The sequence below is a fragment of the Eptesicus fuscus genome, chromosome 18, assembly GCF_027574615.1.
Source record: "Eptesicus fuscus isolate TK198812 chromosome 18, DD_ASM_mEF_20220401, whole genome shotgun sequence".
In the NCBI taxonomy this organism is placed as follows: Eukaryota; Metazoa; Chordata; class Mammalia; order Chiroptera; family Vespertilionidae; genus Eptesicus; species Eptesicus fuscus.
This window is the reverse complement of record NC_072490.1, coordinates 4,308,487-4,380,575: the sequence shown is the minus strand read 5'-3', so window position 1 is coordinate 4,380,575 and position 72,089 is coordinate 4,308,487. Positions and strand designations below refer to the sequence as shown.

Sequence of the window (72,089 nt, the reverse complement as noted above, 5' to 3'; positions counted from 1 at the left end):
GCACTGTGATGAGGACCCTTCACATTTAATAGAGGAGCGAGCTGCCCACGCCTGTCCTGACCCAGAGCCAGAGGCACAGTGATGTGACATGTCCAGAAGGTGATGTGCGCTCTTGGTCCACAGACAGTCCTGGCCAGAGGCTGAGCTGAGGGCAGCCTGGGACAGGCCTTGAGCCGCCGTGCGAGAGGAGAGGGCTTGTTCCTTCCCCATGTGGCCTGGACGGCAGCCCGGTGCAGACCCTGAGCCTGCCAGGGAAATGGCCGCCTGGTCAGAGGCTATGATTACAGGGACGTGGCTGTGGCTGTGGCAGGGGGCCCCCACCCCGGAAGTTCAGAGAGGAGCAACCGTGATGATCCAGCTCTCGGGGTAATGCGAGAGCTGTGTTATCTGTAATTTATGTGACTTTACAGACAACCTTTGATTCTGAGGGACCCCGAGGAATGGTGTTTCCTCTGCACTAGAAATTGCCTCTGAGCGTGTGCGCGGTAAACTGCTCTGAAGGTGAGATGAAGATTGAAACGACGGAGGAAGCTGATCATGAGCTGCCCCGATTAGGTAAATTCTGGTCACATTTGAGTCAAGCCCTGGCATTACCAGCATCACTCTAATGGGGCAGAAAGGCTAATCCGTTCAGCGGGATTGCAACAATCACCCTGTCTGACTATCGAGCAGCAGAGCGATCCAGAGAATGCTGGGGACGCCCAAGAGCGTGATGTCAGAGTCGGCACAGCAGCTGCTGAAATGTGTCTCCCAACTGCAGCTAGAGAAAGGATGGCTGAGATAAATGATGATGGCTAGGATGTGGTCTCAGACCAGAATGTAGGGCTATCCTCATCTCGCTGGTACCCTCCAGGGTTGCATTAGGGCTTAGATGACTTCTCGCGTATTAAGATTCCTATTGGCTCCTTTACTATTCTTTCATTTATGCCATCAGTAATTGTTGAGTGCATACTATCTATCAGGTCTTGCTCTAGATGTAGGGATACAGACGTGAATATAATAGACAAATTTCCTGTTGAGTTTACATTCTAGTAGAGAGAGGCGAAAATCCTCCAAGTAAGAACATGTACCAGGATTCTTTCAGACAGAAAAAAAAAAATAGGAAAGAAGAGAAGAAAGGCCATAATGGCTGTTCACTTTTAAGCAGGGTGCCCATGGACTGTCTCAATAAATGGGAACATTAGAGAAAGGACATGGGGGAGGAGAAGGGGTGAGCTGGGTGCCGAAGAGTCCTTGGCGCAGTGGGACCAGCATGCACCTCTGGAGCGGAAGAGATGAGAGGCGAGTGACAGGAGAAGGAAGGCAGGACCTAATTAGAGAACATGGAGGCCACTGGAGGATCATGGCTATTACTCAAGAGATGAGAAACCAATGGAACAAAGAGGGGACATGAGATCATGATCGGTCCTGGGGTTTTCAAACATCACTCTGGTTCTATGATTAAACACAAGGAGGCAAGGACAGGCAAACAGTCCTGTTATGAGGTTCTTGAAATCACTCAGATGAGGGATATGGCTTGAACCAGGATTGGAGCGGTAGACGTGTTAATGGCATAGTATCCAGTCAATTCAACTAGCTGTTCTTTAATTCGTAAGGGACGGGCAAAATGAAATCAACTAGTCATACTATCAGACTGATTGTTTACAGTCCTATTGGAGGGACCAAGTGCCATATCATGCAGAGCAAGGGACAACTAATTTAACCAGGGCAGGTGACCCTCCTGGAAGGGAACAATCAGAATGGCCTCCTACTGGAGAGGGTCCAGATCCGAACCTGAACAAACAAAAGGCAATTTATTTATTTATTTTTAAAATATATTTTATTGATTTTTTACAGAGAGGAAGAGAGAGGGATAGAGAGCTAGAAACATCGATGAGAGAGAAACATCGATCAGCTGCCTCTTGCACACCCCCTACTGGGGATGTGCCCGCAACCAAGGTACATGCCCTTGACCGGAATCGAACCTGGGACCCTTGAGTCCGCAGGCCGACGCTCTATCCACTGAGCCAAACCGGTCTCGGCAACAACAAAAGGCAATTTAAATGCAGCATCTGCCTCCCTGCTCGGCAGCTGAAGGGAAGGGGTGAAGCAGAAAACTGGGAAAGGCTGAGGAGAAGATGGTGAATGTCATTTAAGTGGGATCACTGATAGGGCTGCATAGAATGGCGCTACCCCTGTGTCTGAGATCAGTGGGGAGAGTGAGGATGGTAATATTCCACAGGAGCACAGGAGGGGGGACGCTGGTGACAATGAGCAAAGTACAGCAGCTGGAACGTGGGCACCTCATTCTGGAAACACCCATCTCTGTTGTGCTACAACGCAGAACACGTGGAGGCAAGATGATGAGAAATGACAAGACATCCAGTTCCAGCCACACATTTTAAAAGGAAAAATATGTCATTATCTTTGAGTAGACAGACCAAACAATATGTTGAATGAAGTGGTTTTGTTACACACAGTCATTCACCCACAAATTACAGATATCCTTCACTTTAGGAAGAAGATGAGGCTTTGAAATCTTGAGTCTAATATGTAATAACTAGAGGCCCGGTGCATGAAATTTGTGCACTTGGGGGGGTTCCCGTCAGCACGGTCTGCACCCTTTCACAGTCCGGGAGCCCTCAGGGGATGTCCGACTGATGGCTTAGGCCCGCTCCCTGCTAAGCCATCAGTCGGACATTCTTAGTGCTGCCACGGAGCACTAAGACATCCCACCACCGCCGCTGCACTAACCTGCCGTGAGCCTGGCTTCTGGCTAAGCAGCATTTTCCCTGTGGGATTGGGCTGAAACCAGCTCTCTGACATCCCCCGAGGGGTCCTGGATTGCGAGAGGGCGCAGGCCAGGCCGAGGGACCCCACCGGTGCATGATCGGGGCCAGGGAGGGACATGGGAGGTTGGCCAGCCAGGAAGGGACTATAGGACGGCTCCAGGGTGTGTCCAGCCCATCTCGCTCAGTCCTGATCAGCTGGACCTCAGCAGCAAGCTAACCTACTGTTTGGAGCATTTGCCCCCTGGTGGTCAGTGTACGTCATAGCGACTGGTTGACCAGTTGACTGTCTGCCCCCTGGTGGTCAGTGCATGTCATAGAGAGTGGTTGAGCGGCCTTAGCATATCACTAGCATATTATGCTTTGATTGGTTGAACAGCCAACTGGATGACCGGACACTTAGCATATTAGCCTTTTATTATATAGAATATAGCACAGACATTGAGACATAGGTATCCAATTAAAGAAATTGTATTAATAATTCTTAAAATGTGAATAGAACCACTTTATTTTACTCCTAAATCTAGATTTTTATAATTTATCTGCTAATAAAATATAAATATATAATATATATTACATATAAATATATAACATATTACATATATTATATAAATAAAAATACATGTGTAGTGGAACTTTTGGGGATTTTTCCAAAGCTCTAGTACCACACTGCAATAAAAGATAAATAATGTGATTTTTATATCTTGTCTGTTACTCACTAATTATGTGACTTAAGCAAATTACTTAGAACCTCTAGGCATTACTTTCTTCATCTGTATAATAGAGTTGAGGACTATCAGATTCTTTATGTGAATGCAATGTGCTCTAATCTCTACTCCTCTCCAGCACTGTGTGTGTGTGTCTGTTATTATAGTCAGTGACATAGCACCAACACATGGCAGCATCTAGCAGATGTGCAGAACCTATCAGCCATCAGATGTATGGTGATTACCCATCACACACCAAACTGCAAGAGAGAAGCTGGACATGGTTATAACACCGCCTGCCTCTGACCACATTACTTGTTACAACAGGACTATTCTTAAAAGAATGAAGTTACAAAAAATCATCTTGACCCACTGCTCTGCTCTGAACCTAAACACGGCGGGAGGTACCCCAGACACTAAACGTTAATGTTTTCTAACAGTCATTGGCTATCAGCAAGAATTTGGCACAAAATGAGGGTGACTGCCAATTATTTGTGGGACTGCTCTGAGATCATAGCCTGTTGTTCAACAACTATAAGTGATCATTTTTTTCTAAGGATTTATACACAAGGAAATTGAGGTCCAGGGAGGTGAAATAATTAACCTCTGATTAATTAGCCCAATGAGCTGCTGTTATGCAGCGTCTCTGAGGCTTACAGGATGCTCTGCATGATGCTGAGGTCCCATTCTCCTTAGTTCCCCATTATTCCCTGACTCATCTCCAGTCTAGATTCCTGCTGACCTGCGAAGGAGGGGGATTTGCAGTTAGGAGGAAATGCTTGCTAGTGGAGAATGTCACAAAGATCCCAAAGACTGGGCATATTTACACCAAGATTCTGTCTAACAATAGAAATCAATGACTTAACCCAGGTATATTTTATGGTTTTCATATGTTTCCTTACACAATGACGCCATGAGTCGCTCTATTTTGCATTTTACAAATGTTGAAATTGCAGAGTTCAGAGAGACTGTGTGACTTGCCTAAGATTGGTTTTGTGTCATAATTGATTTCGTCCCATTAGACCCCTCCTATCAACCCCAGAACAGAGCCCTTCGTGGTATCCAATCATTTCAGATGCCACATCTAGATTGTTACAAAACCACTACCTACATAAATGAAGATATTTTATCACTTATTATTTATTATTTCTTGGCCTAGGTGACATCACTGACACATAGATTTGGGTCCAGTGAGTCGATAGCTTCCTTCTGAAGATACTGTAGCTGATCCTCTCCTGTGTCCTGTTATCAATGATCAGTTAATAGCATATGTGACTGCCATGTAATGTCTGAGTTTACCAAGCTCAGTGGATGAAGTTCCTGCTGGGGTGCAAATGGGTGTGATGCTTTATAAAGTTCCTGCTCACGTGGTTGGAGGAACTTTATGACTTCCAGCCAAATTGTGAGGGACACGCCCTTCACTTTATTAGGCCTAATCTTGTCACCTTCTCCAAGGCAAAACATATTTTAACGAGATAATTTAGATGCAGCAACACTGTGGAACACAATCTTTCCACCACCCATGAGTGTAAACACCACATAGAGGTGAAGTGCATTGTGAGAGCAGCAATCTGTGTTCAGTGTCATTAAAGGACACACATGCCTGTGACCCCCAACATGGAATCTGGGAAGTGAATAGCAACAATTTACAAAGTGAATACAAACTGAATAGCAACCGATGGCAATGGTCCATGTTTGACCAATCAGCACCTGAGAAAGAGGGCCTGAGTCTGGCTCTCCATTCCCAGGGGCCTGTCTTAGACACTCTAAAGTACATGCTCGGGAGAACCTAAGCATTCTTATCTCAGTCTCATAGTTTGCTCATCTCTGATTCGGGATGCTTCTCTTTGGTGTCATTTTATCACTTTGTGGTGTGTCTATATATTTTCAAAACAGCAGTTCTGAGATCAAATATAATCAGGGATGACAAATATAATAAATATTTCTAGTGCTGAGTCTTTCTCATATTGTAGACATGTGAAGACGTTATTCATTCTAAAACATAAATAAAAATAAAAATCCTGAGGGCAATAGCAGCATTTCTCAATCCCAATATTGCTCTAAGTAGGAGGATGGACAGACCTCTGGAGGTGATTTTCATCCAAAATGACTGTATGACTCAGGAAGTATTATGATGTTATGCAAAAAAGGAGGAAAAGATACTTACTTTTATTACGAAATTTTACTTTGAATAGTCCATAGTTTAGCCACGCAAGATGCATTTGGACACAAAGTCATTAAAAAGATAATATCACTGTGTGTAATCAAAACATTATTGCTAAATAAAACAATGACATTTCTTTTCTTCTATTTTTTTTAAACTCGAAAAAAAAAAAGCAAATAGAAAGAGAACAAGGATCTACTTTAATGATGTACAATCTGTTAGGATGAGCAGGAATGCAAACAGACTAATATTTCAGGAGGTACAGATGAATCACCCACTTAGACGCATTGAGGAGAAAATGAAGAAGCTATGAGTGAGTTGTGGAGCAATGAAGAAGGATGGATTACACCGCAGGAAGCCATCAATATTTGTTTACTGTGTCAGAGTAAGGAATAAATCTGTGAGCTAATTTGTATTCTCGGTTAATTCCAGGGTCCCTGCCTGCGCGTTTTTGTTCTAGAATGAGCGTTGCACAGTTGTTTAATGGTGCCATCAAGAATGCAGAAAGTCACGGTCCTTGGAGATGGTAAGGCCCTCAAAGTAGGATATCAAAGCACAAATCATGAGATGCTGTTATTTCAAATATGTACTTTCTTATATTTTCCCAAACACCTCTCTCTCTCTCTCTCTCCCCTCTCTCTCTCTCTCTCTCTCTCTCTCTCTCTCTCTCTCTCTCTCCCCTTCCCTCCCTCTCAAAATCCCTAGCTTGGGAATGCACACACACACACACATAATTAGACTTAACATTCTTTGCAATTTTAAAAATGATTCTGCTCATATGACAAGCTAAATGACAACTAGTTTAAATGGTTGAAGCACTACTTTTTTTTTTTTTTGCAGTTGCAAGCTTCCTTAAAGTGTTATCAAGTTTACTTGCTAATGACTATCAATATAATTAAACACAGAGATTAAACAATTTTATGTGTAGAAAAACCTACGCTTAAAAATTGCTATTGGGTAAGTCACGAAACCCATCTTAAAGCGGTAGTTTTAAAAAATATTTATTTTCTTTAAATGATACTTGAAATAACAGCTATTTCTTTCTGGTATCAGAAAGAACTCCTGCCCATCATTCTGTGTTCTGTAACGCCACTTTCCTCGCCTGCTTTTCTGATTCCTTCAGACAGGATCTAAATGTGCTGCCTCCTCTAACTTCAAAGGAAAATGGAATCCTTAACTCAGCTTGAAATTAGGACGGGGAAATGACAAACTGAACTTATACCTCCAAACGCTCCTTAAATAAGGTTGAAATTTGCTCCGTCCAGTGTCACAGCAGGTTCCAGATGGGAACCCATTCCAATGATCACAGTTTCCTACATGCACTCACTGCGGGTTTGAAGGCGAGACACTGCAGTCTGGTCTGTGAATTCTTCCCTTTGCAGATAAACTAATGGACAAATTGCCAGTGGTCTCAAAGCCTTCGAAAGTTAAGGAATAAATAATCTAGGGCCTGATAGAATACAAAATCAAATATTCTCCTTCCTCCCCAAATCAAATCTTCTCCCTTCCCCCGCAAAAGAAGTCTTAACCAAATCAACTACACGCTACTTCAAAATTAACAGGGTTGTATTCCTAAATCTGCAAAGGCAATCAGCAAGAGTGTCTTGCCTAAAACATAGGAAGTGCAATGTATACTGATAACCCCCCCCCCCCCCGGGATACTTTCAATGACAAGATTTCTTCCTTCCATTATGATAATTTCTATGTTCTTGGTTATTACATTAAATTCAGTAACTAAACCAGGGGTGAGGAACCTTTTTTTCTGCCAAGGGCCATTTGGATATTTATAACATCATTCACGAGCCATACAAAATTATCAACTGAAAAATTAGCCTGCTCGATTTGGTCAACCATTTAATTAACTCACCCCTAATGCCTTGGCAGGGCTAGACCAAATGATTTCATGAGCCTTCTCTCAGCAAGAATATTTTTATCCAGTTTGTATTTAACCAACACACAGAGATTCATGGTTTTGCCTGTGTATGTATATAGTATTTATATATAATAAGGACAGGATTATGTATAGTTACATTTATAATATATCAAACATTGATTACAGTTTTAAAATATAATCAATCATATCGATATTTTTCTGCTTAATCCAAAACATTGGGTCATGTGACAAAGTCCAGATGAATGGGATATATTTTTAAATTCCCGTGGGTTTCTATAGGATTAATTCCATTTGTAGCATGAGGGAAATATAACATCAGGTAATAATGTGTATTCTCTGGGTGCTAAACATTGCTATTAAAAGATGTAGATGAAAAGGGTGTTTTTCTGTTTTTTTTTTTTTTTTTTTTTTGGAGAGGAGATAGTAAAAGGAATATTTTTTATGAATTGCACAGTTGAGCAAAGAGATAACACAATTCATTGCATAATTCCGTAAAATGTGCCAATGATCAAATAAAAGTCTCAATTGAATACGTCTAAAGGTATTCAAAGGAGAGCTCATTCAGAGTCATTCCTACAAACGCTGGGAAGGTCATGACAGTTTTGTGTCGACTTTCACTCTTGTTTATTAGGCACCTGGTTCCATAATTTCTGGCTTGCCACATGATGAAGTTAATTCCTGATTTACTTGGAAGAACTAGTTATATGCCTTTGAAAACTGCACATCTGAGGCAAATGATGAAAAATGTAATTAAAAGTGGAATAACACACTTGGCAGGAAATAGTACATGTTGTAAATCTTTTGTTACAGAAGGGATCTGAACAACGTTTTTCTCTTCAGAAACGCTAATGCTGGAATTTCCCATTCTAACCACAGGGGCTTAAAGACAGGTTTAGAGCCCAGGGGTGAGGACCATCTAGCCCATGGGCCTTATAAAGCTCGTGAAATCATTTGGTCTGGCCCTGCTAAGGCACTAGTGGTGAGTTCATTACATGTTTGAGCTAAAGAGCAGGCTAATTTTTAAGTAGATAATTTTGTATGGCCCTCAAATATCCAAATGGGCCTTGACAGAAAATATGCTCCCTACCCCTGGCTTAGGCGCTGTCCTTGGTCCTGGAAAAATCTGTATCTCACTTGGGAGAGCCAGTGCCTTCCTCATGAGTCTGTTCATGCAATAGCACTCAGGGCGACACAAATGCCCAATGTGCTCTGTATTTGCTTACCTGGCTGCACAGGCTCCGTTCCTTTCCAAGCCCCAGCTATGTCCTGAGCAGAAGGTGTACCAGGTGAGACCCAGAGAGTAGTACAAAGAGGCTACTGCTTTACAGAGACACACCACTGGCGTGTGTACAGCAGCTAGTCTGTACCAGGCAGCCTGTGGCCTGAGCGTCCACAGCTTTTTGCCCTAGGACCCTGACACCTGCCTGACACCCAGGAGGCATCTCAGGATGGGTGTTCATTTGTAGCTTTTGAGGGAAGCGCCTGCTGTTTTCTTAGCTCTGACTTTCCCAGTCCCACCCGGCCATGCATGCCCGCTCAGCTAGGAAAAGCACAGAGACCCACTAAGGGACTCTGACTAAGCAGTGGTCATGAAGAGAAGGGAAGGGAGAACCTGGGGGAAAGTGTTGAACTGGAAGTTAGAACCTGACAGAATTGTTCTGCACACATTATTTGTACTCACACAGAATTCTAAAGCTTCTAAACAGTCAGATGGCCTTCATTAGCAAAGTCAATTTCCATCTGTGTTACTTAATGAGAGAATAGTAATACATGTTAAAGTATCTTTACTAGAATTAATTAATATTTATATGGCTTTATTACTCTCAGCATTTCAAATTCCATAAGACAAATATCCATTAAGCACCCAGGCACCATGCTAGGACCTGGAGACACCACAATGTATTTGTGGCCCAGCTAAAGAGGTAAACTAACTGATTCCATATGGTGTGGCGAAGGAGGGAGGAATGCAGGCTGCTACTTAAATTTTTATTATGTGGCCTTTCAGAAGAATGCAAACATGAAAAGAACGGTGTAAGCCCCAGGTATTATCAGCCATCTCCTGTTACAAATGACAGAAAACTCATTTTACTTTTACCTCGATTCTCCCCTCAACATTTGTTTCCTCACTGCAAAGAAAATCCTAGGCACAATAGCACTTTAGTCACAAAACATTTCAATATATTTGCAGAGACTATGCGGTGTTTTTTTTTTTTTTAAATCACAATACCTATTAAGCTATCATGCTTTAAGGAGCTAATAGCATTATTTATGTACTATCAGCTACTGTCACATCAGTGATCCTACTTCCCCGATTGTCTAAAATAATATCCTGCCCTAACTGGTTTGGCTCAGTGGATAGAGCGTTGGCCTGCCAACTGAAGGGTCCCAGGTTCGATTCCGGTCAAGGGCATGTACCTTGGTTGCGGGCACATCCCCAGTAGGGGGTGTGCAGGAGGCAGCTGATGGATGTTTCTCATCGATGTTTCTAACTTTCTATCCCTCTCCCTTCCTCTCTTTAAAAAAATCAATAAAATACATATTAAAAAAATAATAATATCCTCATAGTTAGCTTGTTCTAGTCAGGTCAAAATAGGTTCCACACATGGCATTTATTTATTTGATGAGATCTCCTCCCAGAATTTTATATGAAAAAAACCCACAGAGTTAATGGGAAAAAATACAACAAACACCTATTTCCCAGCTAGACCAGACAAGGGCCATCTTATCTGTGTTCTCCCACAAATATATACATTTATCTCTTCCCCCGTTCAATGGCTTAATTTTTGAAGTTTTCTAATAACATGTGACCAGGTGGGAGCAGTACGAGGTTTTAGATCAGGGGTGGGGAACCTTTTTCCTGCCAAGGGCCATTTGGATATTCATCAGGCCATACAAATCATCCACTTAAAAATGAGCCTGCTGTCTTTGGTCAAATATTTAATTAACTCACCCCTAATGCCTTGGTAGGGCCAGACTAAGGTTTAGAGACAGGAGCAGGTGGGGAAGGCAGCGAGACCAGGGCAGGAAGAGCAGGAAGGTCTCTGTTTTCGTGGTAAGAAGCGTGGGACACAGAAAACAAAGTAGATCAATAAGCAAGAGAGATCATGCCTTACATCCTGACACACCTTAAGGAGAAAACTTAAAAAGGGAAGTGACTGGAAGAACAACTGGCAGGTAGCAAGATTTTCAATCTGAAATAGGGAGGCCAGGGTAGGAGGATGCTATTTGAATGGAGACCTGGTAAGAGTGGAGGAGGAAGCCCTGTGGCCACCTGGGGGACGGGAGTCTCAGAGAGAGAAGGGGAGCTAAGGCCTGGAGCTGGAATACACTGGTGACAGCAAATGGCTCACTGGAACAGCGACCTGTTCACCTTGGTCTTTGTTTCCTGGAAGCACTGACCCAGGCCTGATGGACACAGTGCCTGCCCCATCACCAGAAGGCAAACTCCTGGAACAGGGACCTCATTGTCTGTTCCAGTGCCTAGGAGACGCCTGGCACATAGTAGGTTCTCAATGTGTACTGTGTGAATGAACCAAAGACAACACCTTCCCACCTCTCAAAGGGCCAAAGTTCCTCTGCTTTGGGACATGTATTTCTAAGGTGTCCTCTTTTCTTTTTTTAAAAATATTTTTATTAATTTCAGAGAGGAAGGGAGAAGGAGAGATAGAAATATCAATGATGAGAGAGAATCATTGATCAGCTGCCTCCTGCATGCCCCACACTGGGGATCGAGCCTGCAACCCGGGCATGTGCCCTGACTGGGAATAGAACCATGATCTCCTGGTTCATAGGTCAACAGCTCAACCACTGAGCCACAATGGCGAGGCCCCTTTTATTTTTTTCTATTACATTTTGGAAATTCTTTCTAGGGGGACTGTCATAACTCTATGTCCATGATGTTCCTATGTGTTCATCTTTTCTAGAACGTTCAAAGGCATCTTAGCAGGAAGCAGAAAGCAGGCGTAGGGGACGGCTGCCAGCCAAGGGCAGCTCCCACCCAGATGCCTCTGTGTTAATAATTTACGATGCTACCTTCATCTCTGTGACCACAGGGCGGGGTGTCATCTTTAATTGCTGTGCCTTTACTTCCAGAGTGGGGCCAGAGGGCCTCGATAAAGCCTCCGTTTAGAAGCATTTCCCCACTCCTTGAACGCCATGCTCCTCTGCGGCCTCCTGCACTTTTTAAAAAAACAACCACAAAGAGGCAGTTTTGCTCTTGGCCACACTCTACCCATTGCTGAGCACTGCTCTAACTTCAAACGCATCAAAAGGTACGCTGGGCTTTTGAAGTTGGGCAGAGAATGCACATAAACAGATCCTAGGAGAATTCCATTTCTAAAAAGCCACTTGCTATTACCCAGTTTTAAATTTTCTTTTATTTCTGTTTTCCTTTTTAAAACAAATTTCCCCCCACTCAGTGTTCTCCTTCAGTTTTGCTTGTTCCTGGTTTATCAGAGGGGGCTTTTGATCTTCAAGTTTTGTTCTTCTGCATTTATTCCAACCTACTTTTTGTTTTATATACTCTGTTGCCAAGGCATTTCTGTTATTGTGTTCCTGATGGTTTTAAAGGCGAAACTCTCAATACTGTGTGTTTAACTGTTCAATCTTCATTTAGACTTTGGATATCAGCCTTACCCAAGGCGTGATAGGAAGCAACAGGGAATCATGCATCTGATTTAACATTTTTAATAAAAAGTGAAAGTTAAAAGTAGTTTTCCAAGAAGGGAGAGCAGCAAAGAAAAGAGCAACCCATGAGATTCCTACGTGAGGGTGAAACAGGCAGAAACTCGGGAATGAAAAGGCAGACACTGAGCAGGTCTCCAATACCACGTTAGGTGCCTGCACACAGACAGGGAGCAGCAGCCAAGCACAGCACACTGGGCCTTCACAACACACACTAGGGCTGCCACCCGGAAGCTGTCCAACACTTCGATACAAGGAAACAGCCAACTGGACAATTAGAGTTCACCATCTTTTACAAATAGTTATTTAGTTTGGAGTTTGGTCAATAGATGTTTAGTAAACACTAGAGGCCCGGTGCACAATTCCTCAGCCTGGCCTGTGCCCTCTCGTAATCCGGGACCCCTGGCCTGGCCTGCTGGGATGGGGCCTGGCCCGAGGGATGTAGTAGTGCATGAAGCTGCAGGCGGCCAGGAAGGAGCCCAAGACGGGGCCGGGTCCTCCAGCTCACCCCGGTCCCGCTGCACCTTACCGCCACCACTGCTCGGTAGCGCAGTAGTGGAGGCAGGAGAGGCTTGTGCTGCCGCAGCTGCACTTGCCAGGTGTGAGTCCGGTGTCTGCTCACATAGGTCAGCTGAGGAGTGCTCCCACTGTGGGAGCGCACTGACCACCAGGGGGCAACTCCTGGGTTGAGCATCTGACCCCTTGTGGTCAGTGCACATCATAGTGACTGGTCAAACAGTCAACCAATCGCTTGGGATTTTATATATAGAGATTATCTGTCTAAAAAAAATGTTTTTCCTTCCAAAACATTATCTCAGAGAATACTGTTAACAATAATTTTTAAGACATGGAGATGACCTCCATTTTACATAAGAGGAACTGAAGCTCAGGTATTTTAAATATATTTTTACTGATTTCAGAGAGGGAGAGGGAGAGAGAGAATCATTGATCAGCTGCCTCCTGCACGCCCCCTAATGGGGATTGAGCCTGCAACCCTGGCATGTGCCCTGACCAGGAATCAAACCATGATCTCCTGGTTCATAGGCCAATGCTCAACCACTGAGCCATGCTGGCCAGGCCAAAGCTCAGGAATTTAAAAAGCCGGCAAACATTACACAGCTAGTTCCTGCTCCACTTGGCATCTTACTTCGGATTACCTGATTCTAAATCCAGTGCTCTTTCCATCCCGCCCGCTTTCTCTGTCAGACACAGAGTGGCCAGAATAAGCCAGAAAGCCTGCATATCTATTGAGAGCTTCACAGAAACACTCTTGTAGACAAGAGTCAGGATAAGCACTGTCCAAGAACCAGATAAGGAAAGTCAACAAAATAATTTCTGATTTCAGAATGAAAAGTGTGTCTCAAAACAGAATTTATAAATGCCACACACATTTCTTATCTCCCCAGTTCTGTTTGACTGTAAGACAACAGAATCAGCAGTAAATGAGGGTACACCCTTTTATGCAATAAGATCACATATAATATATAGATAATATATGCCATGTACATATATACATATATATTTAGTCACACAGTAAATACATATACATATACACATACACATATATGTGTGTGTATATATATATACAATAATATATATATATATATATATATATATATATATACACACACACATATATATATACACTATATATATGCAGCTATGGGTACCACTTTTTATTATATTTTTAAAAAATATTTATTGCTGAAAGTATGGGCACCTTTTTAAAAGGATTTTGCTGCTCAAACTCTTATCTTTCAAATGTTTCATCTGGAGCAGAGGTGAGAATAGAGCAGGAAACAGTGGCTAGCAAAGTCCTTTTCTTTCTATCCCATTTGTAAGTTGCATTTTGTTTACTTTCACTAAGGAATTCTATCGCATAATAGAATGATAAGTGTATATTAGATATAAATCATGGACATATGTAGCTCTTTAACACTGTTTTACATGAGGTCCTTGGAGTAAATACATTTAAACTTTATTTTACTCACACATCCGAATTTAGATTAAGCCAGTGCAATCAAGTGTGAATATTTTCTTGACTAAACAGCAGCCCTGAGGTCTGGTGTTTATTCCATAATCCTGCATTCTTCCCCTCCTTCCCTCTTAGCTTTGAGAGGGTCATTAGGAGCCAGAGAGAGAAGAAAACATGTTCTCTTGTGCCCTGTTTTTCTTTCCGTGCATTTGTGGATGAAGAGGGAGGGAAGACATCTTCTTGCTGTCAAAATTTCACACATCCATAATGCATTTATTCTAAAAGTATATTCTTCCTAACGTCACACATCCATCATGTGTTTACTCTAAAAGTGTTTTCTTCCTAACAGAGCTCACTGTCCTAGCCATAAAGGTTCTGACCTGTAGTCAGTGTGTTCATCTACAAGGCAGTGACTACAGAGAGAGAATGCTCCCGAATCCGGTCCTGGCTCGCGCAGCTCCTCTCTTCTGAGCACTTGTGTGTGTCCTCAGTGACTTCCTGCACGACAGTGAAAGTTGTAGTAGATTCTAAATAACTGTGGGCATAACTGAAGATAAGCATCATTGGGACCATTAGTGGGAAGCTAGGACATAGAAAGAGAATGTAAGAGTGAATGAGAACATACATCTCAGAGTCAGACTCTGGTCTGGATCCCGGTTCCCTCACTTCCTAGCTCGGGAGCTCCCTGTGCCTTGGTTTCATCCGCTAGGAAATGGGCGTGTGATGGTACCTACCCTGTTGGGCCCATTCAGGGATTAAATGAGCAAATCTGAGTACATGCAAAACACAAGGAGAACCTGGTGTAAAAATGCTCAATGGCAATAATGATAACAAAATTATTTTGTTAATGTTTTATTTAATTGATATACAGATGATTTGCCTTGTATTTCTGCCTTCTTGTGCACGGCTTTTGAAGGCTTGCTAGAGTTACCATATATGCTGTTGCTGTCTGAGTCTTACAGGGGTGGCCTTGATCTCACTAATAAATGAAGCTCAGCCCAAGTCAGGGTGGGTGCTTACCAGGATAATTATGGAACATGACTGAGTTCATCTTTGACCTAAGAGGACAAAATGTTTGTATTTGTAAATCACCAACACAGTATCATGCCACAACTCGAATTTTAAAATGCCAATTGATGGTAATTATTCTTTGAAACTGTCACTATATTTAGTTTCTTTCTGTGCCACTCACGTTGCCAACCAGGGACAACTGGACCCTCCTGGTATAAGTGGGAGAGGCAGCTACGTTTTCACGATGAAAAAGTGGGGGACTTCCCATCAGAGGCAGCTCCTCAGGGCTCTGTATGTACAGCTTACCGACACATGGTGGTCCGAATTGTTAGTGAGTGGATAGAGGAGGCGCTAGTCCCCTGTGCTCTTTGGAGGGAAGCCCTGCCTGTCCCCCTGGTGATGAGCCCGGGCACTGGCATCGAGAAGCCAGCACCCACTTCTGTGCTGAACCACGTGTCTCCATTTACTTAATCCCCACATGGCTCCCGAAATCCACTGAACGTATATTCACGACTACAAGGAAAACATTAATAAAGAAGTAAATTGGAGGCTGGTGGATTCAACCAGGTGAACCTCCTTTATTTAAAAAAATATATTTTTTTATTGATTTCAGAGAAGGGAGAGGGAGAGAGAGATAGAAACATCAATGATGAGAGAGAATCATTGATTGGCTGCCTCCTGCATGTCCCCTACTGGGGATTGAGCCTGCAACTAGACATGTACCCTGACCGGGAATGGACCATGACCTCCTAGTTCATAGGTAGACACTCAACCACTGAGCCATGCCAGCTGGGCTGATCTGGGGACGTTTCCATGCCCTCATTCTCCCCACCACCCCCACCCCCTCGCATGGCCGCATGAATACTGAGGGAAGCCAAGGCCTGAGGGGGTGGGTCCACTTGCAGAATCAGAACTGCGAGGCTCTCTGTGGCCCCAAGGAAGCATCATAATCTCCATAAACACCGTGGTCGGAGATGAATAATAAGGATGTAAATGATTTACTCGTGAAAACAGCCATCCTTCAAGGGGAGGTGCAGTTACTCCATTATTTCTGCCAAGTGAGTGATTTGGAGAAATGCTGATGTCAGTGCTTATGGCTCCTTGGGAACCAGGCAGGCCGGTTAAAATGAAAACAAAACAAATAATCAAGCAGCACAACCGTGTGGGTTACTGAGGGCTTTCTGTTTGCTTGCACGCTGATTTACATGCCTGGGCAAAATGGAACAGGCGAGAGCGCGGTCCCATTAGAACGGAGCCCTCCTGCAAATGCACACGATGATCATTTATCGCGATGCGATGTCCAACACACATTCCTTGAAAGGAAATTAAGCCTCGTTGGGCTCATTCTCAGGACCACATTTTACGGAAGGAAGGGAATTCTCCTGTCAGACTGTGAAGCCTGCATTCCAAGGGCAGAAGTAAATATTTAATGAGTTCCAACCGTGTGAGGCCTATGTTAAGCATTCTGAACAAGAAAGAGGAAAAGGAGAAGAAAGACGTGGTCTGACGCTCAGGCGGAAGAGTTACAGATGGGAACCAGGACTGGCTGTCTCAGGGAGGACAGAGACCTGGGGGCTGGGCGCGGCCTGTCACCTCCATAATATAGGCCAGTTCCTGACACCCGTGAGTTTCACTTTCCGGTCTGTAAAGTAGGAACAGTGCAGCCCACGGGCAGGATTCAAATAAATACACATAGTTATCTGCACGATGCCATCAGCCAAAAAATGCACCTGTGTCAGTCTCTACATTTAGAGACCCCTTGTGTCATAGCTGAGCTCTCGAGAATGTAAGTAAATGCTGAGCTGCTGAGATCCAGGAACGCCGAAGGCAGCGGCTCCAACAGGAGAAGCTGTGTTTCTCCACAGTTGGGCGTGGTCTCAGGCAGGGGGCCGAAGTCACCGGCTTCCGAATATCACCCAGGGACCTGCACAAGGGCTCAGGTCAAGTTCTCCTTGTTCCCAACTTCAGCCACCTCTCATGGGAGAAATACGTAAGTTCAGGGCACATATTTTTATGAAAAAAGACCTTTTTGTGTCTGCGCACCAACACTTTTCCCCTCACTATAGAATAGCTAGGACCTAATATTGCATGTGCCCATAATTATCATTCCGCAGGCATTTTTAGAAGAAATATTAAAATACGAATTTGATTTCAGAATACCCCTCATGTGTTTCCAATAAGGAATAAAGATAATGAACACCATCAACATTCAGGGAATTAAGAAATATTTAATTGAAAGGGCCATTCATCACCAAAAATTCAGTTTTTAAGGTCAAAGATGAATGGCAAAGTTTTCTAAAAGAAGAGAAGAAACTGTGGAGATCTCAGCTAATTCGCAGGGCAGGAGCTGATCCACAAAGGCAGTGAATCATTGCTGTTCAAGGAGACAGAGTCTAGACCAGATGGACCAAAGGGGAGAACTTCCGTAGGAAAATTACACATGTGCACATTTGGGTGAGAATCTAGAAGGTCCTTTTCATCAAGCTAAGAAATTGGAAAACTTCATTCAGATGAAGATTTGTTGGGAAGCAGAGATGGAGGAGGATTAACATGGGTGGGGTTGCTGGGCTCTTTCTGCGGCTTTCAGGGCCAATGTAGGTGATAGGAGTATTGAAAGAAGACACAGCTTACGAGGAATCATCAGAGAGATGTCACATCAGTGTGGTGTCTGCCTGGATGCATCTGTAGTACCACTGACATGTGGAGGGGAGCCCAGGAGAGAGGTCAGAGGAAGGTCATGAGTCATCTTCACAGAGGCTCCATCCCTAGAAATGCAAGGGATCTTCAAAGGAGAAAAGAGAGGATGGATGAGCTAGAGGACTAGCTGCAAGAGGTGCAAAGACCTAGATCAAGGATGTTAGAGACAGAACAAAATGAACAACCTCACGTAAGAGGTGGGTTCTGGACAGGTCTCCCTCAGATCCCCCTAAAGAAAGGGGACCAGCCGTGGGAACTGCACTCAGCTGGGAGAATGAGGAGGTATAGCTTTAAGAAAGTATTTCATACTAGATATTTTCTCATTAATTTTAGAGAGAGTGGAAGGGAGGAAGGGACAGAGGAGGGAGGGAAAGAGAGAGAAACGTCGATGTGAGAGAGACACATGGACTGGTTGCCTCCGCATGTGCCCTGACCTGGTCTGGGGATCGAACCTACAACCCAGGTACATGCCCTTGATCAGGAATCAAACCCATCACCACTCAGGTGTGTGGGCTGATGCTCTAACCACTGAGAAACACCAGCCAGGGCTATCAACTGACCTTTCTGATGCTCAAATAACCTTGGCACGTGTTCTCTTGGGTGCCCTGTGCCACTCTGTAAAGTTGTCAGGTCACTTGAGGAAATCGAGGCTCAGAAAGTCAGCATCTTCCCTGAACCCCTGAGCTCACAGGAATGTAAACATGGACCCCAGAAGAGGATTGACAAGCTGGGGATGTCCAGGTCAACCTCCTGAAGGTGACGGGGCTAGGAAGTGGCAGGAACAGGGCCACAGGAAACTTCTGTCTCTAACTAAGCAGGCGTTCTTTTCGTTTCTCCCTGGCACCAGAGAGAAGGGGAGTTAAGTGAGGTCCCCCACAGGCCGGAGGGTGGATGACTAAAGATCGTGGCTGATGTACTGACACATTGCCGAAACTTCCAAGAGAAAGCCAGATTTTTAATGTCAAGGTTGTGAAGGTCCTGCCCCCGACTCCTGAGTGTGCTTGCGCTGAGGTTCACTTCCATGTGAGGATAGTGCATTATAGGCATGGAGGCAAATACGATACCAAAGACACACACTTTTTCCGAAATTGTTTTCTCTCAATAACTTTGGCCATTTAAATGCAACAGACAAACATTCAAATAGTCTTTGTTCAAATCAAAACACATGCAAGAGGTCTAGGGGATGGAGCTCCCAGTGGATGCAGCAACATGGTCTCTAGAGCCTAAGATGTCCTGGAGAGAGTGCATCGGAGCTTGATTATCTCTAAATGCATTTCCTGTCCATCTCAAAACATCTGAGCAGAAGATTATATAATGCATTTGGGGGCGGGGAGGGGGGGTCTTTAAACAGTCAGCTCCAATTAGATCAAGACAATCAAAGAATACTGTGCAGTGAACAGAAAGGCATTGAAAAATATGTTTCTTAAATTGAAGAGGGTTTTTAACCAAAGTCCCTTCCCTTCCCCCAACCCCTCCCTCTCTCTCAATTTACAAACTCAGACTGCCTTAAAGAAGAAGGAAGGCTATATTATATAACAGGAAATGGAAAGGTTGGGAAAGTCTTGGGTTGGTTATTTCTATGACTAATGCTGCTTTCTTTCTAAATACTCTGCCATAGCAACTCTTGGCTTCATTCTGAGGCTTGTGTCTTTGGATTGTAGGGTGGCTGCCCGTAGCTAGTGGAGGAGTATGCTCCCTTGTTTATACCCAGTGGGAGTCAGAAAGACCTTACAGAGAGTAACTTGAGTGAACCCTTCCTGATTTTCCTAAGGTTGATGTGAACAGGGTACATTAATGTATTACATATTATGCGTATCTTTGGAAATTAGGTCTTCTGTTGCCCACCATGGCAGAGAAGCGCTGGCTAGAAGTGGGGACGTTAACTGAACCAAATGAGGGGCATGCTTGCAGAAGGACAGAAGGCACATGCTGAGTCAGCCATCAGTCAGAGCCACTGGACACAGCTTGTATCCTCCCCCGACTCAAAATTCCACTCAGGACACTCCCTTCTTTATTTATTTTTAAATCTGGGAACGTTGATCTGGATTTGCCACTAGCACATTTAAAGATTGGTGCTTGATATCATTTATCTCAGTTCACCCAGCTGGTCTCCGTAACAACCCCTGGACATTATTTATCTTGGTTTGAGTCCCATTTCCTCAGCATCGTCCTCAAACACGACTCTTCTGCATTCACTTCTCATGTATTAAGCAAAGACGTATGGCACTGTTTGGTTTAGTTCTTCCCAATTCAATTGAACAGGGTTTGCCTCAAGCCATCCTTCTTCATCGAGCCACTGTGTCGTCTCTGATGTCTTCCCTCTCCCACTGTCCATTAGCGATGATCAGATAATGGGGTTCCATTCCTTCGATCACACGTGCATTCAGAAGCCATCTGATATCATTTGCTCGCATCCTCTTTGGGTTCATTCACAGATAATTCATCTTGATTTCTGTCCTCTCGCTGAGAAATTATGGACTTACTGCCACATGCGAGCCTTTTCCGAAGGACACTATGTCTAATCAAGAAGGTTGGTATTTATCCACAAACACTCTTGAGACATCTCAGCCTCAATGGAGCCAGCAATGCATTTTCATCACATCCGAAATTTCTACAAAACTACCTTAATGTTGAAAAGTGGAAATGAAAGGAAGCGAACAAGGACATCCTTGGGGTAGATTACTTAAACAGTATTTTAAAAATATTTATTCTGGATAATTCTCTACCTGATTGCAACAATATTTGCAGAATCTGCTTCTTAATCCTCTACCTCCAAAAGGAATACAGGATTGAATATTTTATGAGGTTGTGAAAATTGCTTATACCTCAGTGGTGGCTTCTGTCTTCAATTCAAAGCACCCACAATTGCAAGGTGATGGTTTTCCCTCCACACAAGCACTGAAACTTGCCTGCCCACAAGGTTGTCTACAAAATATTCTTTCCATTTTCAGGTAAAGTTTAATGTGGGAAGGTGCACAGGAAGAGTGGGTAAAAATATTATTACAAGATGGAAAATTTTGTTCACTTAATAGCTAGAGTGCATAGTTTCTTGTTAACTTATCCCCAAACCAGTCCCACCTCTAGCTCAGACTCTGGTACTATTTCAAAGGGTTTATGCGTCTCTGACAAAAAGAAACCGCTGGCTTAAAGCCTTCTCTCTCCTGGTATTCTACTTAAAATTTAGGTAAGTAATTAAAATCACTTTTATAGCTGGGTGTTATCCAACAGTAACCTCCAATGAGAACTTCTTAGATAGAACACTGCTACACAGTTTGCCAAGCAACCTAGGTTTTGGAAATCGATAGCCATTCATATCGACTCTAAGACTGGGTCTTTAGATTGTGTAAGCCACTTGGTTTTAGATGTAAGAATTTTGCGATTCTACATCAGACTATCATTGATGCCATTAAGACCTGCCTCCCTTAGTGATATGATGACATGCTGTGGTGCTCACCTGTCTCAACAGGGGACAGAGGTTTCTGTGGCACCAAAGCTGCCCTCCTGGCCCCCGTCCGAGTTAGACAGCGGGCGTAACCCTGAGGTGGTCAAACCTCTCCTGGTTCACAGAATTCTTTGAGAACCCTCTTGATTCCATGATCCCGGGGAGCTCATCATGAGCACGGAATATATCCCTCTCACTGACAAAGGAATGCATTGGTACAAGGAACTCCAAAATAGACATGTTTCAAAAATGCAACTGCAAAATACCTTGTACATTCTCCTCCCTGTGCTATTTCTCATGCTTCTCCATAACACTATCTGCCCCAGTGTGCCCTTTAAAATAAAAGAAGGAGGAGGGAAAAAACACGAGAAAGACTTCTGGTACTTTTAGGAATGGATCATTTCTTTAACAATCCACAGTCTACCATGCTGCTCACCAGTGATGCTGTCAGGATTTCAGAGTGCCCTGCCTTTCAAGGAGGGCTGCTGTCTTGCTCCAATTTGAACCTATCTCCGCATGGTATTTGTTCTCCATGCTCCTGGGGGTGGGAGAAATATTCACAGAGAATACAGCATGAAGGTGACTCCCACAGGCGTGCCCTTGAGAGCTTCCCATCGAAGGCCGGGTGCATTTTCACATTGTCTAGTATTCAGGAACCCTGGTTAATTGTGTGTCCTAAACCAGGAGCCTGGGCCTATAAAAGGTGGATGGAGCATGGGAGAAAGAACTCTTCAGCTGCAGAATCAAAGGGCTGGACAGCACTAGTGAGCACGTTCCCATGGACAGAAGTTGGTTGAATTTAAAGAGGTGCCTTTAATTTTCAGATTATGACTTGACTTTTTTTTTTAATGGGCGAAACTATAACAACGGTTTTGTTTTTACAAACAAACCCTGTCTTCTTCAGTTTGGGCTGTTCTAGCAGAATGCCACAGACTAGTTGACTTTTAAATGACATTTATTTCTCACGGTTCTGGGGCTGGGAAGTCCAAGGTCAGGTTGCAGGCAGACTGATGTCCGTGGGTAAAAGGCCTGCTTCCTGTCCTCGTGTGGAAGAGGGGTGAGAGGCTCTGGGGGCACTAGTAGCCCATCTATGAGGCTCCACCCTCATGACTTACCACCTCCAAATGCCACCACATGGGGATTCAACTTTGAGGTATAAAGTTTAGGGGATACAACATTCAGTCTGTAGTAGACCCATTTTATTTATTTATTTATTTATTTATTTATTTATTTATTTATACTTTTGTTGATTTCAGAGAGAAAGGAAGAGAGAGAGATAGAAACATCAATGATGAGAGAGTGAATCATTGATTGGCTGCCTCCTACATGCCCCCTACTGGGGATTGAGCCCACAATCTGGGTATTTGTCCTGATCAGGAATCAAATCATGACCTCCTGGTTCATAGGCTGATGCTCAAACACTAAGCCATGCCAGCAGGTCTCAAGGAAGTCTTTATCTTTTTTGTTTTTCTATCAAGTTTTCTAAAGTCATCATCTCTGAGAACAGAAAACCATGCATGCCTCCACTGGAACAGGAGTGAGGAAATTATGTCCTGCGGATCACATCTTATCAGCCACCTGTCTGTTTACTGCCTCTGAGCAAAGGGTAGTATTTACATTTTTTATTATTACATTTAATGGTCATAGCCTGGCCGATGTGGCTCACTTACATATATTGTCTGTTACAATGCTGCCTAACTACTTCACTATCAAAAATGGTATTAGAGAAATTATTTTATTAGGAACAATTTGAATTGGATGACCTGGAAAATATTTTTCAACTCTGATTTAATGACACAGAAGAAATAGCTGTCTTGACAAATTCTTTTCTCTTTTTTTTCTTTCTTTTTTCTCTCCTTCTCAGAATGAGCTCTTTGACTATTTGCTTTTGTAAACAGGCTCAGTTTCATAAGCATGAGCATCGGCCCCTGGTGACTTGGGTAAGTGCTAACATTTTAATTTGTATAATGACACACATTATAATTTTTCCTACCATGGGATGACTCAAGTGGAGAGTTGATATAATCAAATAACTTAGACCGCAGTTCCATTTTCTGTATTAATGTGTGTTTGCAAAAACCACCAAGAGTATACTAGTAGACAGCTCTGCCTCAAGTAGCCTCTATGATGTGATAGGTGCTTGCAAACTTAAGGAGTAGAGAGGGAAGAGAGGGTTTCCAGCACCTAAAATATTATAAGTGAATACCATCATCTTCATCATTAATCATCATCTGTTATGTTGTATTTGCTCTCCATCTGGTTGGGTATCAGGTGTGATGTCAAATCGCTTCAGTACATTAATTTCCAACCACTGACTACTGGTGGACGGCAGATTAGGTTACTGTGACTATTTATTAACTCTGTTAATTGTTTGACAAATCATTATTGACTACCGTTCACAGAATGGCAGATGGCCAATAGGATGTTAAGTGGAACTTGCTGTACTGTTGTGATCTCTTGACAGATCATACATTTAATAAATTAAAAAAGGAGCATTCTTCCTTTAAGGAGATGAATGATACGTGTTATAAGATCAAGGTACAAACAGCTTCAGAATGAAAATGAGGCCTCATTTAAACTGAAGTGGTGAAGACCAAATCAACTGTCAAGGCTCCCACCACGAGGGGTGTTTTCAGGATCTTTTTCACCTCTGAGACTGAGTGTGCTGGGCGGGTGTCCCGGTAATCGATATTATAACAGTAGGAGAGTGGACCTGGGAAAGCATCCAGTTACGGAGAGCATCCCTGGTACAAACGCTTTGCGAATGAAATCATGAAAACGAGATACATGTGAGTTCATGTTCTCCAGGGCTGATACCCACATGGAATTTCAATAGTGCCCAAGCATGAGACCATAAGTAACAGAACAAGTTTACTTTCACCTTTAAAATTTCAAAAACATAGTTTAAGCCTCAAAAATTTACATTATTTCTTCTAGCAATCTTGACCAATATTGTGTAGGAAATTCAGAACAATTCCCACTTTCCCACTTTCCCTCAGCTCAGCTCATAGCTGTGTTGGTCACCAGTGCCTTCCTGCGCTAATCTGAGCGGTGCACACTGATGTGACAAGGAAACCTAATGTTTCACTGACTGAACACATCTGAAGCTTGTTCCTCGCTTGACTGATGGGCTGGTGCAGGTGGTCCTACTGAGAATGTGGTTTCAGACCAGGTAGATTTCAGAACTCGGATATTGTCAACCTCTGGACTCTCTCATTCTCTTGCATTCTCAAGTCTACCTTGCTCAGGTAGAATAAGGGGGAAAGGGCAGTGAGGAGGCATTCACACCTTTTATCCTTGCTACAAAGGACAGGACATGTCACTTTTACTCAGATTCCATTGTCAAGAACTAGTCATGTGACTCTACTTCAGTGCAAAGGATGCTGGGACATGTAGTTCTGTCTGTGCAGCCAGCTGGGGCAATGCCTTGTTCTGTGGAGGAGCAGCAGGCAGCACGCTTTCTGGTAGGTGGTAAAAGGTCTCTGCCACAACTGTCTCATGGAAGGGGCTACTTGTATATTTGTGGAATAAATGAACAAGAATGGCATCTTTTTAGACTACCCGCTGGGAGGAAGAATGATCACCAAGATGACGGATCATCCCTGAGAATCAGGGCTCACCTGGCTTTTTGGAAGAAAGGAATGATGCCCATGACTGTTTTACATGGTGCTCAAGTTCAGCATGTTTTCCAAGTTCAAGTACGGTTATCTAAGGCTCGAACCAGCATCGGCACAGAATGACAACACACACTAGCTGTAGGAAAGAGGAAACTGAGGATAATTTTATAATGATTCCTGTCTGACTATAACATTGGAAATAAAAACAAATAAACACGTGCCTACCAATGCAGCCTCTGTAACATTAATATATTTAGAATTCTAAAGACTGATATTTCCTAGTGTCTAAGAAAATAGTTTCCAGACACATAAGCCTTCGCAGATATTTTTACTCTTCAGCTCATTCATACTGTGTGAAATAATTCAAGATAAATGGCTTTCTTGCTCTAATAGGATGGTGACAGAGTGGGATGGGGGTGGGCATCTGTAGGTTCAGTCAGTTACTGCTGGCTTGGTCTCCCAGTGTGTCTCTATCAATATATACCTTGGCATGACTTGACTTAATTTGCTTAAAAACAAAAACAAAACGCATTGGAGGCATGGAATTACATTATTTTCTCTGGTATTTTTTTGGTTATCTTCACTGAGATGACCAAATGGGTTAAACTATAAATATACCCCCTTTTCTCTACAGTCTCCCCATCAAAATATGCTGGTCATAAAAACCCTGATTTGGATAAATGAATTGTGTCATATTATTCTACATATAGAGAGAACATTATGTAATTTTAATAGAAAAAAATCACTTCAAAGATATATATAGTAAAATATAATGTATTGATCTGTCTTACCCTCAAAGCATACATGCTAATTTTGAAAAATAATATAGTTAGAAAATCTTGTAATGTGCATATTGGAGAAAATAATTCATTTCTGTGGGCGTTTCAGCATCTGTTTACTACTGCACCAAAAAAGCTTTCTCTGAGCTTGAAAAATGCAAGGAGAGACTGTTGACAGAATCTCAAGATATATCAGCACCAGGCACTATTTTAAAGTAGTGTAGTATATCTCCTACACCTGAGATTAACAGGTACATAAAAGAAAGTACAGCCCAGCCGGTGTGGCTCAGTGGTTGAGCCTCCACCTATGAACCAGGTGGTCATGGTACGCTTCCTGGTCAGGGCACATGCCCAGGTTGTGGGCTCAATCCCAAGCTGGGGACATGCAGAAGGCAGCCGATCAATGATTCTCTCTCATCATTGATGTTTCTATCTCCTTCTCCCTCTCCCTTCCTTTCTCTAAAAACAATAAAACTACATTAAAATTAAAAAGAATCATGAATTAAAGCATAAGTGGCCCAGTATTAGGCATAGTCAGTGTTCAAAAGGGCTTAAATGAATGAAATGTGACAGGGAAAAACCACCTCCTTTCTTTCACTTAGATTAGTATTGAATAATACATGTTTCCTGAAAATAATATAAGATGGCAAATTATAGACACTGGCTGGCTGCGGGCACTAACCTAACTTCCTACCAACGCTCACCGTATATCCTAGTATCACAGGAACTAGTTCAGCAAAATACCTTTCAAAGCCTCAGAACCATCAGAGGGCCAGAGCAGAGCTTTGATGGGGTTTCCAATTACATCAAAATGTGCAACTGCCCACAGCTCAGTCTCTTCCAGGTCTTCATGCCAGGGGCGCGGCTTCCTTGCCAGGTTAACCTCTCATAGCTCATGCTGGCAGCTTTCTTTATTGTGTCTCTTCACATGCATGTTTTATGGTCAAAGTCTTATTTGCTCAATGAGACATAAGAACCAGTTCTTTCAAGAAAAAAGCAAATTAAGAAGTTATTCAAGCGTGGATCGCCTTGCGACAAGCCCCCCTGCCCCCAGATCCATCTGCGCTGGTGGCCGGGCTTTTATTTCACAAACCACTGAGCCTTCCCAGCCACATGCTGTTAGATAATTAGGGGCTGTATTGTGCGGACGGAAACCCAGGCCTGGAGGAACACTGAAAGACACAGATGCAGACAGCCAGCTGTTGTTTTCCTGCCCTGGACCAGTGCACGTGCACGGCGATGCCATCCAGTTCGCTTGGAGCCCAGCCTTTTCCTGGCGGCAGTGTGATGGCAAACGGCAGCCTTGCGCCCTCCTGGCTGCATCGCCACAGCAGCCGCTGACATCTGGGTGGGCTTTCCGGTGTCCCATTACGTTCTGTCTTACTGAGTTCTCACAATGCGACTGTGAAGTCCAAAAGGTGGCCTCACTTTAGAGGTGAAACAGATGTTGAGGGACTTGTCCGAGGCTCTCTGGCTTCTATGTGGTCCTTCCTTGCTGTCCTCACCATCTTTGCTTATTTTGAAAACTCCAGCTAGGTCCTTCTTACGCTCTTACTGGAGCTGTGCTTGGGTTTCTAGTTTGGCCTATAGAATAAAGCCGGCCGGCACTTATCCTCCCAACACGACCGACTGAGACCACTGGTCCCATAACCCGCTGACCACTGGGTCAGGCAAGTTAATTGGCTCGTTCCGACAGGAACAGAAGGATCCCGTGGCTTCATCCCTGAGAGACGCTTCACAACAGGGCAACGTGGCTATTTTAGGGATTTCTCCCTGGGCGACTGACGGCCTGCTCACCACGGTCCAGCAGCTTCAGGTTTGGACACTCTTCAAGACTGAGCTGTACCTGGTGAAAGCACGTCTGGAAGCTGTAAAAGTGGCCCATCTTGTAGTTCTGTTCCTCCGTAGGAAAGTGTCTCAGTGTTATTCATCTTCGTGTTGTTTGGAAGCCAAGCCTGCTGTCTTGGAGACCCGGGGAGAGAAAATAAGTACGTGTGTGTCCCTAAAGCCAGGCCTTCCCTCAAAGACTGTCTGCACGGTTGGCCGCATTTATTCAACATTTTTGTTTCTTTAGTTTGGAATACAAGTCTGTTTTTTATTTTCTTTATTGATTAAGGTATTACATATGTGTCCTTATCCCATTACCTCTCCACCCCCCTGCTCATGCCCTCACCCCCCTAGTGTCTGTGTCCATTGGTTATGCTTATATGCACGCATACAAATCCTTTGGTTGATCTCTCCCCCTTCCTCCCACCCTCCCCTACCTTCCCTCTGAGGTTTGATGACAAGTTGTTGTTGTTTTTCCTCCTGGAAACAATTGTATCTGCTGTAAAGGCGATCATCATGCCCCAGGAAGAGCCCACTACTGGCTTCTGTTATAATTCATGTTATTCTGAAGCTTTTGGTGAAACGTGTCAATAGAAGCATTATGAGTTTTTCAAAATCTCACTAACATATTTAGAATGCTTAATTGAAGCTTAACCTTTATTGTATTCAATATATGTTGTCTCTAGCTAATAGTTTGGGGAGGGGAAGTCCCCTAGGTGAGGGTCTTTTATTTAGCTGTTTGTTTTCCTTTAAGGCTGGAAAAATCAAGGTTCTGAAATGAATTGATATTAACAGGAAACCAACAGGGTAAAGAATAATTTTGATGATTTTTTTTCTTTTGGCAGTGCAATTATATCCAGTACACTTGATGAAATAAACAAATAGTTCACACAAAGCCATTAATTTCCTTCTTTCTATCTACACAATTTTAATTAGAAACATTTGATTAGACTTGGCTAAATTCCTCAAGAAGATTGCAGAGTGCACATTTAAGCTACTTGTATATAAGGAAATGTATTTTTCATCAATTACTAAGTACAATAAATAGCTGCCACTGTTGTAGGTATTTCATGGAGAAAACTCTTGTCAAAATTATCTTTTATCACAAAATTTATTGGAAAACAAAGTTCTCTCAGGGTTTATTACTTATTAAGCCTTTGCTGTTTTAATTGTTATAATAAATAAGAAGCCTTTTTAATGTATTCACTGCATTTTATATGATGTCATATTTTTATGGCAAGCAATAAATGTGTTTGATGTTCCCGATACCAGTTCACCACTGAGATTTTTTAACTTTTATTATCTTGAGCATTTCTGCCATGAATTAAAATGACATGCAAATCTGGAGGCTCAGCTAGTTGAAGCAAAAATGGCTAAATTGTTGAATTCATAAACCTTTTATCTTTGGGGCACACTGTTCATTTTCGAATAAAGGGGATAGAACTCAACCAATTGTTTTAAGTATTTCTGTTACTCCACCATTCATGTGTAAAAAGATATGCAAATGTAATAGTTTCTCAACTTAATGTTTAAAATAATGAGCAATATTTCCATCAGTTACTTGAATTAATCTTTATTTGAAGAAACTGTACCATGCTCCCTAGCTAAAGAAACATTATGTTACCTAATTATTCCTAATAGTTGAGGTTCCTATATGACTCACAAAATACTTACTAACAAATTTTCAAATATGGTTATAACCATATTTAAAAGATGAAATTTAAAATCTCATCCTTAATAACCACACATCAACATGGAGTTCTTATTCTCAAGTCTTGGAAAAGACACTTGGATTTAACCAGAGAAGACATTTGGGAATTTGGAGGGTGCAGCTATCTAACATTTGAATCCCTGCAATTTCATTTTATTTTTTAAAATAAATTATTAGTTATTTGAACAAATTCCAATTTTAAAATCAATTTTTCTAAACTTACAAAATATCCACATAATTTTCAAAATATAAACACTGCAGAAATATCCTATATAATAAAAGCCTAATATGCTAAGTGTCCGGTCATCTGTTCAACCAATCAAAGCGTAATATGCTAATGATATGCTAATGCTGCTCAACCGCTCACTATGACGTGCATTGACCACCAGGGAGCAGACAGTTGACCGGCTGACCAGTCACTATGACATGCACTGACCACTAGGGGGCAGACGCTCCACCTGGTAGGTTAGCTTGCTGCTGGGGTCCAGCCGATTGGACTGAGATGGGCCAGACATGCCCCAGAGCCCTTCCGCAGTCCCACCCTTGATGGCCAACTTCCCAGGGAGGGCATCCCTCCCTGGCCCCAATCATGCACCGGTGGGATCCCTCGGCCTGGCCTGTGCCTTCTTGCAATCCAGGACCCGTCAGGGGATGTCAGAGAGCCAGTTTTAGCCCAATCCTGCAGGCCAGGCCGAGGGACCCCACTGGTGCACGAATTCATGCACCAGGCCTCTAGTACAGCAAATAAAATTCCCTGCAATTCCAAATGATTCCCCCAAAATACAAAACTTTAGTTTGATGCCTATTCCTACAGATTTTTATTGCATGTATAATTTATTTTTAAATAAAAAGTGTCCTAGATATCAGCTACTCTAAAGATGAAGAAACTCAGCTATCCCAGCTGGTATAGCTCAGTAGCTGAACGTCGACCCATGAACGAAGAGATCGAGGTTCAAGTCCTGGTCAGGGCACATGACTGGGTTGCGGACTTGATCCCCAGTAGGGGGCGTGCAGGAGGCAGCAGATTGATGTTCTCATCAATATTTCTATCTCTCTTTCCTTCTCCCTTCTTCTCTCTAAAATCAATAAAATAAAATATTTTTATAAAAGAAACTCAGCTATGTTCTCTCATTCTGACCCTTAAGTTTATCCCTGCAGACACAGAGTAGGAGAAACTCCAAATCTATGAAACATGTCTTGAGTTGCGTGGGGCCCTGGAAGAACCCAGCCTTACTCTCTGTGTGCCTGTTGAATCTGCCTTAGCTCATTGACTGCACTGTGTCGGGCTGATTGTGTTGTAAACACACTACACTGTGTTGGCCTTCTGGATGCCCCTAATTTGTAATTACCACTGTCATACACATTGAATATCTATCTACAATGACTATCTTCTGGATACCCCCAATGTGTAATTATCGCTATCAAACACACTTAATGACTATCTACAATGTGCCAAGGGTTTTGTAGGGGGTTCTACATTTCACCTTAAAATATTCTCTGTTACTCTGAGGAATCAGAGGCACAGATTAAGTAATTTGACAATGCTATACACCTAATTAGAGGCTGAGCCAGGATTTGAAAAGTAGCCATCATCCATTCTTGCCAGTCCGTATTCCTTGGGGTCCTGTTCTATGTTGATCATATAAAATAAACCCTTTCCACAACAGTTGAGCTCCGCCAAACTTACTTACTAGGAAAATGAACATGTGGGCATACTCATTATCCTACCCACCTCCTGTTTAAAGCACATGACTCCACTTCATGCCCAGAAACATCATTTACTTAAATCTCAAAACTTCAAAGACACTTGCTAATGATTGCTCCCCTTTAATTCAGTAAATGTTAATAATAGTGATTTACTAAGTGTTTTCCATGAATTTTGCACAGGATCACAATAGATCTATTTGATACAGAAGTTATTCTGCAGAGAAGATACCATATATGAAAATATTCACTGGGAATCTCTAAGATAGGATTCAAATATACTGATTTTTCTTTTAGTTTTTGTAACACTTTATTTTATAACCCCTTTCCTTTACATAAAATTTCTAGGTACTGCAGTGATGAGAGAAAGATTTGGAAAAAGTATTGTTCACTAGATTATCACTAATGGACACAAATTTAGAGTTAGAATAACTTAACATAGACTCAAATCACTGCTTCACCATTTTTATATATTTTAAGTTAGTTTCAGTTTTAGCATATGGAAAGTGAGAATAGTAATATATATTCCATAAAATTTTATAAAGGTTCAAATAGGTGACATTTATGTGGCAGATGTACAGAGTAGAACAAATTACTTGGCACATTTTCCCTTAAAAGGTGGAATCTCTTGGGTCAGGGCTAGTCTGTAGATATATTAACAATAAGGTGTGGTAGAAATGATAACACTTCTTCTAATAAAGTTGGCAGCTTTGACTTGGTATTGTGAAATCTTCATCCTGTTTAAAGCACTGTGACACCAGATGCCTTTGGCGGCTGGGGCCCTGGGAACAGGTTCATGACAAGACCAGTGAGGACAAGATAAAGGCTGTGGAACACCCCAGGGCCGCCCCAGGAAGTGAACAGGCCATCTTGGAACTGCATACCCCAGACCCAACCACCTGAAATGAAGGTCTATGGCTGAAAACTGAACCACATGGAGAAATCATGTCCACAGGAATGGTGAAGTATGAACATCCAAATACCCTCTCATCCATAAAAGCAATGGGACCAGCAGAAACTGTCAGAATCTTCTCCAAAAAGTAGTTGAAGGCTGGCAGGAATCTGAGGAGCATTCTCTCAAGAAAACGGGCGTTTCTTAGTTCCAACAGTGAGCGGCACAGCATCTTCGCTTGTCCTACTCTTGTCTCCCTCACTGGTGCCTTTGAAAATGTGCAGCATTACAATTACTGTAGTCAGGAAAAACAGCGCCACAGGACACAATGTAGAGTGCCGACATATGAATAAGGGGTCTCCCGGGAGGTGATGAGAGAAAGAATGAGACAGAAAGAATATATGAAGAAATAATATCTAAAATTTTCCAAATTGATGACAAAGGTTAATCTACCCAACCAGGATATCTTTGAACTCCAAACAAGATAAACTTAATGAGATGCGCACCTATCACATCATAATTAAATGGTTAAAAGCTGGATAGAGAAACCTTGAAAAGAGTGAGAGAGGAAACAAGACGAATGACTGATTTCTCCTCAGAAACCACAGCGGCCAGAAGACAGTGGGATGACATACTCAAGTGCCGAGGAAAAAGACTGTGAGCAAAATATTTGTATCTGTCAAAAAAAAAAAAAAAAAAAAAAGTCCTTCAAAAATGAAGGAGAAGTTAGGGCACTCTCAAACTAAAAAACAGAGATGATTTGTTGGTGACAGACATAGCCTACAACAAATAATAAATGGAACCCTTCAGGCTGGAGTGAAAAGACCTATAACAGTAACCTGAATCCATGTGAAAAATATAAAGAGAAATAGAAAAAGTCGCTATAAGGATGAATAGAAAGGGTTATAAATTAAGATGCTAATTTTAATTCTCAGGGTAATCACTAAAACTGTAACTCAAATAAATAAAAAAGATAGTAAAAGAATAACAATATTTAAATAAACATAAAATATCTACTTAATACAAAGAAAAAGTCATGGAAAATAAAGAGGAAACAAAGACATAGGGCAAAAAATAAATAAATGAGAAAATGGCAGACGTAAATCCTACCTTTTCGATTGTAACATTAAACTTAAGTGAATTAAACACTCCAATCCAAAGTAGAATGAAAAGATCCAACTATATACGGTCTGTAAGATACATAGTTCGAATTCAAAGATACAAATAAGTTGGAAGTGAAAAGGTGGGAAATTTTATGTCATGCAAGTGATACACAAAATAGAGCTGGAGTAGTTATATTAATGTCAAATAAAACATTAACTTTTGGCATAACTGGGTTGCAAGTCACTTGGCTGGACTGACCAAATCAAGTTCATGGTACAGTCCTAACCTAATAATACCATGGGATCAGAGATAGCTACCTGGAAGAGCATGGAAAACATCACTGACAGAATGAGTTTATGTTATTTAATCTTGTGCACTGGACAAGTGAAAAAATATAAATATTTAAAATAAAAACACTAGTACATGTTTATTTTGTGGGGTCATTTTCCTTTGTTTTTGCACCTACCTGAGTTTATCAGAGAGTGGAAACAAGACGAAATGCATGTCAGTAAGTAAACGAACATTTCTAGAAAACTAACATTGATTGCTGCTTCCAGCTTATAAGTATTGAAGACCTATCATCGTCTTGCTCTGCACAAGGCACAGACTTTCCAATCAGAACCAGAGGCGTGCAGAATGTCACGCGCGAAGTGGGTGCTCCATTCCAGCCACACAGGCACCCCTGAGTCCTGCCACACGTCTTCATTCACCATGGACGTTAAGTGCCACATTTTAGGCAAATAAAAATTGTTAAAATTTGACAGCTGGCAAATTATACTAACATCTGGTAACTAATCATTCTTGGCAGTTCAATAATACACTTCTCATTGCGTGGCTATTAATATTATAAAGAGCAAAATCCAAACATTTTAGCACTTGACTGACACATTCCTTGAAGGGATAGAAAAGATGCACTGTTCATCTCAATGTGTAAGAAATGTCACTTTTCACATCTGAGATTTGAAGTAGATTGGAACAGAATAATTATAAACATGATGGCATCACGCAGTGCCACAAGCTAAAAAGAGAAGTGAAAATTTCTGAATTTGGAATGACATGATAATATATTTACAATATGTGGGGAGAATGGATAAAATCATGAAGATAGATTGCAGTCAATAATAATAACAATAAATGGATAAAATCATGAAGATAGATTGCAGTCAATAATAATAACAATAAATGACATTATATTCTTAACCGTCCCTCACCTGGTATGGTACCACTTTCTTGGTTAAGTTGGCTAATAATTACAGAGTGAAGTTCCAACTGTCACCTTAACAACAAGCAGAATGCGGAATTGAGCTAGTAGTTAATTCATAGCTGATTCAAACGCCTGGTGTTATTTATGCTCAAGGAGGTTTTTAAAGGGGGAAGAGAATTTACTTTCTTTTTTTATTTCTAGAGTGATGGTTAAAGCCACTTTCATCTGTAAGTCACTTTTACTTATTAGTGTAATCGACGAGTATGAACAGATAACTATAAATTATGTTACCCAAAATAATAAACTGTGTCCATAAAGAGAAGGGCTGAACAGGGATTGGAGAGCCATCTGGATTGGTTCTGGCGTGGGGTTGTGCAAATCTCTGTTCCTGTGTGGGCACTGTTTCCATACTGTCATCTCTAACTCTGAACACCCGTCTGTTCCTCACCTTATAGATTTCAGAATATGTAGTCAACCATGAACTCATCCACTTAACTGGCCAAGTGATAAAATAAGTGTATGTAGAACTTTACTCCTTCATGTTTGCATAGGTGTGCCTGTGTCAATCAAGATCATATAATTAAGCACAATTTTTGGCATCTTTGTGTTTTAATATAAGTGAATGTTTTAAGAACAAAAATACACTTCTGAAGGTAGTGCAGATTAACAGTTTTCTATCTTGACAATACCAGGTATAGAATAACGTTTTAGATAGACATGGAAATGCTATCTAAAAAATACTTTGTACATAGATATATTTCAGGAAGCTCATGTGGTTTGTGTCATGCTTGTATGTTAGACTGTGGAGTGGAATATTCTAAAAGTCATTGATGGCCCTAACCAGTTTGGCTCAGTGGACAGAGCGTCAGCCTGTGGACTGAAAGGTCCCGGGTTCGATTCTGGTCAAGAGCACATGCCCAGGTTGCAGGCTCAATTCCTAGTAGGGGGCATGCAGGAGGCAGCCAATCAATGATCTCTTTCATCATTGATGTTTCTCTCTCTCTCTTCCTCTCTCTCCCTTTCTGAAATCAATAAAAATATATTTAAAAAAATAAAAAAGTAAAGTCATTGACAGCTGAGAACTCATTGGCTTTCCCACGTGCATAAATGATTTATGGCTGGCTTTGCGTTTCTGTAACACCTGAGACTCGGTTCACCCTCAAATGCGTGAAGTGTCATTTGAAGTATACGATGGACTCTTGATGGAATTCTCTAGGCCTTATCTTTTAAGTGTTTCAGAGATTCATATTTTAAACTTGGTAAGAACATCAGAGTAACCTTCATGCATTTTCACTGTCTACAAGCTGAAATCAAATGACGTGATTTTTATTTTACAAAGAATTTATGTTCCAAATCGTGGTACTTTATTACAACAGATACTTATGTCCTATATAAAATGTATTGAAAATATTGTATTTTCACTTTTGCAATGCTAGCAAAAACTGTTCATTGGAGAGAAAATGCCATTTTATTAGTGGTAGTTTTCATTGTTTATACTTCTAATTTTTTTTCTTTTTGAAAAATTTAAGATCTGCAGAAGTCAGGTAAAAAGGACAAAGACTCTGTGTGTTGGACTGGATTGGGCCACAGAGGTAGAGAAGTCCAAGAAATGCTTCGTGGAACATGCACTGTGGGAAGAAAAATATGGTGAGGGGAGGGAGGGAGGGAGGGAGGGAGTGAGGGAGAGAGGAGAGAGAGAGAGAGAGCGAGAGAGAGAGAGAGAGAGAGAGAGAGATTGGGGATAAAATGGTAAGAGAAGAACGTGTTTCCAGGAGAGGGCTGTGTGCTGTGGCATATGCTGCTGCCGGGTTGATGAGGGGATGGAAGAGGACGGAGAGTGGACTTGGTCACAGCTGCCAGGACCAGCTCACTCTTGTGGTGAGAGTGACCTTGTGGTCAGAGTGAACTTCTCATTGAGAAGAAAATGCAAAACATTTGAAAGAGCTTTACTGACTACAGTCCTTCAGCAACTAGAGCAGGAAAAGTGTAGTCAAGGGTCTCTTTTTTCCTTTTAGAAATAACAAAATATTTATGGGAAGTCAGCAAGATGTTTGTACAAGACTGAATCGTGGAGAAACGTAGCCCTTTCCATCCCCCTGCCTCCCTCCCCAGGAAGCAATGAGAAAGCGGCCGGCCTATCGATGCCCATGCCTCCCGTGCACCACGCCCACCTCCTGAGTCCAGTCCGTGCTCGGGGGACCTGCTGCTCCTTAGCCCTTACTAAATGTTCAATAAGAATTTCCTTTAAGAAACAAAACATTGCCTAACTCTTGCACTCTCACTCTGCCCCTTATTCTGTAAAGTTTCACACAGACATTTTTAACTGCATGACCAGCTTTACTCCCACGTATGCAAAAACAAGGGGTCTTGTCTAGAAGATGTGGAACCCATTCTATGTTTGTGAATTATACTGGAATTGCAATAAATTGTTCCCAATGTTTCTATTAGCACGGACAGCATGAAGCTTAGAAAGTTAACCTATCAGGAATTGTAATACACTAGAGACCTGATACATGAAATTCGTGCATGGGCAGGGTCCCTAGGCCTGGCCAGCGATCAGGGCCCATCAGAGCCTTCCAGCTGCCAGCCAGGGCCTTCCTTCCCCAGCTGCTGGCTGCCAGCTGGGGCCTTGGGGCCTTCCTTTCCTGGCTACAGGCTGCTGGCCAGGACCTTCCTTCATTCCACACCACCCCCTGGTGGCAAGCACATGTCATAGGAAGCGATCAAACTCCTGGTCTCCCGGTTGAACTCCCAAGGGGACACATTACATATTAGCCTTTCATATATATAGAAGATTATTCCTAGCTTTTACTATAGCATCCATAGCATGAAGCTTAGAGGGTTAACGTCTTGGGAATTGTTATATCACACAATGTGTAGGGAGCGACTATAGGGTTAAGCCTCGGACTGACCTGTTGGCAAAGCCACAAATAAGTCCCAGCTTAGAGGGCACAACCCTCTAAGCATAATTAAGCTTGACCTTATGACGATCTTCTCTGGGTAGTTAATGGGCTGTGGGAGGTGCAGCAAGTGCTGCCAAAACAAGTGAAATTCACAAGAACATTGTAACTATGGTGACCACTACCTTGTTTACCTCTGGCTATAAAATAAAGGCTCAGCTTGCTGTCTGGATCTTTCTCTGTGGCCTTAGCCAGGCACAGGAGATCCACCTAGACCCAGCTTATTCTCTTTGTCTGTCTTTTCTTCAATCCTTCGCTGCCCTCCCTAAGGCTCGCTGAACCCTTGGCTGTGCTGGCACAGCACAACAATGCACTATTATCTCATAGTGAGGCCTGATGAACCACAGGTCTCCATGCTGTCACAGAGGGCCTGTGAACACACCTCAGCAGTACAACAAGTTCTCTTCTCTGCAATATTGGCCTCCACGTTCCATTTACAGAACAAGGAAGAACAAAGCATAAGCTAGCTGTGGTGGTTAAATCTGGACAAACGTGAGTTGGAATTCCTGCTCTGCTGCTTATGAGCTGTGTGCCCTGGCAAAACCATGGATCCCTCCTATTTACCCAATGGCTGCGGGGTTGAACGGAGAAAATCCATGTCAAGTGCCTTGTGCCTGATGTATATTACTGAGTGTTCAACATGTAGTAAACAGTGTTATTATTTGGGTTGCTATGGCTAAGTTTTTAGTTATGATGCATTGAGATGCCCATGGCATAAACAGATGAATATGCTTATCTCATGGGGATATGATTTTTAAATTTTGAAGTGTTTGGAAAATGCACATAAATTTGAAGAGAAATCCTACTTAGAACAGAGAAGACTTTATTCTCTTTAGATCATTGTGGTCTGTTTAATCTAAAGCCTCAAGGTTCGTAGGGATTCTTTTGTCCTTCAGATTATCCCCCCTCCAACCCCATTTCTCTCTCACTGTTACTCTCAGAGTGTCTGACAGTAGAAAACGCTGCCTCTCCTTGGACTTTGGCCTCCCAGCTACTGCTGATGGACTCTAGTTCTAGAGCATGACAGCCGCCAGCAGTGAATTTATCCTGATAAACCCCTGGTTATGATTTCAGTTTTGAAAACCGCTGTTATCTCTCTCCTCCCTCTGTGTTTTCTCGTCTTTGTAGAACATGGTTTCTGCTTTCACGTGGTTTATAGTTAATTCAGCATCTCAGTGCCTCTCGGCTGAGCGCATGCAAGTTTCCGCAGAAGCAGACACCACACCTGAGCAGCTCATGGCAGAGAACTCCAGCCCCAGCCTCCTCTCCTTCCTCCTCCTCCTCTTCCTCAGCACAGCTTACCCACAACCACACTGTGCCAGTGGCCAATGAAAAGGATTATCCGTTGAAGGTATCCTCCACTCAAATCTTATTCCCACCACAAACTCAGTGGTCCAATTGCTGATCTCATGCCCAAAACTTTGTAGTTATCTATCATATGTTTCATTCCACCTTTTGGTCAATTGAAATGTTTCCCTAGTATTTGCTTCTTTCATTTGCTCTGCCAGAATAAATCAGTAAATCTGTAAGTGACATTACAATCTAAACTTCCATCCTCCTTGAAACCTGTTAAATCTCTTGTAATCAGAAAAGCAGGTATTTAAAAGGTGGGAGGAAAAGGAATGGGACTAGAATTGGTCAGAGAATAAGGTGATGCCCAAAAGAAGGAGTGAGAACGGAAGGTGTGTGCTGGAAATAGTTTTTAATTATTTATTTTGATCATACTGAGTTATTTTTTGTGACTCCTACAAAGACTGATATAAGTGAATCATAACTTGCACAATTATCCTGTACTATTCCATTTTACTTTTAGAAAGTCATTTTAAAAACATTTTCAAATGGTTTTTCAGGTCAACAGGGCCCATACGTCCTGGGATATGTTTTATCTAGGTTACAGGTCCATGAACTTGTACCAGGAAACAGGGACATCAGTGTTTCAGAGGAGCCATGGGTCATTTAGTCTGTCCTTTACCCTCAAACACAAGTGCAGCTCAACATGTACGGCACGTTACAACACGCTAAATTCAGTGTATGTTACATCTTGGTCTTCTGGTTTTGAAATGCAACAGCATTTCAATACATTTGCAAATAAAGTGCACCCCTTTAATGTAAAATTGCTTCATAAATGGATGTTTGACTAAATGCCTTCTTAGTGACTTATACTCAACAGTGAGTTCCATCAGCTGTAAAAGACGAGAGTAAATACAAAATTGCAGAAGCAAAGCCATTTTCCTTTTATACGATGCTTAAGTGTGAACATTACTATCCTCAAACAGACTTCCCACAGGGAGCCTCGCTCGTGCATTGGCACACGCGCGATGTGAGGGGGCACAGTGAGCTGGCGTTAGTCACGAGGGCCGGTTTATCGAACACCAATCCATTCGCCCCCTCACTAGGCCTGTGGGTACAGCAGCGGTATCCCCGCTTATCCCCATAGACACACACAGTGATGTGCGCATACAGTGATGAAAATATGCATCATGAAGCTTCATGTACAATACGTAGGTTACGTGCTTCCAACTATGCTGGTTCTTACACGAAAAGACGATGAGCAACTGCGTTCCCTGAAAGAGGTCCTGCCCGCACTCACACCTCCCGCTACTGCTTCTCCCGTCAAGGGGTCCATGGAAGAGGCTGGGCAAGTCCCTTCACACCTGGAATCTCAGCCCCTGGACCAGAGCGTGGCTCTGAGGGTCCCTCCTCTCAGGTCACTGTGGGGGGGAGCAGAGCCAGCGCCCAGGCCCAGCAGCTGGGACACAGGGGAAGGTGCTCGGGCGTTACCAGAGTGACAGAAATAAGACATGACGGCTCCTGGCCACTCTCAGTGACACCTGTTCCTGAGGACGAGCACTGATGGAGTCAATAAAGAGATGGAACCTCTGGCCCGGCCTGAGCCACGGGAAGCACCGGCATCGCCATGTGAAGGGCATTTGGAAGAACATCAGCCAGGCCACCGAAGAGCAGGGGCCTGGGGCGGGACGGGACCGAGAAAAGAAACTGCTTTAGTTGTGACAGGAGCAGCAGGTATGGAGGAAGAAAATCGAATTATTCCTAACACAAGCAAGACAGAGTGGGAATAAATGAGCCATAGGGAAATGAGAGGCACTTAGAGAAAACTGCTCACAGCCCTCAGAGCCGTGGGCACCAGCCTGATGCCACACAGGGGAAGTGCTTCCGCAATCAGTCTCCTCTGTTCATTTTACCGCAAGCCAATGGTGAATGCTCCGTCAAGTTTCTTGGGATAAAAATCAAACATTTCTATTCACCATCTTCCAGGCTGTATGAAGGAATAATCTGGGTGATCAGAAATTAAGAAAATGGGGCAGGCCCTAGCTGGTTTTGCTCAGTGGGTACAGCATCTGCCTGTGGACTGAAGGGTCCCGGTTCGACTCCAGTAAAGAGCATGTACCTCAGTTGCAGGCTGGATCCTCAGTCCTGGTCGAGGCGTGTGTGACAGGCAACCAATTGATGTGTGTCTCTTACATCGATGTTTCTCTCTGTGTGTGTCTCTTTCCCTTCCTTCCACTCTCTCTAAAAATCAATGGGAAATATCCTTGGGTGAGGATTAACAATAACAACAAAAAATGCAGCAGCATGCCAGACCTTCCAAATGATCACGACGTGTTAGATCTTCTCAGCTACCATGGTTTTTAAGAAGTTCAGCTAGAGCGACACTGGGCTCCGTGTACAACGAGCAGGCTGCTTTGCTGCCTTTACGTTTGCATGGCTATTCCTCTCGGCTCCCACTGGACAAGAGTCTCGTGACACTTGAAACTCTACATGGATTGATTCCTTTGATTCGATAGAAGCCCCACATGCCTGGTGTGAACTGGCCTCTATGTCCAAACTTTACAATGGTGCTCAAGTAGTTTCATGTTACACCTCCACACCCCTAATGGCAGGATGCACCCCAAAACTACTTTAAAAAATATATATTTTTTATTGATTTCACAGAGGAAGAGAGAGGGATAGAAACATCAATGATGAGAGAGAATCACTGCTCGCTTGCCTCCTGTAGGCCCCCTACTGGGGATTGAGCCCGCATGTGCCCTGACCAAGAATCCAACCGCGACCTCCTGGTTCATAGGTCGATGCTCAACCACTCAGTGAACCACACTGAGCCTGGACACAGCATAGAGCCTCTGAAGGAGCTCATGGGATTTATCAGAGCTTGTAGGTCATCGGATTACAGACCATGTGCAAACAACTGGGCTGTAAGCCAGGTGGCACTTGCTGTGTGGAAACAGGAAATAGGATGAGGGGCACAGAGAGCACAGTGGTAGAGTTCCTGTTCTCAAAATCAGAATGCTCACACCTGAGGGAACCTGAATGAACAGAAGGACAAGCCAGGGGCTTTGTGGAGAAGCACAATGAAATCCAAGGGGGTGATGACATCAAAGTTTTGAGTGTCCTGGTACAGCAAGGAGGCCAGAAGGTCTAGAGCAGAGTGGGGACAGGGAGGTAGGTGGGAAGTGTGATGGAGCAGGGGTGAAGGCTAGATCACAAAGGACCTGTAGTTCATGGTGAGGGAGCTGGAGTTTTGAGTGAAGCCACCACAGGGTTTTGGACAGAACATCAGTGTGATCTGATCACATCGGGATGCCTTCTGCCAGCATGAAGGGAATAAAGAGCAGGGGAACCCAGACAGAAGCAGGGAGACCCATTAGGAGGCATCCCAATGGCAGGAGGTGACCATGGCTTCTTAGCCAAGATGTTAACAGTGGGATTGGTTATAGGTGGTTGGATCTGGCATATATTTTAAAGCAGGAGTGGGGAACATTTTTTCTGCCAAGGGCCATTTAGATATTCTTAACATCATTTGCGGGCCAGACAAAACTATCAACTTAAAAATTAGCCTGCTCCATTTGGTTCAAGATTTAATTAACTATCCCCAAAGCCTTGGCAGGGCCACACCAAATTATTTTGCGGGCATTGTATGGCCCGAGGGCCAGATGTTTCCCACCCCTGATTTAAATGAAGATCAATGGTGTGGTTTTGTTGTTGCTGTTTGAGAGGAGGGGCTAAGGTGTGAGAGAGAAATCGACAATTAAAGATATCTCCAAATATTATTTTCCTTGAGCAGGTGGAGACCAGGCTTACCACTTCTTGAATTTGCAAGTGCTTTGTAGTCAAGGAGCAGATTTAAGGAGGGGTGGGTGGGGAGAGAACACCGTGTCTCTGGCTCATTCTCAGACTTTTCCTGCAATCACTCTTGACTCATTTTGCTCCAACAAAATTATCTTTCTTGCTTCTCCCTGACTGTAATGAGCTTTTATCCTCCTTGGAGCCTTTACATTTGTCGAGTTTGGGGAAAACGATGCTCAGGGCAGCTATTAGACATCCATGTGGAGATGCTGCAGGGCATTTGGACCTAGTGGATGGGTTCAGGGAAGAGGTCTGAACAGCAGGCACACATTCAGGAGGACAGAGATGAGGAGGATGAGACCCCAGAGGAGCACTCTGCTACATAAGGTCGGGGAAGATCAGGGACTAGGAAGCCAGCAGGTTGTCTAGAGGGAAGGGCTGATAAGCAGTGTCCAATCCTTCTGACAGGCCTCGAAGAGGAGGATGAGAATTAGCCTTGCATTTGACGGGCGCTTTACTCTCCTGGCGTGTTCTTTTTTCTCAAAAAAATATTTTTATTGATTTCAGAGAGGACGAGAGAGAGAGAGAGAGAGAGAAGAGAGAGAGAGAGAGAGAGAGAGAGAGAGAGAGAGAGAGGTCAAAGATGAGAACCATTGATCAGCTGCCTCCTACATGCCCCCTACTGGGATCAAGCCCGCAACCTGGGCATGTATCCTGCCCAGGAATCGAACCATGACCTCCTGGTTCATAGGTCGACACTCAACCACTGAGCCACGCCAGCTAGGCCCCTGATGTGTTCTTTACCCAGGTGCAACCCCACCGCGTTTTCTAAGATGCAGGCAAAGCATCAAGTCTTCCCTTTACTTATAACCTTTATTTCACTTCTCAACCTCAAAATGAGAGATTAGAATTCAGAAAAAAATGACTTGGATATGTTTTTCCTTAAAGAAAAAAAAAAGCCTATTACCACTAGGACATAATAAATGTCTGTATATTTTAGGGAATCAGCAAACAAAATTTTAAATAAAAATGAGAAACAAAGGAGGAAGGGTAGGAAAGAAGGAGCTTTCTAGAATGAAATGTTTTTCTAGATCCTCTTCCTTTGCTAAGATATTGCTAGGTGACGAATGAATTTCAAGTAAGACATTGATTCCCAATGATGGCTTATTGTATTACATTTTTCTGCCCAAGGAAACATGGATTTTAGTGGGGAATTCCTGGAGATGAGAATTTTTAACATAAAGGACTAAGTTCATGATTTTTCAGCATTTTAATAAGCTAGAAAGACCTCCCTTTTACCTCATACCCTTCATGAAGGTGGCCACTCGGTTTCTATACGCAGAGTATGGGCGCTTCCTGCACAACTATGACGCTGTGGGATTCCTCAGCCTCTCTCTGATATCTGTCTGCCTCAGCTGTAATGCGGCTGAAAATGTTACAAGAGTGAGAAGGCGGTATGTTGTTAGGGCACTGAACGTGAGGGTTAAACAAGCCACGTGTAGCTCTTCACTGTCTTTATAAAGACCAAAAGAAATGGAAGTATCCCAACTTTTGAAATCCAGTTCAAGATGACCCATGCTGCCCTAAAATAAATCAGCTGAATCTCACTTTATGGGTCCAGGGAGTATTTTAAAAATTAAATTAGATGTCAGTGTCACCAACAGCTTCATTCCTTTTCAGAAAGGGGGGACACTAGACTCAAAATGATACTTGTCACCATACCAAGTTTCTTGTCATCACAGAACCTCTAACATGAAAAACACGGTGTGTTTTTTTAGATTTTCACATTTGCAGTATAAGGTAATCACCAGCACAACTTACAAAGGGTTATCGTTGCCCCAACTAAACGTTAAATTGATCTATGTACATGACGGTCTCCTATAACGCATGCTTCCACCCAGATCGTCGAAGGAAAGGAAAGCAGATGACACCTCCATCGGTAGAGTGAATACTGACCAGTGGAGGTTAAGCTGTGGCACTTATTATTGCACTAGAGGCCCAACACACAAAATTCGTGCACGAGTAGGCTTTCCTTCCCCCAGCTGCTGGCACCAGCCTCCCTCTGGCATCCGGGACCCGGGCTTCCCTCGCAGGCCTGGCTTCCTCTGGAAGCACGTCCGGTCTAATTAGCATATTACGTTTTTATTATTATAGGTGAATATAAATAACCCAAGTAGGACACAGGCAGAGAGGTGACAAAAGGTATGATATTTTGAAGGTGATGTAGAGCACAGGAAATGGGCTCTGATGTGGGAGAGTGATGAGAAAGAAGTGAAGGGGAGACTAGACAGGTAGGCTGAGTCCACTGTGAGAGGGACCTGCACACTCTCCAAGGGTGTGGACGTGATTCCACAGCCAGGATGCAGGCGGGGCTCACCTAATCCACCAGCTCTGGCTGGTAGGGACCTCCTGATGGTCTCTGTAGAATACCCAGCACACCATATAGGCTCATGGGTAAAAACTAGTTATTAATTAGCAAAACTGTTGGTCAATGACTTTATACCTGTTTGCATTTACTGAACTCACCCTATGTACTAGTTACAGTGGCCTTTGAGGCCTCCCTCTCTCCTTCCCTCCCTCTCTCCCTTCCTTCCTTCAATGTTTTTATTAATTTCAGAGAGGAAGGGAGAGAGAGAGAGAGAGGGAGGGAAACATCAAAGATGAGAGAGAATTATTGATTGGCTGCCTCCTGCTCAACCCTACTGGGTATGGAGCCACAACCTGGGCATGTGCCCTAACCGAAAATCGAACCATGATCTGGTTCATAGGTCAACGCTCAACCACTGAGCAACACTGGCCTGGCCCTCATAGCCCCAGCTTCATCCGGAAGGTCGTCCGGAAGTTCGTCCAGAAGGACGTCCGGAAGGTCGTTAGGCTATCCAGTCTAATTAGCATATTACACTTTTATTGTTATAGATAATAGAACAACCATTCTCATTTATTGAGTAATTATTATGTTTCAGGCACTGGACTGTATCGTATATTTATTCAATCCCAATAAAATTTCTAAAAGGTAGTTTTCCTTCCCATTTTGCAGAAGAGGAAGCAAAGATGGAGAGATGAAAGAGCTCCCGCTGGGGTGGGTCAGGTATGGTTACGTGTTGGTGGGGCCATTAATCCAACCTGGGAGCCTTTCCGCCCATCAGCACTCTGTCTTCACCCCAGTGGACTTGAATCGAGGTGCTGCCTTTGTTCAGGTGGTTGAGACTCTGGTTTAGAATTCACCAGGAGGGTCTTGGAGCTGCTCTCCTTACTCTGGGAAACACTACTTTCCCATCTCATTACTCTCCTGCCACAGGTGGCGAACAAATGGCATTCAGGGGCCTTGAGTTCTTGTGCAAATCTTACCAATGCCACCAAGGCGATCCTCACTGAACTCAACCTGATGCAAATGATCTCTGCTTCCTTTTATCACATGGGTTCTTGGGCATGAGTACTGGATTTTCTAGCACACCTACTTCTGAAGTTGTTTTCTAAGGTGTGGATCCAGGCTGAGAAAATCGTAATTGCTGCTTCACTGTCAGTCATTTCTTTATCTTCCTGCAGGTGATCCCGGAGAACCTTCCAGAGGAATGAACCTGGCCATTTCCACACCTGCATGATAATCACTTTCACCATTTCCAGTAGGATACAGGGAAGCTGTTTATGGGTCTCAAGAAGGTAAACATTTAAAAAGAACAGACTGCTATATTTATCATCCTTTACAGGAAATGCAAAGCTCTTCACAATGCACAACCAACAGATAGGCTCAAAAAAGACATTGCAAATTTAATAAGCTGCACTGTCTCTTCCTGATTTCTGTTTACTATGTGTACATATGGGATTTGGGCGGCTTCTCTTTTTATATTTTGTAACAGGAATTTCAAGAGAAGGAATGAATAAAAAGCAGTGTGAGCTCTGCGTCTCGAGAAATTATATTTTTCATTAATTTTTCAGCCTCTTGTAGCACTTAAGTATCAAAGCTCCTCTGGGTGATTTGGAGAATTACTGCATTTGTAGGTGAGGCAGGGAATCCTGCTGCATTGATTGTACACAGTGAAACAATAATCATACTTCCAATATGTAAATATATATATATTAGTGACCCGGTGCACAGATTAGTGCACATTGAAAGGAAATTAATTAGAAGGTGGCCAGCGGGGTGGGACTGGGCAAGACGGGCCAGACACACCCAGGAGCCAACCTCCCGCGGTCCCTCCCCAGTGTCTGCAAAGTGAGTGGGGGTCCCTCTGGCAGGAGGGGTCCCTTGGACTGGCCTGTGGGGATTGGATCGAAACTGACTCTCCAACATCCCCCAAGGGGTCCCGAAGTGCGAGAGGGCACTCTGCAAAGTTGCTGTCTTACAGGGTGTGGAACACAAACGCAAGTGTGCAGTAAACCAGATTTGGGGCCAACAGTGCCCCAGCAACAACATAACCCACGGCTGAAGGTGGAATCACATGGCCCCGCGAGAAATCGGGCTCCTTCCTCTTGGTTTCAGGGTGCGTCACCCGAGTCCCCTGCTGCCAAGTCACTACAGCTCAGCATCTCCTGTGTTGAGCGTCTGCCCCCTGGTGGTCAGTGTGCATCATAGCAAATGGTCAAACGGTTGAACACTTAGCAATTTAACCTTCTATATATAGAGAGGTGTGTGTATATGTGTGTGTGTGTGTGTGTGTGTGTGTGTGTGTGTGTATCCATACATGTGCCTATATGCACCTTCATTTATGTGCCTCTATATCCGTGGCTATAGTTATGTATAAAGCTGCACACCTGCTCCCAAGGGCTGCATGAAAACCAGCTCACCTCCACACAAACCTACGAATTCTGATTCAGTCTCATTCAAACGGAGTCAGTCTTGTGCTTATAGAACTCCATGATTTTCAGTCCCCTTTGGATCTAGGGAAGTTTAATGAATTTCCAGACATAAATTTGAAAACAGTATGTCAGTAAACAATTGATACCAAGGCATATTCCTTTCGTAAGTACCCCAGCACACAGCAATTCATTTCTTGTTTAATGTTTCTTTGTGCAAATTCTGACAGTTTGACCACAAGATCAAAAAATCTGTACAACTTACACTTTGTCTTTTTTAAATATATTTTTATTGATTTCAGAGAAGATGGGAGAGAGAGAGGTTGAAATATTAATGATGAGAGAGAATCATTGATTAGCTGCCTTCCTGCACACCCCCTACTGGGGATTGACCCGCATGGCCAGGAATCAAACTGTGACCTCCTTGATCATAGGTCAATGATCAACCTCTGAGCCACACCAGTCCGGCTTTGTCTTCTTATCCTGCATTTCTCATTATTTATGCATAAAACCTGAATAGATACCACAGATAAACATCTTCTTTAAATTCATTTTCTTAGCTTTTTTATTATGAATACTCAACATTATTAATTTTAGTTGACTATTTAAATAGTATTTTAAGAAATAATGTCATAATAAAAAATCAGTTGTCATTTAAAATTTTCCTAAAATTGATTAAATTATAAACATTAAAAATTAACAGTCATGATAAAATTTTAAAATTTTACAATCTGATATGTCAGTCATTTTCATTATGACTTCTGGGTTAGAAATTATTCTAGTATCTTGCTTTTAAATATCAAAATAATATCTTAAGTTTTACTCTTTATATAAAAGGATTTGTGTGTGTGTGTGTGTGTGTACGTTTGTGGTAAGAAGTTAAAAATAAATGTCAGGATCATATTAATTAATATGGCCAAAATGACATAAAAATATATACTACTGTTATTAAAGAAAATTTTGGTGAAAAGGAAGGGAAGACAGTCACAATCCTTCTGAGAAAATTTTAGGAATATCCTATATAATAAAAGCGTAATATGCAAATCAACCGAACGGCAGAACCGAACGCTATGACGTGCACTGACCACCAGGGGGCAGACGCTTAACACAGGAGCTGTCCCCTGGTGGTCAGTGCACTCTGACAGAGGGATCACCGCTCAACCAGAAGCCAGGCTCACGGCTGGCGAGCTCAGCGGCGGTGGTGGGAGCCTCTCCCGCCTCTGCTGTAGGCGGGCAGTAAGGAGCGAGGGGTCTGTGAGAGCCCTGGAGTGTGAGAGGGATGTCTGACTGCCAGCTTAGGCCCGATCCTCCCAGGCGGATATCCCCCGAGAGCCCCGGACTGTGAGAGCCCTGGAGTGCGAGAGGGATGTCTGACTGCCAGCTTAGGCCCGATCCTCCCAGGCGGACATCCCCCAAGGGTTCCCAGACTGCAAGAGGGTGCAGGACAGGCTGAGGGACCCCCTGCGCCCAGTGCACAAATATTGTGCACCGGGCCTCTAGTATTTAATATGATGGATGGGATTAGATTAGGTTTTCTATTGGCTTTAATGGGTGGCACATGGCTGAATCCTCAGCACATATTCTGAAAATTCACCCTTCAGAGTGGAACTAAAGAGGAGGGGTGTGATGACCGTAATCACCAGGTCTTGAACTAATCATCTCCATTTTGTGTATGTGGTGCTTTTATCGGCTGAGGTACTTTAAGAATAAAGGTTTATGGAAATTCCAGTTGTAAGTGAAGGAGCGTATTCAGCCATGGCAACAAATTAAATTTTGTTTGGAAAAATATTTATTTTGCTTGCTCCCATGTGTCTGTGATTCTCTGTCCATTCAAAGCAGAGGGTGGAGGGTTTGTTAGCATCTCATCTTTTCCCCATGAAATGCAGACAATCCTTCAGCACCCGGCCCGAGAGTTCTCTTTGCAATGGCAGGACCCCATCAGTGAATCTCAGAGTCTTGGAAGTTGAGACCTACTCAGCATCCTAGAGATGTTTTCTCGAGGGCTAGGAGTGCTTAAAATAGTATCACACGCAAAAGCCACACAGCTGCCAAGGGACAGCCCAGCATTTTGACCCAGATCTCCTGATTCCGGATGGTTATCCTACACAAAATGGCAGTCAGTTGTCATATCTGAAATGGTTCATTCATGAAATGATAATGCTCCAAAATGAATATAAATCTTGAAATAGCAGCTTGGGTGAAATAGAATCATGGCAAAGAGTAGATTTTTCTGCCAGGCTGGTGTGGCTCAATGTTTGAGTGTTGATCTATGAATGAGGAGGCCACATTTCGATTCCTGGTCAGGGCACATGCCCAGGTTGCTGGCTCAATCCCCCATGTGGGGCATGTAGGAGGTAGACTATAGATGATTCTCTCACATCATTGCTGTTTCTATCCCTTTCTCTTCTCTCTTCTGAAATCAATAGAAATGTTTTGTTTGAAAAAGAGTAGATTTTCTGCATCTATAATTTCCAAGGCCTTCTGCACTTATTAACAATGACTCCATTCACAGGAGATCAGCTGGGGTGGAATGAGACTGAGTTTGGAGATGTGAATTTAGAAATAAATTTCCTGTTTAACCTCAGTGGTGAGCAACAGTGCACACAGCCCCTAAGCATGAGTAACCCTGCTCCTTAACAAGTATTATCTGTTATCGCTAACGTGGATAGTGCACAAGTCACGTGATTTAGGGACAATGAGCTATTTCCTAGCCAGCGTGTCCAAGATCCACCATTTTTTGACTAAAGAGAAGTGCTTCACCCCTCGGACAAACTGCTCCTGCGAGGATCCATCATAAATCAATGGTAAGGAAGATCGATGTGAGTACTGCCCACAGGGTGAAGGAATGATGCCTTTCAGACAGGAATCACTATCATGAGGCTGACCCTGCACCAGTGTACGCCACTCTCCACAAGGTAGTCAGGTGTTGCCAAGAGTAGAGGCCACTGAGGCATGTCCACGTTGGATGAGGCCTTTTCCCTTCCTCAATCAGGGAACCGTAACTGATGGCAAGGAAAACAGGAGCTCAGTGTAGTGGTGAACACAGTCCTTGAGCAGAGAGTGGAAGAGGCATCTTCTCTTATCCACTGGAGCAGAGTGCACCTCTCCGACACATCCATGATGGCCCAAAGCATCCTTTCCGTGGGATAGTGCAGTGGTTGGCAAACTCATTAGTCAACAGAGCCAAATATCAACAGTACAACGATTGGAATTTCTTTTGAGAGCCAAATTTTTTAAACTTAAACTTCTTCTAACGCCACTTCTTCAAAATAGACTCGCCCAGGCTGTGGTATTTTGTGGAGGAGCCACACTCAAGGGGCCTGTGGCTCGCGAGCCGCGGTTTGCCGACCACTGGGATAGTGCATCCCCGGTGGGTGGGACACCAGCCCTAAGGCATCCCCAGCTGTCTGTACTGCTTTTCCAAATTCCTTCTCCTGCAAAGTCATGTGGATCACTTTCCCCTAGGGGGGACCATTCACATCTTACTTGACATGCAGAAGGAAGAGGGTGGGAGTTTGAGATCAAGTTGCTTTTCTTTTCCACTCTTTCTTTCAAGAGCTGGTGGTGTTGAATAAATCCCATCTCTCATTTTTTTTATTTTTTATTACCATCTAAAGCAATGCTGCTTTGAAGAAAAACGTGGAAATCTTTTAATATTCCCACAGGAAGTGTTTGCATTTCTAAAGGGCTGTTTTACTTCCTGGAGCTTATTCAGTTTCTGTTTAATTTGTGCAAGGGTAAAACAAGTTTTAAGAGTGTTGCTGCAACAATTATATGAACATGTAGAAAAGAAAGTGAGATGCTAAGACACTTCAGAGGGCAACAAGGCTTGTATATTAAATTTGCACAAAGAAATCCCCCTTCTTAACTAGGATTGTCACATGATTTTCAAACTAAGAAACAGAAGGAAACGGCATTAAAATGGAAATAGGGGCATTTGGTTTCAAAGTCTCATTTTGAAAGAGTCTGACTGGTATCTCCTGATCCTTTGGAAGAACCTGTAAAATGCCCCAGATTTGAGTCTGATAGGAGAACACCTGGTCACTGTTGACGCTGCATTGGGTATCCTACCTAATAAAGAGGGAATATGCTAATTGACCATCACTCCATCACAAAGATGGCTGCACCCACAGCTGAAGCCAAGTTCCCATAAGGAGCCTTAATGAGCAATCAGCAGGGACCTGAGACTATGCACTCCCCCTCCCCCGCCCCCACAGGGCTTGACAGGGGTCCTCAGGCTGCGCCCCCCACCCTGCAGGGCTTGACAGGGGACCTCAGGCCACATCCCCCACCCAGCAGGGCTTGACAGGGAACCTCAGGCCGTGCCCCTGCCCTGGCATCAGGCTGGGGGACCTTAGGCCATACCCCCCACCCTGGCGCCAGGCCAGGGGACCTGAGGCCATGCCCCCTACCCGGCAGGGCTTGACGGGGGACCTCAAGGTGTGCTTCCCGCCCTGGTGCTGGGCTAGGGGACCTCAGGCTGCTCCCCCCGCCCCAGCGCCAGGCTGGGGGACCTCAGACAACACCCCCTGCCCGGCGGGGCTTGATAGGGGACCTCAGGCCACAACCCCCACCCCAGCACCAGGCCGGGGGACCTCAGGCCGTGCCCCCCACCAGGTGGAGCTTCACAGGGGACCTCAAGGTGCACCCCCAATGCTGGGTCGGGGGAACTCAAGCCACACTCCCTGCCCAGCAGGGCTTGACAGGGGACCTGAGGCTGCACCCGCCTGCCGGTGGGGCTTGATGGGGGACCTGAGGCTGTGCCCCTCTCCCAGTGCCAGGCCGGGGGACCTGAGGCTGCGCCCCCCTGCCTGGTGGGGCTTGACAGGGGACCTCAGGCCATGACCCCCACCTGGCGGGGCTTGATGGGGGACCTCAAGGCACACCCTCTGCCCCGGTCTGGGGGACCTCAGGCCACGCCCCTGTCCTGACACTGGGCCAGGGGACCTGAGGCTACGTCCCCTGCCTGGTGGGGCTTGACAAGGATGGGACTGGCCAGGTCTAGTGGTAGCCCAATGGGGTCTAGGTCTGGGTCTCATGCAATTTTGAAGCACATGTGGGTGGGCAGGGACTTGACTCTGGGTCCCGTGGTGTGCCCCAGACTCTGACAGGAGGAAGGTTTTCATATACATTTTACTAATTTTCTTTCATCTCTGACACTTCTATTATAAAGAAGGGGCAAAGAGCAATATTAAATTATTTCCTTTAATTAATCCCCTTTTAATGTGCACGAATTTCGTGCACCAGGCCACTAGTAAAACATAAGCATGGAATCTCCTCTCCATAGAGCTTCAGAAATAGCTCAGGCGATGGCAGCTGTGCTTCTGCCCAAAGCAGGAGCCAATCAGAAATCTCTGAGTCCTCCCTCCACATGTACCCATGATTACTCTAGGAAGCTGGAAACACCCAAAGGTGAAGGGCGAGTCAACATAACTTTTACCTCTATCTAGACATGTGGAAGGTACTTCTCTTACTGTATACAATATGCAAATATAAAAGCAGAAATTACTGGTGGTAATACTTTTAATAGAATGGTGCTATCTTTTATATAAACTTAATACAGATGTATCTAGATCTGTTGTCCACCCTGCCCAGTGGTGGATAGTTTTATGTCCCTATCACCAATGGGAAGTCGGCTGCAGAGTGCACTGCTGTCAGAGGGAAGACGGTGAAGTGCTGAAATCAGGCCTTCCAGTTCTTACTATTACCGACATCAGTGTTTTTGTTTGTTTGTTTAATATATTTTTAATATATATTTTGTTTATATGTTTTTTATATATTAAAAATATTAATGTATTTTTTATTGATTTCAGAGAGGAAGGGGAGAGAGAGAGAGAGAGAGAGAGAGAGAGAGAGAGAGAGAGAGAAACATCAATGATGAGAGAGAATCATTGATTGGCTGCCTCCTGTATGCACCCCTACTGGGGATCGAGCCCGCTGCCTGGGCATGTGCCCTAATTGGGAATCGAACTGTGACCTCTTGGTTCATAGGTCGACGACTGAGCCACACCAGCCAGGCAGTGTTGTATTTTTTAATCCAGACGAGTGTTTGTGTGATGTGGGTGCTAAGTGAGGTCACCCTCAGTGTTAGAAAGGACGGCACTGAGGAACTTGGACTACAGGTCTCCTGTGCTTTCTGACAGCTCGGGGCCTTCTGAAATGTCCCGATTACCTCCGCCAGTGCTGGGTTTCTGCTTCTGCTGCACCTTCAGACTCACCTGTGGTTCACCTGGTTGTCCTGTTCTCTGTTCTAGCTCAGCCACACCTGTGGTTCACCTGGTTGTCCTGTTCTCTGTTCTAGCTCAGCCACAGCTGTGGCTCACCTGGTTGTCCTGTTCTCTGTTCTAGCTCAGCCACACCTGTGGTTCACCTGGTTGTCCTGTTCTCTGTTCTAGCTCAGCCACACCTGTGGCCTGGCCACACCAGCCTTTCTAAAGACTGTAGGCTACTGGAAACTGAACACTGAATCATGAATATTAGTCATTCATTCTGAAGGTCCTTCAGTCACTCCTTCCACGTCCACTCCTGGTGGATGCTTTTCTTCTGCAGACTTCAGACATTGTTGGGCTCCCTCTTCCTCTGGAGACCCATTTCTTTTCTCTTCATCTTCCACTTCCTCTTCTTTACAGGAAACTGAACTTTTCTGTCTCTTTATTTTGCTGTCTCTTTCAATCTATAACATTAACACCTCACCTCCTATTCTAGTTTAGTACCTGTCCTGTCTGCCTATTTCTCCATGGCCAGGCAGAGACCTTCCTTCGGGGTCAGAAGCCAAGTGTTTGTTGAATGACTCAATGACTGAAAAAAATCTGTAACACTTTCCTCCTTTCAGTATTAACCCCGCACTAAGGCATATCTGTCTTCATTTAGGCCAGTGGTCAGCAAACCGCGACTCAGAAGACACATGCGGCTCTTTGGCCCCTTGAGTGTGGCTCTTCCACAAAATACCACGTGCGGGCACGCACGAACAGTGCGACTGAAACTTCGTGGCCCATGCGCAGAAGTCGGTTTTTGGCTCTCAAAAGAAATTACAATCGCTGTACTGTTGATATTTGGCTCTGTTGACTAATGAGTTTGCCGACCACTGATTTAGGCTATTACATTAAAGGAGGGGTTGATTTTTTTCCTTTTTATAAGTTTCAAATACCAAATTACTACTGTAATTACCTGGCTAAAATGTCTGCAGTATTTCTGGAAATCTCCATGGCTTTCTATATAGATGTATTGTTCATTTATTGGTTTTTGTTTTGTTGTGTTTGTGTGTTTTTTTGAAAACTTTTCCTAGACTCCCTGGGGCTCACCAACTTCATTTCTTATTGTTCTTCCTGCTCAAGTAGCTTAATAATGTCCATAGATCTTAAGACAGCCAACGGGTGAGTATATATAAAGGTATACAGATGAAAACAATAAAACAGATGGTCCAAATGGCCCTCTGCTTAAATATAGTCTGATTCACTGTGAGTGCCACAATACGCTTTTAGAGAGAAAAATTAGGCAATTGCGTTTAGAATACTCAACTTTATGTAACTTACGAAGCAGTGATCCCATGTCAAGGATTCATACTGTGAATGTGTATGTTCAGTTGTGCAAAGCTAAAAAGAAGGACGTTGATTACTGAGAGTTAATGAAAAGGGTGGGATACTAGAAATCACCTAAATGTCCGTAAGCAGCACCTTTGTTTCTTAGGATGTGGCACATCCACAGATGAAATATTATGCAGCCAGGTTCCAAGAAAACTTGTATCACATTTCCTAAGCTAGGCCTTATACCTACGGGAATAAAAACTGTAATAACTATAATTTCCAATTAATGTTACCAAGATAAGTAGACACCCTTCCTCAGAAAAACACATTAAACTAATGGTGGGAAGGAAAAATACCCAAAGCTTAGGGAAATGCAGGACAACCAGGAGCCTTCCCACGGCATCATCCTAGGAGTCACACCTGCAGTGCACCTGCTGCTCTGGGGAAGGGAACTCTACCCAGGTGGTTAGGGCCCAGAATCTATCATTCTGGAAACTCACTAGTAACAGTGATCCACCCAGAAGTTATGGTTTGTTGGTTTGCTGGTTTTGGGCCTGGTGGACATTAACTTACTTATATGTTAGTTGTCTTTTTTCCCCTCTTCCTCCCACAGAGTATATAAATCCCATTTCCCAATTCCCTTTTCTTTGAACCCGCTTTGTTGTCCTGGTTCTTGCGTTAATGAGTTGAAAAGAACAAGCCTCGAGGGATGCAGCAGAGCCGTGATGGGCAATGGTGATTCACAGCCGTCACCGCCAACTGGACCTCCCCCAGGAACAGGTGGAATGACTCAATCAGCTCTGATGTTGAAACAAAACAGCTCCCATTTGCAGCTGCTAGCAAAACGTATGTGCCACCTCCCCACCATGTGGCAAGAAAACCTGTTTCTTGTGGTGAGACATAAAAAAGTTCAGGAGAGTAACATAACTAGCTGAATGTTGTATAATATTTTCAGTGGAGGATCAAGTTACAAAATTTTCCTTCTGAGTGCCTACGTAGAAAGAGAGGCAGGACGCATTGTTACACAGAAAGTTACAATTTCAAACAGTATTTCTACTATGATCTACATCTGGGGAAATAGATACAAGAATACACCTAAAAAATACATCCTGAATTACACAATGACACATGCATACGTAACCCTGGAAAAGAAATACCTAACTATTCCAGTGGTTATCTGTGGGGTCAAGGATGAAATGAGACTTCTTTCTATATTATATAATTTATGAGATATAAATTCTTTAGGGGGGATAGTAGATAAAATATTTAAAAATAAATCAGGGAATTTTTTTTTTTATTATATCTATCCTATACAATAAAGAGGTAATATGCAAATTGGCCATCACTCCAACACACAAGATGGCCACCCCCATGTGGACACAAGATGGCTGCCACAAGATAGCCGGCAGGGAAGGGCAGTTGGGGGCGACCAGGCCTGCAGGGGAGGGCAGTTAGGGGTGACAAGGTCAGCAGGGGAGGGCAGTTAGGGGTGACCAGACTGGCAGGGGAGGGCCGTTAGGGGCAATCAGACCAGCAGGGGAGCAGTTAGGCATTGATCAGGCTGGCAGGGGAGTGGTTAGGGGGTGATCAGGCTGGCAGGCAGAAGTGGTTAGGGGCAATTAGGCAGGCAGGCAGGTGAGTGGTTGGGAGCCAGCAGTCTTGGATTGTGAGAGGGATGTCTGACTGCCTGTTTAGGCCCGATTGAAGAGGGTGCAGGCTGGGCTGAGGGACACACACCTTCCTCTCCCCCCCCCCCCCCTGCCCCATGCACGAATTTTGTGCACCAGACCTCTAGTCTATATATAAAAGGCTAAATGTCCGTCCTTCCTCTGACCAGTAGCTATGACGTGCACTGACTGCCAGGGGGCAAATGCTCAATGCAAGAGCTGCCATGATACGCACTGGCCATTTAAAAATAAACGGCACCACAGACCTGATGCTGACAAACCAACACTCAGCTTCCCCCAAGTGGGACACAGGCCCCACCACCACCCTGGAGCGACACCCCACCAAATCACAGCCAACCTATGGCGCAAAATGTGGCCCATGGCCCAGCCCAGCCCTGAAACGGTTGCTGTGGTGCCAGATAATGACATCACATACCAACACCCAGCTTCCTCTCCCTAGCGACTAGCCTCCACTTAAATAGCGATATTTAAGTATTTCTTCTAATTAATTTCCTTTCAATGTGCACAAATCCGTGCACCGGGACACTATTTTTTGATAAAAAACATACTCCACCTCTCTGTCTTTGCTTATTAACCTCAGTTTTGTTTCTTAGACAGTGGAGATTATATGTTTCTTTCTAAATGTAATGCTACAGCATAGTCTTAGTAAGGATTATTTCTTTTCTACAGGCATTCTGGGGCTTTTGATGGGTAAAGCACAGTTGTGTACATTAAGAAATTTTGTTTTCAAATAACTCATTCAACTTGCATACAAAATTTTGTTCAAATATGATAGTATTTATTTTTATAATTACTTTTGAACTATTGTAATAGTTGAAAATGTAAAATATTACAGGATTTATTTTTATCTCTAAATTTATCTCTGGTTGCTTGGTTCCTCTAATGTAGAAAAATAAATGCATGAGAACAGCTGTTAGCCATCCGACCCGAACAAGTCTCAGTTATCCAACAAACAAAACCTAAATCCTGACTCTCAGCTACAGGTGGTTTTCCTCACGGCTCCATCCTTCCCATCACACATTAATAATGTTGTGAACATTGTGGTTAATGATTTAGATAAGCGGAGGCCATGCCAAAGGCCTGAAAACCACAGTTACAGGGAAACTCGGAGCCTGGCAGTGGTCACATGGAAGGAGAATGGCCTTGGGCATTGTGAACAGAGGTATGTCCCTTTCACATGGAGCATTTCTTACCTGAAGGCTCACACTGTAGTCTCCGAGAACCTGAGATGCTGATCAAACACCTTGCTATTGTACAAAGTGACACCACAATTCTTAGCAGGGAAGTACAAAACAATTATCTTCTATTGTCAGGTTTTATAGAAATTACATGTGAGGATGGAAAACCCCTGACGAAAGCAGGAAATCCAAGGGTCAATGTTTGTTTCCCAAGTATGGAGCAGGTGTCTACACATTGTCCTGAGCAGAGACCATGCTTTTGGAGAATTATTCTTATGTCCAAGTCCTGCAAACCTGGTGCGCAGTGGCGGGGATTTAGGAATACAGATTTTTTTTTTTCTGGGAAAGCCTTGGAGTTGTCACTTTAATGAGGCCACAGGGAGGTCTAGACATTGCCCTTGAATGTTGCCCTCTTCCCACACATTCTCTGTACTCTCCCTCTGAAGCTGATCTCTGCCCAGGCCAGACTCCCTGCTGGCCACTACGACCACCAGTGTGCGCCAGCCTAGATGGTGTGGAGTCCCAAGAGCGGTTCCATTCCTCATTCCTGAAACACATGCTTTTTTTCATTGACTTGGAAGATCTATTTGAGATGTGAAAACAACACTCCATTTTACTGTGTAAGAAGGTCTTCCACAGACGTTAACTTCAAGGTTATTGTTTGGGTGGAACTGTGAACTCCGAAAAAGGTATGTTGAAGCCCTAGCCCTAACCATGGCACATCTGAGGATGACCTTATTTGGAAATAGGACCTTTACAGAAGTGAAGGTGAGATCACAGTGGCGTCCAGTGAGGCCCCCAATCCGACATGACACATGTCCTCAGAATGAGACACCCCTGGGAGAACACGCCTGATGACTAAAGCAGAGATGTGAGTAGGCAGCTTCCAGCTGAGGAACACTAAGCGTGTCCTGACACCATCGGAAGCCAGATGAGGTAGGGAAAGACTTCCTTCGTGGTTTCAGCGGGAGCCCGACCCTGCCGACCTCATTTTGGACAGATAGCTTCCAGAACCCTGAGAGCACACATCCTCACTGTTTAAGCCACTCAGTGTGTGATACTTTTTATAGCAGCTCTAGGAGCCTGATGTGGATGGGTAACTTCAATGAGTCATCACTGGGTCCAACTCTAGTTGTGTCGTCAATCTGGCTCTTATGTCTTAGAGTTGAACTGTCCGATTCTCCTCTGGAAAACAGGGTCTAAGTCCGTGGTCAGCAAACTGCGGCTCGCGAGCAACATGCAGCTCTTTGGTCCCTTAAGTGTGGCTCTTCCACAAAATACCACGGCCCGGGCGAGTCTATTTTCAAGAAGTGGCGTTAGAAGAAGTTTAAGTTTAAAAAATTTGGCTCTCAAAAGAAATTTCAATTGTTGTACTGTTGGTATTTGGCTCTGTTGACTAATGAGTTTGCCGACCACTGGTCTAAGTAAAGCTAAACATCCAAACCACCCTCACTAACTAAACTCTGTATTATGAAAATACAATTATTATCCATTAGCCCTATTATGTATTCTGCCACTTTTTAAAATATGTTTTTTATTGATTTCAGAGAGGACAGGAGAGGGAGAGAGACTGAAACATCAATGGTGAGAGAGACTCATTGATCAGCTGCCCCTTGAGGTCCCCCCCGTGGGGATCCAGCCTTCAACCAGGGCATGTGCCTCACCAGGAATTGAACCATTACCTCCAGGTTCATGGGTCAACGTTCAACCACTGAGCCATACCGGCTGAGCAATTCCATTTTAATCTGCTGAGCACCAGCTCTGGGCCAAGTACCAGGGTACTCAGTCATAAACAAGACTGCTACCACTATGTTCGTGGTGTTGAGACCCTCGAGAGACGGGGTGGCCAGCGCCATTCCCACCCGTGCGTATCCCCTCCACACTCCAGTCTCAAGTTCCAACTAGAACACTGCAAGGACTTGCTGGAGGATTCTCTGGCTGCTGAGAACTGCGAGAGCCCATTTCCAAAGTTGGTATTATTGGATTAATGTTAGTTCTCAATATATTAATATGTCTAGAATACTCAGGGAAATGGCTCCCAATAGGAAGTACTCAATAAATGTTAACTGTTATTATTAATATGTGTTACAAGGGCTTTGCCATAAATATCTGAAGTATGATTTAATTATGAACAGTTGAATCATTTCACTTTGTAAGTCACCATTTACATTTTCTGAACCTGGATATGTGACATTTTTCAAGGCATTCCAAAATATTAATTTAAAGAACTCACATGGTATCTCCATTTCAATGAGCTCATTGCAATTGCGAGGCATTCTCTGGACTGTGACATGAGGACATTTTATTAAAGAAGAAGAGACTTCTATTTATTGCTCATTTTTCTTCATGGTTCACAGCTTGCTGGGATTTGAACCAACAAAGTATCTATTATCAGTGTGTGCACACAAGCAAGCAACAAGCAGAAAAGACACATACTCCCTCCTTTCTTGCTCATAATTGATACGTTCTTTCTGAGGAGGCGGCTGCAGTGGTCTGAACAAAGATTATGGTGTAAAAATAAATTATGGCGTGTATCCCGAATGTCTCAGTCTTAAATTATTTCTCCCTAGTGGTGCTGCTTTATATGCAGAGGTGGATTAAAGTCTCCTTCCAGGAGATTATTCGCACAGGTCACTGTAGGTAAGAAGCTGGCCTGTTTAGGGCTCCCGGCTAGCCCACGGTGGGCTACAGGTAAGGCAGGAGAGGTGCACGGGGACCCTCTCCACCCATGACTATCACTCATCACCCTTTTGTGAGCTGACCTCTATACACACTGTCAAGGAGTGAGGGAGGGGAGAGGAGGAAGGAAATACACAGTGAGAGGAAGATGCGGAGGCATCCCATGGTTGCATTCCAGGCCCTTAAACACAGGGCAAGGACTGGGCCCTAGGGTTTGGCCTGCTTTATGTTCACTGTGAAGCAATGACCCTCAACAGAGGCTACAGAAATGTGATATGGCCTGGCCTGCATGGCTCAGTGGTTGAGCATCTACCTATGCATCAGAAGGTCAAGGGTTCAATTCCAGGTCAGGGCATATGTCTGGGTTGTGAGCTCGATCCCCAGCAGAGAACATACAGGAGGCAGCTGACCAATGATTCTCTCTCATCAATGTTTTGATTTCTCTCTCCTTCTCCTTTCCTATCTAAAATTCAATTTAAAAAACATTTTTAAAAAGAATACTGGATTCCTTCTCTCTCAAAAAATAAAAAGAGAGAAATGTGATATAAGGAATGGGGTATTATTTAAAAAAAAAAATCTAAAACCTAAAGTTATCTGTGTCAAGGTCATTGTAGACCCTATACTGAAGCTGACGCTTTAAGGAACACTGTAGGTGGTTGCAAATATTTGGCTAAGTTGTCACATGTTTTGTACACAGGACCCCAGTGATTTGCCCACCAAGGCCGGAGAGTCAGGGAGGAACAGGGCGAAATCACCCAATGGGGTCTGAGGCTCTGAAAGAAAGAGATGATTAGACCGAAGACGGCCTTCTGAAAGTAGAAAGGGGAAAAAGGGTTTTGAAAGGGAACATTTTCTTCTGCCCCCATCAAAAAACTGTCTGAGAATATAATCATGTGGAGTCCTTAGAGTGAAAAAGCCTGAGACTGAACTGTCTACTCCAAGGTAACTTCCGTGAAGACAGACATGGGTCCCTGGGAGCAAATGATCCAACTAAGGAAGGAAGATCAACAGACCAAGGCCTGTCTGAATTTTATTTCTAAGACAGTAGAAATGTGAGCAAGTCTTTTTCAAGATAAAAAGAAGCAAGGTACAAAAAGTATAAGGAGTGCAGAAGTGGGCACACATGATTAGAGGAGGAATCCAAAAACATATTACAAAGAATATGAGCTGTGGCAAAGATAGTATAACCTAGTATTTATAACAAATTTGTAAACTTGGAAGAAATACTTGACTGAGAATATATGTTATAAAAATGGCTGAAAAACCTAAAGATAACGTAAGTTGATCAATAGTGAATAAAAAAGTGAAAATACATACTAACATGTCCTCCTGAAAATTGTGTCAAATCTAAATAATTTATCTAAAATATTTTAAAAACAGGTTTTAATCCCCACAGTATATAAACAGCCTAAATAACAAATGAAGATGCAATTCTCTAGGGTTAGGGTTAGGGTTAAAAAAAAAAAAAAAAAAAGATGCAATTCTCCTAAGTTTATTTTATAGAAACAATTAAGAATAATCTACCAGTAGACAAAACTGAGCAAGGACAGCAGAACAAATAAAAGTTTAGGCCAATCTCACTAATGAACAGCATGCAAATATCCTAATTAAAATATTAGCAAATACACTGCAGCCGAGTCTGAAAATAGCAATACGGCATCGCCGAGTGCGTCCTGTCCAAGGCATGGCAGGGCCTGTGCAGCCAGAGAAAACACACAAGGCGAATGTGCTACATCCAATGACTACAGATGATAAAACACATGATGATTTTATGTTCAAAAGCTGTTTTATAAAATGTTCCACCACATTCCAATTAAAAATTTAATACATAAAACTCTCAGGGAGCTAGAAATAAATGGGAACTTCCTCAATTTAATGTATTTTATCTTCCAGAAAACTACAGAAAAAGCATCGCGTTTAGTGGAGAAATATTGGAAGCATTCTTTTAAAATCAGTAAAAAGAAAAGAGAATTCCCTATCAGATTGTTAATCAACATTGTCCTGGGCCTTTGGTCAATCCACCAATCCAAGAAATAGGAAGATACATAAGTATTAGGAATAAATAATAAGGCATAAATCATATGAATATTCTAAAGGAGTGAAATGATTCCGTTATATACAGAAAATAGCCATGAGGCAATTTTCCACAGCCTCATTGTATGCTGGCAACAATAGAACATATTACAGAGGATAAGATCGGCCGCACAATAGCCACAAAACTATAAAATGCATAAAGATAACCCTAATAAAAATAAGTAGAATGCCTATATGAAGAATACTATAAAATTTTACTGAAGGACATAAAAGAAGATTTGAATAAAAGGTGAGCTAAGCCATATTCTGAATGGGATGATTCCATATTGTAAAGATAAGAACACTCCTCCAAATTAATCTGTAAATACGCTGCGATGTAATGAAAAAATCCTATTAGAGGTATTCATGAAACACAAAATCATCCTTAAAGCTTAATTTAAAAGGGGGAAAAGGCCAGGATAACCAAGAGAACATTTGAAAAAGATAAACAGGATAAGAAGAGAGAGGTTTGCCTACTGTGTTTCAAAACTTATAAAAAGCGGTTAATGAAGAAAATGTAATATTGGATGGAAATAAAGAGATGACAGCCCCATGAGAAGTGCAGGCGTGAAAGGGTGGGATGTGGACAAGGAACCGGGTAGCTTGGCAATAACTGGGCTGGAACCCTGTCCTTCAACAGGGAGAAAGTAAATGCAGGTTTATACATTTCCAAAGTAAAGAGCAAAATTCTGAATAAATTAGAAGAAAATATGTCATTACTATTTAACATTAGAATAGGAATAAGACTATTTAAAAATAGACACACACTCAGCCTGGCTGGTTTTTCTCAGTGGTCAGAGCATGGGCCCATGGACCGAAGTGTCTGGGTTCTATTCCTGGTCAAGGGCATCACCTGGGTTGCAAGCCCAATCCGGGCCCCAGTTGAGGCATGTGCAAGAGGCAACAGATCAATGTGTCTTTCTCACATTAATGTTTCTCTCTTTCTCTCTCTCTCCCCATCCCTTCCAATCTTGCTAAAAATCAATGGAAAAAATATCCTCTCGTGAGGATTAATCAAAAAAATAAAAGTAAAAATGCACACACATGAATATAACACAAGCACCATACAAATTAAGTTTAACTATATAATATTTAAATAATTCTGTAGTAAAAGTTATTAAACAATATTAAACAATGAAGGAGATAATATTGGTGCTATATGTATTTTGTATATGTATCCTTGTGTGATTACATATTCCTATATGTCAATATCAACATAGGTAATCACACTATATATGTATATATTTACTAGTATGTATTTATTATCCTATATAATAAAAGGTTAATATGCAAATCGACCGAACTGCAGAACAACTGGTCGCTATGATGTGCACTGACCACCAGGGGGCAGACGCTCAATGCAGGAGCTGCCCCCTGGTGGTCAGTGCGTTCCCACAGGGGGAGCACCACTCAGCCAGAAGCCCTGAGCTGGGCTCACAGCTGGCAAGCACAGTGGTGGTGTTGGGAGCCTCTCCCACCTCTGTGGCAGCAATAAGGATGTCCCTGCAGGGAGCAGGCCTAAGCCATCAGTCAGACATCCCCCGAGGGCTTCCGGACTGCGAAAGGGTGCAGGCCGGGCTGAGGGACGCCCCCCGCCCACGAAGTGCACGAATTTCATACACCGGTCCTCTAGTTTGTATATAAATAGTGTGTATTTGTACTATATACATAGACACAAAGCACACACACATTGATAAAATTACATAAAAATCCAACAGTAATGGGCAAAAGATCCAAACAGACAATTCAAGGAGTCACAAAAGAAGAAATAAATATGGTCAGCAGAGCAACAACAAAAAATGCTCAACTTCACTAACAATCACAAAAATTAACAAATTAAAATAGCAAATGCTGTAAAACAGAAGGAATTCTTACCATTTGCAATAGCATCAATGGAACTGGAGAGCATTATGCTAAGTGAAATAAGCCAGTCAGTGAAAGAAAAATACCACATAATCTCACTCATTTATGGATAATACAGAACATTATAAAACGATGAACAAAAATAGATACAGAGGCAGAGAATCATCAAACAGACTGTCAAACTACAGCGGGAAGGCTGGGGAGGGTTGGGAGTGGGGAAGGTAAGAGATCAACCAAAGAACTTGCGTGCACATAAGCATAACCAATGGACCTAAGACATTGGGGTGGGGGTGAGGGCGTGAGGACATGTGCCTGGGGGTAGGAGAGGCCAAGGGAAGGTCAATGGGGGAAAAAAGGAGACATATGTACTACTATTTGTAATGCTTAAAATAGCAAAGAGATGCTACATCCATTGTTGTGCCTACCATATGGGCAAAAATGAAAAGTTAGTGTCCTATTTTGCCAAGGACACGGGGAAGGAGTTCTGCAGTGGGACCCGCATTGGTACCATCTATTAAAATGGCAGGTAAGCATGCCTTCACCCCTGCAATTCCCTTTCCCATCCTTCATATTTATTTTGTGCAACAATATATGCAGAACATTTTCTTTTTACAAAAATGTGTGTATATGTTGATGCATATGTATTTATATTTATCTAAATATACATCCATCTACAGTAGCAACCCTCCTACATCACTCTTATCAATTTAGCCTGATATATATTCCTCACATTTTCCTTTGAGATTTAACCTTTTTTTTTAGTTACTTTATTCACTGACTCTCTTGAACAGACTCTGGTTTTATGAGATGAAAGTGGGAATTGATCAGTTCCATCACTACTGTGACCTCAGTACCTGGAATAGCAGTTGACTCAGTAGGCCCGGTAAACATTTTTCCAAACAACGGAAATGTTAGACGATATTTGTTGACTAATTGATTACATAGGTGGTGGGTCATTAGGATTGGCTACACTGTAATGAGTTGTCGATATTAACAAGTATTTACAGTATATACTTTACAGAGATGGGGAACCTTTTTTTCTGACAAGGGCCATTTAGATATTTATAACATCATTCACGGGACATACAAAATTATCCACTGAAAAATTAGCCTGCTATATTTGGTCATTTATTTAACTCATCCCTAATATCTTGGCAGGGCAAGACCAAATGATTTTGAGGGCCTTAAATGGCCCTTGGGCCAGACATTCCCCACCCTTGCCGTTTAGCATATGTTCACAAATCAGAATACATAAATATGCATCACATGTTCGTTGGGCATTACAGTGTGTATTAAAGAATAAGGTATCTTGCTAGTCTATGCTTGATAAGTGCCTCCTTTACTTCAATAAAACCTTTTGGGGAAGAACATAGAAATGAAACAAGTGATTAGAATTATCAAAAAAAGTAGAAAGGTGATTTTTTTTCTTCCTAGTACAAAGTGACAAAATCACTTCATCACTTTACAGCACCTGCCCTAGAAGTGGCTTACAATCCAGTGGGGGAGACAGACAGTGCCCAGATCATGGAGGGGAAGGAAGAAGGTCAGGGTAAGTTTCTGTAAAGTGGGGTGTGCGTGCATGCATGCGTGTGATAAGGACTGCCAACAGCTGAGTTGTGTGGGATTAGTAGGGATCCGTCATTATCTGGCTTTCAAATCAGAACACAGGTTATTTGTGGGGAAGGGGGCAGTTTAACCCAGTGTCCGAAGTCTTTGACAAGGGTGAGAGCAGCGAAGGGCTCAGGGGGGTGGTTAGACTTCAGCCTGTCGGTTTTGTTTTCTGTCTCAGAATGTTCTCTACCTGCAGGAATACATGATAAAGCTGCATGAAGGTGCCACATATAAGTCACATTCTAGTATCTGAATCATCTCCTGAAGCCGTATTCCGAGGTGGTATTTCTTAGTGGACCGAAGAGGTCAATGAGTGCCCAGAGGCAAGAGGACAGGCGTTTCAGGGAGAAAAACATTGGGAGATGAATGTTCTACGTATTGGTTTTGATGTTTTAAATCCATTTACTGCTGTGCATCTGAAATGTAATAAACCTTCTACCCAAACCCTGTCTCTCAAGAATATGAAAGAAGCTTTCAAAGGGAAAAGCCTATTCTTTAGAAGAAGGGAAAGGCCATGAAAGTCTGTAATACATTTCTAAATGTTGAGAAAGCACTTTATTGTTGAAAAAAATCATAGGGTGACGCTAGTGATACTTGGAGTCTGGCTCTGAAATTTGGACTGAATGGGCTATTCATCTCCATCCCTGCTATTGGTTTGATTTATGTTTTGCTCATTGAAATAACAGGTGCACTAAACTGCCCACAATGGCTGGTGATGTGGGCATTCTGTGTATATATCTTCTGGCAAGTACCACTTACTATTAGAGGTGAAGTCGTCTGAAAGAAATGGCCATGGAATGATCATAAAACTTTCGGTAGTAGATATTCCTGATATATGTACAAAAATATGGCATTTAAAACCATGTAAGGGGATAAAGGGATAAATCACCAGTTTTGTAAAAATCTGTGCCAACTGATAGGAAAACAGCAGCGGGCTTGGCAGACGGAAAGAGAGTGAACTGTGAGGTCTCAACCGTCTCCAGTTCCTGTGATTACATGATTAAATATTAGTGTCCAAAACAAGTGAGGGAGATGCCAGCTCTTGAAATACCACGTATAGGCCAGAAAATACTGCGAATAAATACTCCACTGAGACAAATCCAGATTAATAAGGGGGCCAAAAAAATGGGGATGAATGCTTCTTTCCCAAGTGGCTAATTAGAAACTTCTCAGAAACTGCAATTGAACGAACAGAAAAATATGCAATGCATCCAGATTGTAAAAGAAGAAATAAAATGATCACTGTTAGCAGATAAGGTAATTCTGTAAATAGGAAATCCTTAGAAATACACACAACTAAATAAATGAGTTTAGCAAGGTTGCAGGATTCAAGATCAATTTGTAAAATAAGTTGTAATTCTACACTAGTAATGAATGATCTAAAAATGAAATTAAGAAAACAATGCCCTTCACAAGAGCATCAAATAGAAAAAAGAAAAAACACTTAGGAATAAATTTGACAAAGGGTAGGGAAAAGTCATTCCGGAAACTAGAAAATGTTGAAAGAAAATTTAAAAGATCTGAATAATTGAAAACACATCCCATGTTCATGGATTAAAAGATCTAATGTTGTTTAGGTGGCAAAACTCCCCACACCGACTTACAGATTCAATGCAATCCCCATCAGAACTCCATCTGATTTCTTTATAGAAATTGACAAGCTGACTCAAATTCACATAGATTTTTCAAGGGGCCCAGAATAGATAAAACAAAATTAAAAACTAAGAACAAAATAGGAGGACTCAAACTTCCCAATTTCAAAACTAACCAGCAATATTAATCCAGGCAGGGTGGAATTGGCACCAGACTGTTATATAAATCAATGGAATAGGATATAATGCCCAGGAATAGACCCACACATCTATGGCCAACTGATTTTCCACATAGGAGCCAAGACCATCCAATGGAGGAAGAATGGTCTTTTCAACATATGGTGCTGAGACAACACCAAAGTTGGATGCTTACCTCCCACCAAATACAAAATTAACTTTAAATGGATCAGAACTTACACATAAGAGCAAAAAGCATAAAGCACTAATCTATTCTATATATATAAAAACCTAAGTGACCATTACAAACAAATGACCAGAACGACCGGTTGACCAGTCACTATGACATGCACTGACCACCAGGGGGAAAATGCTCAACACAGGAGCTTCCCCCTGGTGGTCAAAGAAGAAAGGTGGACAAAGGTCACATGAAAAGATTCTGAGTATCCTTAAGATACCACTCCCCACCCACAAAAATCATCCTAATAAAAAAGATGAAAAATAACAAAAGTTGATGAGGATGTGAAGAAATTGCTGGTACACATATAAAATAGTGCAACAGACTGGGGAAACAAGTTTGGAAATTCCTCAAAAGTTAAACATGTAGTTACCATATGGCAAGCAATTCCCAGATACACACCAAAGAGAATTGAAAATGTCTCTCCAAAAATCTACATGAATGTCCATAGCAACTTTTTGCTGAATAACTGAAAAAGTAGAAACAACCCAAATTTCCATCAACTGATGGATGAGTCGATGAGCAAAGTGTGTTCTATCCATGTAGATCATCAGACCTAACAAGAAACCACATGCTATTTCATTCTAGAACATGAATAAATCCTGAAATAAGCACAGGGATAGGATTTGAAAACAAAAGGCCACACACTGTATTATGCCACTCATACACAATATCTGGAATCAGCAGAGAAGAGTAGATTAGGGGTTGTCAGGGGTTAGACAGTGAGGGGAATGGCTGAGTGAAGGCTGAGGGGTAAAGGGTTCCTTTTGAATGATAAAAATGCTGTAAAATTGACTGTGGTGGCTGAATTATTCAACTCTGTGAATTTATTAAAGAAAATGGAATTCTACACTTTAAAAGTATGCAATTTGTTGTGTGATTTATATCTCAATAAAGCTTATATTTTTAAAAAATGAAGTAATGAGATGAACATATGGGCATGAGAAAACATGTTAATAAACATGTGATTGTAAATCTTTTCTTCATTCTCTACACTATTTACATACACAACAAACATCTGTAACATGGCTCATATGTTAGTGGTTGAAAAACACTGATTTAGTCTGCTTTATACTGTAAACTAAGCTAGGGAAATTATCTAGCAATCATCTTGATAATATTATGCAGAAATAGCTTATGCTACAAATGGCCAGGTAATTGAAGCATATTTTTGTCTATAAACATAAAAATTATTTCATTTTTCTACTTGATCCAACATGTTTAATCATTTTTATAAAATTCTATAAATTGATGAATAAATAAGATGACAAAACATGACTTTGCCATAAGGAAAATACTTTTCCTCAGCTTTGACAATTTAGTTCACTCAGAGATATGCATGCATCATACGCATCCAGAAATTCTTCTGTGAATATACAGGTTCCCAAGTGTGTGTGTTTGCATAAGTTACCCCTATGCTCACTAAAGATACTATAAAAGTTACAGACATAGGCATAGCTACGAAAAGTTAAATTTAATAAAATTGTATGGATTCTGATAGCTTTAGGTTTGGTTCCGTTTTCTTCTTTTTCCTATAATTGCACATAATTATAAACCTTGGCTTATCACCTGCTTCAACATTTCCTGCTTTTGCACTTGCAGGCAAGACAGGATTAGTCGTCATCAAATATTATAAATTCGGTACAAATGCAGTAAACGTGCTGGAGACTGATAAAGGGGGGAGGCCAGATAGAATGACCGTGCACGACAGCCGTGAACACCATCTGTGGGTGGCAGGAAGCGATGACTTGCTTTAGCTCAGGCAGTTACCGTTTTTTACATCCATAATAATTCAAAGTACAAGGAATTCTGCAAAGACTGTTTCATACCTCGGTTCTGTATTGTGCTACTAATGTGCTAGTGGGTGGAAATACCAACAAACTTGCTAACTGAGTCACATTCTGAATTTTTCGTTATCAATTAATGTTTATATTACAAAATACAGATTTACACGGAATGAAAGAAGTAAGATTTGCTCGGGAGGTTTTTCCTTGTGTGTGCGGATGGGCTGCGAGGCCACGGATTAGTCTGTCTATGTGCAGATAAGGGTGTCACTGGGACAGCCTGCCTCACCTCTTCAACATCTGGCCATCCCTGTGCATGGGCAGGCTGCGCTATCCTGACCAGCGTAAGAAGTGGATGACTCCTCCGTCTAAATGCATTCTGCACCACGGCCCGCGCTTGCAGCTATAAATTGGATTAATTGCTGTCATTGAAACCAGCTGTTGACTTGGTTATAAAAGCCTTCTTTTTTTCCCCTAGCTGGGGCCCAGAAACTTTGAAACATTTTGGATCAGTATTAAAGACTTATTTGGAGCATGCTGAGGGAGGGGACTTGGATTGGTGAAACCCATGACCCCACCTCCCAGCCCACTTGTGGCCGATGCTCCCTGATCCCCATTCAGTCCCCTTCATTATGCTGAAGGGCAATGGGCAGCTGAGTTGGCCACACTCAGGACTGAGGGGCTCGGGCTGCCATTACTACTATATGGAAAGCCATATGGGCCATTTTCAAAGAGATGAGAGGAGTAGGAAGCAAGCCACCCAGAGCTGAAAGTGAAACTGACAGCAGCACAAGAGGCATGGCAAAGAAGCATGCCCGAGTTCTGAGAACTACGTGGTCCTGGTGGCTTTTCCCAGTGAAGTTACCTAGACTTATCACTCCCCATACATTTCTAGAAGATTCCTCCATACCCTTTATTTCTGATTCATTCAGGTAGGTTTCTACTCCTCGCAACTCAAAGCTATCTGTCCAGAATGGTCAGTGAAATAGCACATGATTAAAAGTTCCAGAAAGCTTGGTTGTTCAAAAATGTATACACATTTCTATTTTCTCGTCCTTCCCTCCTTCCTTCCTTTTCCTGAAACGTGCAGCAGAAACTGCGTGTCTCAGGGGGGAAGCACCTTCTCTCTTTAGAATTCAGGGAAAACAATCCTGTGGGTAATGATTATTCGAGTTGCACTGCATCATGTAAATTAATCTATTGCTTTGGTAGATCTGCTTCTCAAACCCAGGGCCAGTCTGAGAGCTCGGAATGAACTAATTAATTAGGCAGACAGCAAAATCAAACAGTCTCAGGGTGGACCTCTGTGCGGCAGAAGAAAGGGAGGCATGGCGGTCATGCGGTAGCTGTGGCTGAAGTCAAACCAGGCATCCATGGGCTGAGTGATCTCAGGCCTCACCGGACGGTCTAGTTCAGGCCCACAGGAAACTCCTGGCCCTGAGAGGCTGCTCGTAAGGGCCTGGTAAAGAGAACACTGTTGGTCTCTGACCAAAAGGCAGTCTGCCCCATTAATGATCCAGGAAAAAATGTAAGCGTTCCATTTCTTCTCCCCTAAACAGTATCCCCTGGGACTAAGCGAAGCCTCACGGGAGAGGCAGTCATCCTATCCACGTTTGGTCACAAAGAAATCCAGTTAAATATATGCAACTAGAAAAAAAAATCTTCATAAAGACACAAGTGAACTTTATGGTACCATTAACATAAAAACATTCAATCCTGTAAAGAAACTTTGTGAGTTTATTTGAGCCAAACCCTTGACAATTGCCAGGAAGCAGAATCTCAACGTATTGTGCTAGTGCTCTGAAAATGGCTACTTTTCACTTACTCTTATAAATTTCCCTCAAAGGAGGAGACATAAGTGGGTTACATGAAATCCATTGGTGCTAGAAGGTGACTGCAGGATAGTTAACAGTCGACAATTAACATCCTATCCTATATAATAAAAGGGTAATATGCAAATTGACTGACTGGAGGAATGACTGGTTGCTATGATGCATACTGACCACCAGGGGGCAAGCACTCAATGCAGGGGCTGCCCCCTGGTAGTCAGTGTACTCCCACAGGAGTCCGGCTCATAGTTGGCAAGTGCAGTGGTGGTGGTGGGAGCCTCTCCTGCCTCCATGGCAGCACTAAGGATGTCCAACTGATAACTGAAGGCTTAGGCCCGCTCCCCACTGGGAGCGGGCCTAAGCCATTAGTCAGACATCCCCTGAGGGCTCCCGGACTGTGAGAGGGCGCAGGCTGGGCTGAGGGACACTTCCCCCTCCCCCAGTGTATGAATGTCCTGTACTGGTCTCTAGTGATAACAATAACAATGAGGGAATTTGTGGTCTGTACCCTGGCAGATTGGTTGTGTCCTGAGGGGTCTGGTGAAAGGGAAGTTATAAGTTACCTGACATTCCACAGGTATGTTATCTTAGATGTAAAAAGGCAAAAGGCTCAGTAAAGATCTAAGTTGATCTTTGTCAGGGAAAATACCAGCCTACCCACTCCAGACTGTTTTTTTATTTCCAAGTTTTCATTTCAGACCACCCTTTGTGCTTACTTTAGGTCTCTGAGTTTGCAAGGCCACCAAGCAGGCCTTCCCTGAGTGAGGCAGGTTAGCATGTGGCTCCTTTTTGTTCTCAGTACCAAGGACAGGAATGGAGCCAAACTCTGAAGGACC

The 72,089-nt window shown here is 43.0% G+C and overlaps 1 long non-coding RNA gene across 2 annotated transcripts; it reads left to right on the top strand.

The window, feature by feature from the left end:
- The first annotated feature begins 37,527 nt into the window (after positions 1-37,527).
- Positions 37,528-66,040, top strand: LOC129152165 (uncharacterized). 2 transcript variants are annotated; one of them, XR_008558900.1, is made up of 4 exons: positions 37,528-37,631; positions 45,771-45,884; positions 65,491-65,571; positions 65,830-66,040. It is a non-coding gene; the product is annotated as an uncharacterized LOC129152165 (long non-coding RNA). The 2 variants fall into 2 exon arrangements; XR_008558901.1 differs by having other exon boundaries at positions 65,812-66,040.
- The last annotated feature ends 6,049 nt before the right edge of the window (positions 66,041-72,089 follow it).